Source organism: Arachis stenosperma, chromosome 10 (genome assembly GCF_014773155.1).
Source record: "Arachis stenosperma cultivar V10309 chromosome 10, arast.V10309.gnm1.PFL2, whole genome shotgun sequence".
NCBI classification, from domain to species: domain Eukaryota; kingdom Viridiplantae; phylum Streptophyta; class Magnoliopsida; order Fabales; family Fabaceae; genus Arachis; species Arachis stenosperma.
In genome coordinates this window covers 56,243,588-56,314,497 of record NC_080386.1, presented here as the reverse complement: position 1 = coordinate 56,314,497, position 70,910 = coordinate 56,243,588, and the positions used below count along the sequence as shown (strand labels likewise).

Sequence of the window (70,910 nt, the reverse complement as noted above, 5' to 3'; positions counted from 1 at the left end):
TATAAATTGTACTTCAATAAGAAAATGGAAGGTTATAATGCTTCCCTTGACAATAAGCATTACACAATGATTTAATCACCAAATTTGATTGTTTGTTAAATTTGCTAGTATCAACATTACACAATTCTATAACTCTCTTTACAACTTTGGTTGTTGGATGTTCCAGTCTTCTATGCCATATATTATACAGTTCTCCAAATCTACACACATCGGCTACACTAATTTTAATATCTTTATTATTGCCACTAGAGTTACTTTCATTTTGATGCTCAACATCAGACTTACTGTGTTCTACAATTACACTATTCTCTAAACCAGTAACATTAGAGGTGTTTACAATACGATTCAAAGCTCTTAAACTTTGTGAGTTTTGAGTAGACACTTTATCAAGACTAGGTTGTTGTGCACAATTTATTGATGCAGCTTTTGCAATGATACCAATGTTATTAAACTGATAGAGTCCTCCCTAAGAAAGCCTTAAAATAGTATTTTTCTAGTCGTCTAAAATTTCACAAAACAGTCAAAGGGATAAAATTCGAAGAAACATGGTTATTATTGGCAAACTTAGCTATTATATTATTATTATTATTATTATTATTATTATTATTATTATTATTATTATTATTATTATTGGTGACGTCATTATTATTATTATTATTGAGTAATTATTATTATGATTAGTATATTATTATTTGTTTATAATAGTGGGTATGATAATGAGAATAATTTATTAATATTTTTTAATAATAATATTGTGTAATAATTTATTATTATTTTTTAGTGATTTAATATTATTTTTTATGATAATAATAATAATACTGTTTAGTAAATGGTTTTTTTAAACAATGTTTAATTTAAAAAATTATTATTTTTTAATAATTTATTAATATTTTCTAATAATAAGTAATATGTTTATTAATAGATTATCGGATAATATAATAAATGGTTATTATTATTGTTATTATTGTTATATTTGAGTAATTATTATTATGATTAGTATATTATTATTTGTTTATAATATTGGTTATGATAGTGAGAATAAGTTATTATTAATTTTTAATAATTAATAATATTGTTTAATAATTTATTATTAATTTTTAGTAATTTATTATTATTTTTCATTCATGATAATGATAATAATACGGTTTAGTAAACGGTATTTTTTTTAACACTGTTTAATAAAAAATGTATTAATTTTAATAGTTAACTAATATTTTCTAATAGTAAATAATATTGTTTAATAATAGAATACTATCTAGAGTTTCAAAAAAATGGTTATCATGGTTAGTGTAACAGTAAAATACTGTTTAGGATAATAATAATAATAAATTATTATTATTTTCTAATAATAAATAAATAATACTGTTAATTACATAAATGTTTATCATTTTTTAATAATTTATTAATGTTTTTCTATTAATATAATAATAAAATATCATTTAGGATAATAATAAAAATAATAATAATAATGATAATAATAAATTGTTATTTATTTTCTAATAATACAAAATTAATGGTTAATATATTTTTTGAATAAATTATTAACTGATATTATATAAAATTTAAATAATTATTATTTTTCTTTTTGCAAGCTATTAGGAATTTGTTGTCCAGGAAATTTGATCCACCGATACCTTTAACGAGGAAGTTGCAGCGGTACTGGCATTGACTAGGTTTCAACACGTTTCGTGAGTTGGCGAAATGAGAGGTCATTATGTACTACTGAGTGCCTTGGTGGAACGCTGGAGGCCGGAGACTCACATATTTCATCTTCCGGTTGGTAAAGTGACGGTGACGCTGGAAGATGTGAACTATATTCTTGGTCTATCAATTAATGGGGAGGCCGTTACGGGTAAATCAGACAACAGTCACCAGTTTTTTATGGAGAACTGCATTACGTATTTTGGTCGGGAGTCCGGTCCGCAAGATCACGTGTTGGGAAAGGTTAATCTTGCATGGGTCCGGCGGTGCAAAGACACCGAGTCGTGTGACACTCAGGAGTCTGTTGAGTGTTACGTACGGGCGCACATTTTCTGCATGCTCAGAACAGTTGTGTTTCCGGATATGTCGACCACTTCATTGAATTCGAAGTTTCTACCGCTATTTCAGGATTTCCACCGGATTTCAGGATATAGTTGGGGGCAGCCAGTCTGGCACACCTATACAGATTGTTGTGTCGTGCATCACGATACAACTGTAAAGAGATGGATGGCCCACTGATACTGCTTTTTGTTTGGGTGTGGGAGCGTATGCCGCTTCTGGCACCTATACCCCGCGATCAGCTCGGCGATGTTGGTATTCCACTTGCGCGACGGTATTGTTTATTATTATTATTATTATTATTATTATTATTATTATTATTATTATTATTATTATTATTATTATTATTATTATTTTTTTTGTTAGATGGAGTTATTAGCGCCGACATACAAGATATATACGGAGACCTACTACGCATTTTAGGTGAGGACTCGACATGTGAGTTGACGATGTAACTTGTAACCATTAATGTCTAATGTTTTTATTCAGAAGAATAATTTTTCTAATCGGCCTCTTGGTAACTAATCTGCAGTTTATATGGCGGCCGTATATGGGAGTGGGGTTTCGGATGACTTCGCTGCCAATTTGTTTATGTGCTCCACCCAGTCGCCGTTAGTGTCATTCGAGTGCATAGAATGGCACCCGACAGACCGAGTTAGACCTTGATCGTGATCATTGCAAGCGGTTAACAGGAGCACAAAACCATGACTGGGGAGAGATTTACAGTCAATGGGTTAACAGGTGGAGATCTGACCGCTATAACACATTGCAGTTAGGCAAGGAGATTATTGACTTTCATCCTCTCCCAGTGTACTACGAGTGGTACACACAGTAATACGGGATTCACCTACGACTATCAGATAGAGTTGCAGGTGAAGAGGTTAGCACCAATGAACCACAGCAGCAACATGAAGAACCAGCTGGACCTCAGCATCAAGTCCCGCCTCATGAGCAGTAGTTTCAGGTATTATTATTAATTACTAGTATTATTATTATTAATTTTTACCGTTTTAAATTATAATTAATTATTATTGTTTAAATTTATCTATTATCATTAATTACTATTAATTGTTAACTAGATTCCGGCATATGAGCACCACTATCAGGTCCCGGCATATGAGCACCAATATCAGATGCTGGCATATGCCCGGTAGTTTCAGGATTCAGCATATACCTAGCAGTTTCAGGATCCGGCCTACGACCAACAGCAACAGCAGTGGCCGGCATATGAGCAGCAGGCACCATATATACCGGAACCACGGCCACCTCAGGCACCTAAGCCCTACATACCACAGCTGGTAATTCCAACCAAGGGTCATTTTAGTCTGTTGGGTGGATCTCACACCATCAGCTTCTCTCAGGTCCTGAGAAATACAAATTATCTATTTCAAACACCACCGCAAGAAGGGCCTGCTCATCTCAGCAGTCTAGTGGTCGTCGCGCCACATCAAGTCATGCCAGTGACTTCGACTTTGATCAATCGACGGGTCATGTAGATCCGTCTGGTCCTTCCGCACTATCGCGTACCCAGTTGTTCGATTTTAATGAGTACCCCAGCAGGAAGAGGGAGATTTGGGACATGACTTGTAGAACTGGTATGTTCTTGGTGGAGCGAGTGCTCCGGGGATGAGTAATTCCGGTTTGTATGACACTGGTAGTGCAAGCATGACAGATTTCGGTGGTCCTAACGTTGGCAGTGGTCTGGATTCTGGTGTGCCTCAGCGTCATCCGTACAACTTACGGACACAGACTGTGCCTCCGGACAAATACACCCCATCCTTGTATTCGAAGAAGGCGCCGAGAAAGTAGTCTATTGCAGTATATCTTGTATTCAGTGTTGTATTCAAAGTGTATTCAGTGTTGTATCTTATATTTAAATGATTCTGTTTAGTATTATTATCATTATATATTTAGCTTTGTTCTTGTATAACTCTGTTTGAGATTCTCATATTGCACTTTTGTAGCGAAATATTTATTTATTACAAATTATTAACTAGGTTAACAAAAATGACGAGATTACATCAAAAGTTACATATCATTGTGAAGTAGGTCATAACAAAGTTACATCGAAAAGGTTAACCACTAATGACCTCTACCGGAGCTTGGACCTGCGCGCTGAGGACATCGGCTGCGGCTATGTCCCTCGCGTCCACATATAGTGCACCGGCGAGGACCACGCATATCCCGCGAATCCATCTCATTCAAGTAGCGGGTTGACTTCGGTCTTCCTTTTGTCGCATGCCTCAATGACCAGTTGGCGATCACCTTCGCTCCTTCATATCTATCCCACGTGGATGGGTCACCCATCGAAATAAACTCGCCTCTGTACACCTTGCAAATTTCAGTCATCTTGTACACGTCGTGCACATATACTTGCCAATTAAGACGCTGGTTAGCGCAACATGCAAGAACGTGGCGACATGGGAGTCGCTCAACATGGAAATGGCCACAGTTGCAGAATCATCGCGCAAGGTTAATAGTGTAAATGGAACCATCTTCCATTTCACGAACCTCAAACATCTCATTCCGCTTGTCGAACTGGTTGACCACAATGTTTCTTGCACGTCGAAAGCTTTCTTCAACTCTCTTCGTTGCAAATTTTGAATACGTGAATCTGTTGCGGACACACTCATGAGCCTCGACACTCTTCCGAGTAAACAATTCATTCAGCCGATAGAAAGTAAACCTAACAATGACAGTCACAGGAAGGTTGTGTGCACCCTTCAGGACAGAATTTATGCACTCTACCAAGTTTGTCGTCATATGACCCCAACGATGACCCCCATCGAATGCTAACATCCATCTCTCAACACCGATGTCATCGCACCATTGAGTATATGCCTCACTCCACTCTTTAAGCCGTTGGTAGTTTTTGTTGTTCTCCTGTTCTGTCATAAAATAGCCTGTTCAATAATTCATTTAATCGTAAGGATTGACCACAAAATTATTATGAATAGGACCATATCAGCAAAATGAAATACCTGTGTTAATCACCAGTTTATGCAAATATGGAGCCTTAAACCTCCTTAAGAAGTTTGACCCGATGTGCCTGATGCAGTACATACGCCACGCTCTTGGTGGTGACCATGCACCGTTACTGCGACCTACTGCAGTGTCGATAAAGGTATGGCGGTCAGAAATAATGTCCACGCCATCAATGGTCACAACATATCTCCGCAAATTGGTCAGAAAAAACTCCCACGCGTCTGCCGTCTTACCATTGACTATCGCAAATGCAATAGGCACAATGTTTTGGTTCCCATCTTGTGCTACCACAACCATAAGTGCACCTTTATATTTACCATACAGATGCGTGCCATCAACCTGCATCAGTGGCTTGCAGTGTCTGAATGCTACAATACATGCATAGAAGCTCCAAAAATGCGGTGCAGTACTCTTACACCTTGAACTTTCTCACTTTCACGGTAAACGGGGAGCATTTTAATTTACACATGAGACCTTGGCATCTTCACATTCATTGCTTTCAACCATATTGGCAGAGTCTGGTAAGAAACTTTCCAATCACCAAAAATTTTTGCGACAGATTTCTGCTTTGCCAACCAAGCCTTGCAGTAACTTACATTGTAGTTAAATCTGGATTGAACTTCTGCAATAATAGACTTCACCTTTATCGATGGGTCTGCTTCGACCAACGGCCTAATAGCCTCTGCAATTGTGTTTGAGGTCAACTTCGCATGATCTTGTGAAATCGTGCCCATGGTGCACGTGTGTTTGCCATTGTATCTTCTGATCTCCCAACAAGCTTTATTTTGAATCAAACTAGCTTGGATAAGCCAACCGCAACCTTCACCATAACCCTTGTATTTCGCATAGAATGCCTGCGGCTCAAACTTATACACAGTGTAATCAACTCTTCTAGCGATAGTGTAGCTTTTGATTGCAGATATCACCGACTCTCTCGAACCGAATTCCATTCTGACACTAAATTCACCATCTTCCGCGGCAGCGTTGCCTTCACATACGACATGCACACCACCATCAGTCAGATAAGACAATTAAAATAAATACTATAGGCAACTTAAATTAATAATAATAACATACCCATGTTCGCATACTTAGGAAATTCCGGGGCATGCATGGCTTCGAGATCTAGAGACCGCATAAAAGATGGAACACCAAACGGGTGCTGGCTTACTGATGAGCGGATGATTTGTATACTTTTTGGCATTGTTTTTAGTATGTTTTTGATATGATTTAGTTAGTTTTTATTATATTTTTATTAGTTTTTAATTAAATTTCACTTTTCTGGACTTTACTATGAGTTTGTGTATTTTTCTGTGATTTCAGGTATTTTCTGGCTGAAATTGAGGGACCTGAGCAAAAATCTGATCCAGAGACTCAAAAGGACTGCAGATGCTGTTGGATTCTGACCTCCCTGCACTCGAAGTGGATTTTCTGGAGCTACAGAAGCCCAATTGGCGCGCTCTCAACGGCGTTGGAAAGTAGACATCCTGGGCTTTCCAACAATATATAATAGTCCATACTTTGCCCAAGATTTGATGGCCCAAACCGGCGTTCAAAGTCACCTCAAGGAATTCCAGCGTTAAACGCCGGAACTGGCACCTGATTGGGAGTTAAACGCCCAAACTGGCACTAAAGCTGGCGTTTAACTCTAAGGAGAGTCTCTACACGAAAAAAGCTTCATTGCTCAGCCCAAGCACACACCAAGTGGGCCCGGAAGTGGATTTTTATGTCATTTACTCATCTATGTACTAGTTTTCTATAAGTAGGACCTTTTACTATTGTATTAAGGACATCTGGGTAGCTATCTTTGAGTTTTATGCTATCTTAGATCATTGGGAGGCTGGCCATTCGGCCATGCCTAGACCTTATGCTTATGTATTTTCAACGGTGGAGTTTCTACACACCATAGATTAAGGTGTGGAGCTCTGCTATACCTCGAGTATTAATGCAATTACTATTGTTCTTCCATTCAATTCCGCTTGTTCTTTATCCAAGATATCACTTGTTCTTCAACATGATGAAGGTGATGATTGACGCCCATCACCATTCTCACCCATGAACAAGGTGACTGACAACCATTCTTGTTCTACAAGCATCTGAGGCTTAGTGAATATCTCTTGGATTCCTGATTGCATGATGCATGGTTGATCGCCTGACAACCGAGTGCTCGCCTGACAAACGAGCCAACCATTCCGTGAGATCAGAGTCTTCGTGGTATAGGCAAGAACTGATGGCAGCATTCAAGAGAATCCGGAAGGTCTAACCTTGTCTGTGGTATTCTGAGTAGGATTCAATGATTGAATGACTGTGACGTGCTTCAAACCTGTAACCTACTGGGCGTTAGTGACAGACGCAAAAGAGTTATTCTATTCCGGTAGGGGAGGGAACCAAACCGGTGATTGGCAGCACTGTGACAGAGTGTGTGCATTAGCTTTCACTGCGCGGATGGGAGGTAGCTGCTGACAACAGTGAAACCTTACACGAGCTTGCCATGGAAAGGAGTAAGAAAGGATTGGATGAAGGCATTAGGAAAGCAGAGAGACGGAAGGGAAGGCATCTTCATACACTTGTCTGAAGCTCTTACACCAATGATATACATAAGTATCTCTATCCTTATCTTTTATGTTATTTTCGTTCATCACCATATACATCTAAGTTTGCCTGACTAAGATTTACAAGATGACCATAGCTTGCTTCAATACTAACAATCTCCGTGGGATCGACCCTTACTCACGTAAGGTTTATTACTTGGACGACCCAGTGCACTTGCTGGTTAGTTGTGCGAAGTTGTGTAATGCCATGGTATTGAGCCACCAAGTTCTTGCAGCCATTACCGGGGATTATTTGAGTTGTGAAAAAGTATTGTTCACAATTTCGCGCACCAAGTTTTTGGCGCCGTTGCCGGGGATTGTTCAAGTTTTGAGCAAGCTTTTGGTAACATCAGTGCCAAGATCCGGCAACAACATCAAGTTTTTGGTGTTATTGCCCGGGATTGTTTAGGCTGGACAACTGACGGTTCATCTTGTTGCTTAGATTAGGTATTATTTTTTTCGAAATTCTTGAAGATGAATTCTAGAGTTTCATGATGATTTGTTGAAATCTGGCTGGCTGAGAAGCCATGTCTAATCTCATTGGACCGAGGTTTCAACTTATCACCACAAGAACTTGTTGATTTCTTATCAATCTTGCTTTTGGAGCAGTGATTTGCTAAGGCTTGGCTGGCCTCTGGCCATGTCTAGTGTTTTGGACCGAAGCTTTCTTTGAAAGCTTGGCTGGCTGTGAAGCCATGTCTAATTCCTGGACCGGAGTCTTAGACTAGCATTGCACTGATTCCTGGAATTCTCATTAAGAATTTTGATACCTTTTCCCATTTAATTTTCGAAAAACACAAAAAAAATTACAAAATCATAAAAAGACCAAAAATATTTGATGTTTCTTGCTTAAGTTTAGTGTCTCATCCTAAGTTTGGTGTCAAATGCATGTTTTTGTTATAATTTTCGAATCCATGCATATATTTCTTTGTTTTGATCTTTGAATTCTATTGACTTGAGTGATTATGTGTCTCATATAGTGTCAATAGTATACAAACTGCTAAGTTTGGTGTCTTGCATGCATTGTTAATTGATTCCTTTTGCATTTTGATTATTAAAAAAAAAATCCAAAAATATTTTTAATTTGTGTCTTTTCAAGTCAATGATACAAAGAATTGAAGATTCAGAACATACTGCAGAGGAATTACACAGAAAAAGCTGAGCATTCAAAAATGCCCAGTGAAGAAGGCAGACTGGCGTTTAAACGCCAGCCAGGGCACCTGGTTGGGCGTTTAACGCCCAAAGAGGTAGCATTTTGGGCGTTAAACGCCAGAATGTATACCATTCTGGGCGTTTAACGCCAGGATGGTGCTAGGGGGAAGATTTTGTTTTCAAATCAATTTTTTTTTAGTTTTTCAAAATCAAATCTTTTTCAAATCAAATCTTTTCAATCAAATGTTTTCAAAATCAATTTCTTTCCTTTTTAAAAGATACTTACTAACAATTAGTGATTTGATTGAACATCTCAAAATTGTTGCCTTTTCTGTTGAGGAAGGTTTTATGTTTGAATCATATCTTTTCTTGTTAGGCAAGTCATTAATTTTTAAAATCATATCTTTTCAAATTGTTTTCAAATCATATCCTTTAAAATTGTTTTCAAATCATATCTTCTCAATCACATCTTTTTAAAACCATAACTTTTCAATTAAATCTTTTTAACCACATCTTTTTCAAAATAGTTTTCAATCAAATCTTTTTAATTTCTAATTTCAAAATCTTTTTCAAAAATCACTTGATTTCTTTCTCACTTTTAATTTTCGAAAATTATCAATCAAATTTTCAAAATGTTTTCAAAATCTTTTGAATGAATTTTCGAAAATTCTCTTCCCTCCTTCCCACATCCTTCTATTTATGGAGTACCACTCCTTCTGAATGCACAATTCGAGCCTTATCTAACTAAAGTTCGAATTCTTCTTCTCCTTCTTCTTTCTATTTCTCTTTTCCTCTGACATTTCAAGGAATCTCTATACTGTGACATAGAGGATTCCACATTTTCTTTTTCTCTTCTCTTTCATATGAGCAGGAGCAGAGACAAAGGCATTCTTGTTGAAGCTGACCCTGAACCTGAGAGAACCTTGAAGCGAAAGCTAAGAGAAGCCAAGGCACAACTCTCTTTAGAGGACCTGACCGAATTCTTCAAGGAAGAAGAACACATGGCAGCCGAAAACAACAACAATGCCAACAATGCAAGGAAGGTGCTGGGTGACTTTACTGCACCTACTCCTGATTTCTATGGGAGAAGCATCTCTATCCCTGCCATTGGAGCAAACAACTTTGAGCTTAAGCCTCAATTAGTTTCTCTAATGCAACAGAATTGCAAGTTCCATGGACTTCCAATGGAAGATCCTCATCAGTTTTTAGCTGAATTCTTGCAAATCTGTGACACAGTCAAGACTAATGGGGTTAACCCTGAGGTCTATAGACTGATGCTATTCCCTTTTGCTGTGAGAGACAGAGCTAGAATATGGTTGGACTCCCAACCTAAAGAAAGCCTGGACTCTTGGGAAAAGCTAGTCAATGCCTTCTTGACAAAGTTCTTTCCACCACAAAGATGGAGTAAGCTTAGAGTGGAAGTCCAAACCTTCAGACAGAAGGATGGAGAATCCCTCTATGAAGCTTGGGAAAGATACAAACAGTTAATCAGAAAATGTCCCTCTGACATGCTTTCTGAATGGAGCATCATAGGTATTTTCTATGATGGTCTCTCTGAACTATCCAAGATGTCTTTGGATAGCTCTGCTGGAGGATCTCTTCATCTGAAGAAGACGCCTACTGAAGCTCAAGAACTGATTGAAATGGTTGCAAATAACCAATTCATGTACACTTCTGAAAGGAATCCTGTGAACAATGGGACTAGTCAGAAGAAAGGAGTTCTTGAAATTGACACTCTGAATGCCATTTTGGCTCAGAATAAAATATTGACTCAACAAGTCAATCTGATTTCTCAAAGTCTGTCTGGAATGCAAAATGCACCAACAGTACTAAGGATGCTTCATCTGAGGAAGAAGCTTATGATCCTGAGAACCCTTCCATGGAAGAGGTGAATTACCTAGGAGAACCCTATGGAAACACCTATAATTCTTCATGGAGAAATCACCCAAATCTCTCATGGAAGAATCAAGAGAGACCTCAACAAGGTTTCAATAATAATGGTGGAAGAAACAGGTTTAACAATGGTAAACCTTTTCCATCATCTTCTCAGCAACAGACAGAGAGCTCTAAGCAGAATACCTCTGACTTAGCAACCATGGTCTCTGATCTAATCAAAACCACTCAAAGTTTCATGACTGAAACTAGATCCTCCATTAGGAATTTGGAAGGACAAGTGGGTCAGCTGAGCAAGAAAATTACTGAACTTCCCCCAAGCACTCTCCCAAGTAACACTGAAGAAAATCCAAAAGGAGAGTGCAAAGCCATAAATATGGCCGAATTCTGGGAGGAAGAAGAGGCAGTGAACGCCACTGAGGAAGGCCTCACTGGACGTCCACTGGCCTCCAATGAGTTCCCCAATGAGAAACCTTGGGAATCTGAGGCTCAAACTGAGACCATAGAGATTCCCTTGGACTTACTACTGCCTTTCATGAGCTCTGATGAGTATTCTTCCTCTGAAGAGGATGAGTATGTCACTGAAGAGCAAGTCGCTAAATACCTTGGAGCAATCATGAAGCTGAATGACAGGTTATTTGGAAATGAGACTTGGGAGGATGAACCCCCTTTGCTCACCAAAGAACTGGATAACTTGTCCAGGCAGCAATTGCCTCAAAAGAGGCAGGATCCTGGGAAGTTTTCTATACCTTGTACCATAGGCACCATGACCTTCAAGAAGACCTTGTGTGACTTGGGGTCAAGTGTAAACCTCATGCCCCTCTCTGTAATGGGGAAATTAGGAATCTTTGAGGTGCAAGCTGCAAAAATCTCACTAGAGATGGCAGACAACTCAAGAAAACAAGCCCATGGACTTGTAGAGGATGTTCTGGTTAAGGTTGAAGACCATTACATTCCTACTGATTTCATAGTCCTAGAGACTGGGAAGTGCATGGATGAATCCATCATCCTTGGCAGACCCTTCCTAGCCACAGCAAAGGCTGTGATTGATGTTGATAGAGGAGAGTTGATCATTCAAGTGAATGAAGAATCCTTGGTGTTTAAGGCCCAAGGATATCCCTCTGTCATCATGGAGAAGAAGCATGAAGAGCTTCTCTCAAAACAGAGCCAAACAGAGCCCCCACAGTCAGACTCTAAGTTTGGTGTTGGGAGGCCACAATCAAACTCTAAGTTTGGTGTTGGGAAGTTCCAACACGGTTCTGAGCATCTCTGAGGCTCCATGAGAGTCCTCTGTCAAGCTAATGACAGTAAAGAAGCGCTTGTTGGGAGGCAACCCAATGTTTTATAATTAATTATTTTCTTTTGTTATTTTATCTTTTTTGTAGGTTGATGATCATAAGAAGTCACAAAAACAATGAAAAAAGCAAAAACAAAATGAAAAACAGGAAGAAAAACAGCACACCCTGGAGGAAGATGCTGCTGGCGTTCAAACGCCAGTCAGCCTAGCAGTTGGGCGTTTAACGCCCAGTCTGGCACCCTTCTGGGCGTTTAACGCCAGAAAGGGGCACCAGACTGGCGTTAAACGCCAGTAAAGGGCAAAAACCTGGCGTTAAACGCCAGGAATGGGCACCAGCCCGGCGTTTAACGCCAGAAAAGGCTCAAAACGTGGATTTTGATGCCATTTGGTGCAAGGATGCCTTTTCCTTGACACTACAGGATCTGTGGACCCCACAGGACCCTACCATCACTCTCTCTCTTCTTCCCCCATTCACCAATCACCTCAACACCTCTTCCCCAAAAACCCCTCACCTATCAAATCCCATCTTTCTCTTCACCACTCACATCCATCCTTCATAAAACCCCACCAACCTCACCCTTCAAATTCAAACCACTTTCCCTCCCAAACCCACCCTCAAATGGCCGAACCCTCATCCCCCTCTTTCCTATATAAACCCCTCTTTACCCCTTCATTTTCCACTACCTAAACCTCACTTCTCCCCCTCCTTGGCCGAATACACCACCATCCCCCTCTTCCTCATTTCTTCTTCTTCTACTCTCTTCTTTCTTCTTTTGCTCGAGGACGAGCAAACATTTTAAGTTTGGTGTGGTGAAAGCGTTGCTTTTTCGTTTTTCCATAACCATTTATGGCATCCAAGGCCGGAGAAACCTCTAGAAAGAGGAAAGGGAAGGCAAAGGCTTCCACCTCCGAGTCATGGGAGATGGATAGATTCCTCTCAAGGGTGCATCAAGTCCACTTCTATGAAGTTGTGGCCTTGAAGAAGGTGATCCCCGAAGTCCCCTTTTCACTCAAAAAGGGTGAATATCCGGAGATCCGCCATGAGATCCGAAGAAGAGGTTGGGAAGTACTTACCAACCCCACTCAACAAGTCGGAATCTTGATGGTTCAAGAGTTCTATGCCAATGCATGGATCACCAAGAACCATGACCAAAGTGTGAACCCGGATCCAAAGAATTATCTTACTATGGTTCGGGGGAAATACTTGGATTTTAGTCCGGAAAGTGTGAGGGTGGCGTTCAACTTGCCTATGATGCAAGGAGATGAGCATCCTTACACTAGAAGGGTCAACTTTGATCAAAGGTTGGACCAAGTCCTCACAGTCATATGTGAAGAGGGCGCACAATGGAAGCAAGATTCAAGAGGAAAGCCGGTCCAATTGAGAAGGCATGACCTCAAACCCGTGGCTAGAGGATGGTTAGAGTTCATACAACGCTCAATCATTCCCACTAGCAACCGGTCCGAAGTTACCATAGACCGGGCTATCATGATCCATAGCATCATGATTGGAGAAGAAATAGAGGTTCATGAGGTTATAGCCCAAGAACTCTATAGGGTGGCTGACAAGACCTCTACCTTGGCAAGGTTAGCCTTTCCTCACCTCATTTGTCACCTCTGTTATTCAGTGGGAGTTGACATAGAGGGAGACATCACCATTGATGAGGACAAGCCCATCACTAAGAAAAGGATGGAGTACACAAGAGATCCCACTCATCATGAGATCCCTGAGATTCCTCAAGGGATGAATTTTCCTCCACAAGACTATTGGGGGCAACTAAACACCTCCCTAGGAGAGTTGAGTTCCAATATGGGACAACTAAGGGTGGAGCACCAAGAACACTCCATTCTCCTCCATGAAATTAGAGAAGAACAAAGAATCATGAGAGAGGAGCAACAAAGGCAAGGAAGAGACATTGAGGAGCTCAAGCACTCCATAGGACCTTCAAAAGCAAGGAAGAGCCGCCATCACTGAGGTGGACCCGTTCCATGATTTCCTTGTTCTTTATTCCTTTGTTTTTCGAATTTTAGTGCTTTATGTTATCCATGCTTGTGTCTTATGATCATTAGTGTCTTAGTGTCTATGCCTTAAAGTTATGAATGTCCTATGAATCCATCACCTTTCTTGAATAAAAATGTGCTTAATTGAAAAAGGAAGAATTGCATGAATTTTGAATTTTATAATAGTTTAATTATTTTGATGTGGTGGCAATATTTTTGTTCTCTGAATGTATGCTTAAACAGTGCATATGTATCTTGAATTTGTGGTTCATGAATGTTGGCTCTTGAAAGAATGATGAAAAAGGAGACATGTTATTGAGGATCTGAAAAATCAATAAAATGATTCTTGAAGCAAGAAAAAGCATTGCTATTCAAAAAAAAAAAACCGAAAAAAAAAGAGAAAAAAAGAAAACGAAACAAAATAATAATAAGAGTTGTGATCCAAGGCAAATAAGAGTGTGCTTAAGAACCCTGGACACCTCTAATTGGGGACTTTAGCAAAGCTAAGTCACAATCTGAAAAGGTTCACCCAATTATGTGTCTGTGGCATGTATGTATCCGGTGGTAATACTGGAAAGACAGAGTGCTTTGGGCCACAGCCAAGACTCAATAAATAGCTATGTTCAAGAATCATCATACTTTACTAGGAGAATCATTAACACTATCTGGATTCTAAGTTCCTAAAGAAGCCAACCATTCTGAATTTCAAAGGATAGATTGAGATGCCAAAACTGTTCAGAGGCAAAAAGTTAAAAGCCCCGCTCATCTAATTAATACTGATCTTCACAGATGTTTTTGGAATTCATTGCATATTCTCTTCCTTTTATCTTATTTGATTTTCAGTTGCTTGGGGACAAGCAACAATTTAAGTTTGGTGTTGTGATGAGCGGATGATTTGTATACTTTTTGGCATTGTTTTTAGTATGTTTTTGATATGATTTAGTTAGTTTTTATTATATTTTTATTAGTTTTTAATTAAATTTCACTTTTCTGGACTTTACTATGAGTTTGTGTGTTTTTCTGTGATTTCAGGTATTTTCTGGCTGAAATTGAGGGACCTGAGCAAAAATCTGATCCAGAGACTCAAAAGGACTGCAGATGCTGTTGGATTCTGACCTCCCTGCACTCGAAGTGGATTTTCTGGAGCTACAGAAGCCCAATTGGCGCGCTCTCAACGGCGTTGGAAAGTAGACATCCTGGGCTTTCCATCAATATATAATAGTCCATACTTTGCCCAAGATTTGATGGCCCAAACCGGCGTTCAAAGTCACCTCAAGGAATTCCAGCGTTAAACGCCGGAACTGGCACCTGATTGGGAGTTAAACGCCCAAACTGGCACTAAAGCTGGCGTTTAACTCCAAGGAGAGTCTCTACACGAAAAAAGCTTCATTGCTCAGCCCAAGCACACACCAAGTGGGTCCGGAAGTGGATTTTTATGTCATTTACTCATCTATGTACTAGTTTTCTATAAGTAGGACCTTTTACTATTGTATTAAGGACATCTGGGTAGCTATCTTTGAGTTTTATGCTATCTTAGATCATTGGGAGGCTGGCCATTCGGCCATGCCTAGACCTTATGCTTATGTATTTTCAACGGTGGAGTTTCTACACACCATAGATTAAGGTGTGGAGCTCTGCTGTACCTCGAGTATTAATGCAATTACTATTGTTCTTCCATTCAATTCCGCTTGTTCTTTATCCAAGATATCACTTGTTCTTCAACATGATGAAGGTGATGATTGACGCCCATCACCATTCTCACCCATGAACAAGGTGACTGACAACCATTCTTGTTCTACAAGCATCTGAGGCTTAGTGAATATCTCTTGGATTCCTGATTGCATGATGCATGGTTGATCGCCTGACAACCGAGTGCTCGCCTGACAAACGAGCCAACCATTCCGTGAGATCAGAGTCTTCGTGGTATAGGCAAGAACTGATGGCAGCATTCAAGAGAATCCGGAAGGTCTAACCTTGTCTGTGGTATTCTGAGTAGGATTCAATGATTGAATGACTGTGACGTGCTTCAAACCTGTAACCTACTGGGCGTTAGTGACAGACGCAAAAGAGTTATTCTATTCCGGTAGGAGAGGGAACCAAACCGGTGATTGGCAGCACTGTGACAGAGTGTGTGCATTAGCTTTCACTGCGCGGATGGGAGGTAGCTGCTGACAACAGTGAAACCTTACACGAGCTTGCCATGGAAAGGAGTAAGAAAGGATTGGATGAAGGCATTAGGAAAGTAGAGAGACGGAAGGGAAGGCATCTTCATACACTTGTCTGAAGCTCTTACACCAATGATATACATAAGTATCTCTATCCTTATCTTTTATGTTATTTTCGTTCATCACCATATACATCTGAGTTTGCCTGACTAAGATTTACAAGATGACCATAGCTTGCTTCAATACTAACAATCTCCGTGGGATCGACCCTTACTCACGTAAGGTTTATTACTTGGACGACCCAGTGCACTTGCTGGTTAGTTGTGCGAAGTTGTGTAATGCCATGGTATTGAGCCACCAAGTTCTTGGAGCCATTACCGGGGATTATTTGAGTTGTGAAAAAGTATTGTTCAAAATTTCGCGCACCACTTACAATCACATCCGCTCCATTTTGCACTGTCGGATTGCCTGCTAAGTCTCTGTCATCGTTTTCGTCATCGACTTCATAGTTGGTTTCGAACTCCTCTTCACTGTCACTATTATCTTCTCCCCAATCTATATCTCCGAGCTCATCAACATTGACCTCCTCGCCAACCACACCCAACCCTGACTGCTGTTCGAACTCAACATACAGCTCTATCATCGGCACATGAAATCGGGTTTGTTGATAAATACATAACATCTGCTGCATACTAGCATCGTCAGTGATGGACATCATTTGAAACTGTATTAGTGAGGAATCCATATTTGACGATATATTTTGGATTGATTTGAATGGATTTCATCATATAAACCCACATTTATTCATCCAAATAGCATACTTTTGTGTTTTCTCTCTAAATTGAGCTTATTAATGAAAACATGCTATTTTGTGCTTAATTTAATCAATTTTATCCCATTTTCATTCCATTCGATACCTTGATGATTTTGATGAGTGATTTCAGGTGTAATAGGTTAGAAAGGCTTGATAAAAGTGGAAGAAAAACATGGAATTGGGAGAAAGCATGAAGAAATCAAAGGAGAGAAGCATTTCAGAGTGTGCCCATGCACACTTTCTGTACCTATGCATAAGGGTCAAAATCAGCACATGTGCCCACGCACAAAATGAAAATCAGCAAGTGTGTCCATGCACAACTTCTGTGCGTACGCACATGTCCCAGCACGTGACTCACTTAATGCAAATTGCTTGGGGCAATTTCTGGGCCTCCAGAGCCCAGTTTTGGGACTTTCTGAAGCTGATTCTTGCTATATCAAAGGGGCCTTCATTCCATGTGAAGGGGGAAGAAATTAGGATTAGTTTAACATCATGTAGGTTATTTTCTAGAGAGAGAAGCTCCCCTTCTCTCTAGAAATTAGGGTTTTTAGCTTAATTTCTTTATAATTTCTATTTTCAATCCTTATTTTCATCTAGTTTCTTCTACCTTTCTATGTTCTATTGCCTTAATTTCCTTAGCTTATCTTGTTAATTTTCATTTTGGTTACTTTGTATGTTGATGAACACTCTTGTTATTTTGATTTACATTTAATGCAATTTATGTTTCATGTTCCTTTATTGTTTAATTGAGTTGTTATGCTTACTCTTCTTGCTTGGTAGTTGTAGAATTTATTATTTCTTGTTATTTTACCATGCTTTCCTTTTATACCTTTCAAGTGTTTGATAAAATGCTTGGTTGGATTTTTGCCTAGTTTTTCACACTCTTTGTTAGAAAATTGGGTAATTAAGTGAACTTGAGTGGTGGATGTCCATTCCACATTGTGTGAGGATTGTTAATTGATTTGGTTTCCACTAACTCTAAGCTTCCCATTAATAGAGTTGGCTAGGACTTGTGAATTGAGATCAATTATGCCCTTTTGAGTAATCCTTGATGTTAGGATTGACTAATTGGAATTAATTCCACACAATTACCATGTTTGTGGTCCATAACTATGATAGGAAGCTTTAATTTCCCAATTCTTGCCAAGAGCTATTTTTGCAATTTAATTTCCTTTTTTATTGCTTTGATTGCTTGTCATTTAATTACTTGCATGCATCTTTATTTTCTTGCTTTTTACACTTCTTGTCTCATTGCCATCAATCCCCATTAGCCCTCCTAACCAATAATTGAGCACTTCCATTTGCAACTCCTAGGGAAAACGACCCGAAAGTTTAAATACTCTCGGTTAATTTGGTATTGATTGTGACATCTCCTTTTGAATTTAAAATTTGATTTGAACATTACTTGTTGGCTTGGAACTATACTTGCAAAGAAATATATTTTGTGAAAATCCTAAACCGACGGTCTTGCTCTTTCAATCAGCCCACTAAATATTTGTACAGGATTTCTGTATAAAATGTTGCTCACCATTTTCGAAATGTGGCTTTGAATGTTATTACAAAGTCCATTTTGTAACTCTACAAAACTCATGGTACATGGAATAACAAATGACAATGGACATTCACAAACAACAATCACTCCTTCATGTGTGTTTGGTATAATCTCACCATTATAATACACTCGTAAATTTGCAATATTTTCCATAATTACAACCTCACCTAATCCGATTTTTTTGACACACCTAACTGCCAAAAAGCTCAGAACTACGACATATGTGAAAGAAAGAAGAATAAAATGAGTAGAAATAGAGTGAGGCAAGCTGAATGAGAGTCTTACTTCGTATTTATACGCCGGACTCTTGGTTAAAATATTTTTTTTTACAAAATGCAACCTGCGTTTTTAGTTTTTCAAAAAAAAAAAAGGCTGACAGCCCATAAAACGCAACCTGCGCTTTGGCTCTTCTATAAAAAAAAGCTGATACAAAAACGTAAAATACAAGATGCGTTTTGTTACTTCAAAAAAAATTAATGCCTACAGCAAAATGTAGGCTATGATTGGACTTAAAAGGAATAAAAAAAATTTAAAAACCTTTAGAAAAACAAAACGCAGGCTGCATTTGTCTATTTCCCTCAACAAAAAAAATTAAAACAAAACTAAAACGTAATTTACGTTTTGACCGAATACCATAGCAGTAAAAATTTTGTCTATGCATCCATTTCATTGTACAACACCAATACCAAATCCATAACGGAAAAAATAAGCCTAATTAAACCTTTAGTCAATTGAGTTTCTATCTTAGGCCCATTTTTGTAAATTTCCTGAAAAAGATACTTCTGTCAGCCCATTATAAAAATATACCATATTTAACATTTAACCAGTTTGGTACTTGCATTATCCAGTCCAAAAAAAAAAGTAAAAGTACTAGCCTTATGACAAAAAACAATGTAGTACTACTGTACTAGCGTGATCTGACCAAAAAAAGAAAGAGAAAAAAAATAAAACAATACTGATGGTTACCGGTACTTCGGTAGAGAGTATGGTTCTTGAGAAAAGCTCAAAATAAATAGAATTTATAGTTTTTAATTTCTTTGGTCTAGCATTCTAACTATATATTTTTAGCCAATATTTTTTAACATTATTGACCGACTCCTATCAAGACCAATAAATTTTTTGCGAGTCCTTTAATATTTATTGAGACCAAACTGTTGTGGTCCCCACAAAAAAGTTAACATGAAAATGGGGACGGAGATTATGTTCTGTCCTTCATCCATATTCAAAACAAAACACCAAATAAGTACTTGCAATGTTTATGATTTGAATGTCAAGTTTGAAATGTTGAAAATATTTTACCTCATTTATTACATTTGACATGAAACTGAAGTGCTTAAATAAATTATAATAATGGCCAAATTGGCCATGCTTACAACTTGAGAGCCGAGCAAAAAGTGAGCCAAATTACTCCATAAACCATTTATACCTCAATTCATTGGTAGTTCAATAAATCTGGATTGTGAGTTTGAGCTAATAATTATGAGCTACTGACGTGAATGTCTAGGAGTCAAGTTTTACTTTTGTTGTTTAACACAATAGCCCGCAAGTTAGCTATGTTTGTAGTTTGTACAATTTTTTAGCGAAGTAATGAAAGAATTATTTATTTCCATGTAAGATTTTAAGAGCAAATTACGCTAACTTGCCCTGTTTATTTATTATTTATCGGTTCTCCATTGTTTGGTGTTCCTTTCGAAGAAACAGAAATTTGGTGGAAATGGAATAAAGTCTAACTCATAAGAGGGAACGAAAGGGATAAAAAACACAAGTGCATAGTGGGACCACTGATCATAAGGCAAACCAACCTCTGCACAATTTTATCACAAAAGGTCAAGGTCCTTCTTACAAGAAAAGCATCATTATTCGGGTTTTTTTTTCTTTAATACGAAAATATAACATTTTAATTTTTTGTGTTTTTAAAAAATGTGAAAAGTACATAAATTAAAGGCTCTAATTTTTATATTTTAAATTTTTTAATTTTTTTAATAAAAATTTTTCAATTCAATTTTTGTATCTGTCACAAATTAGTCACAAATTAGATAGTCTAATTTTTGTATTTTTCACAAATTGAATAGTTCAATTTTTGTTTCTCTAATTAAACGATTTTATATTTGAGAATAATATCATATTAGTCTATATTTCAAAAAAATATCATTGCTACTCCAATATTAAAAACAAAAAATATTATTATTTTTTTTGAATTTTAAATATATTTATTTATTTATTTATTGAATTTTAAATTCATAATTCTTGCATAAATCTCTTTGACAAAGGTTCCATACGACCATACCCCCCTCTCCCCAAAAGAGAGGAGAGGAAAAAACAAAGTAACAAGGCCATTATTTGAGGGTGGAAACGCCCCTTTAATTTATTTTGAACCTTTTTCTTTTCCGTATTGGTTTATGTTAAAACCACAACCTAATCAAGATTAAAAAATGGTTTTCTTTTTCCCTTTTTTCTTTTTGTTGGGAAAGAACCAGAATGTTGGGTGCTCTGCTAAGGCGATGAGTTTGAGTTTTTTATATTGGACTTGTCTTTTTGTGGATGAAAGTATTTTTAAAAATTGATATTTTTTTAAAATCATATTTGAAATGACATTTTTATATTTTAGTTAACTTAATTTAATAAATAATTTATTTAAAAATCATGAATAAGAGTTAAAATTTTGGACAGAAAATTAGAATAATATTTAAAACTTTAGTGGGGAAAAAAAAGAGAAAAAATATGGCTGAAATGATCGAAAAAAATAGTGTACAAAAAATATTATTGATATTCATTTCACCAAAAAACTTTAGTTAGCACTTAGCACGCACTGAAGTACTTAACTTTTGCCGTTTATAGTTTAAAGTGAGCTGCGAAGAACTGAAGAGGATACAATTCTTTTCAGTTTTGCTTTTCCCTTTTAATTCCTTTAAGCAAAGGATCGAGTACATTTTACTTGTTAGAACGTGATCTAGGAAGTAGGAACCATAAATTTGTGAACAGCAAAAGAATATTATATGAAATGTCATTAACGTGAAAAAGTAAGCGTTGCACTTTATATATGATATGAAAATTAAATATGAAATAATATTTGTACATCTATATACATCTATACATGTATAAAGAATAATTTACATTGATATCAACTGAGAGCCTATACACTTATTATAACGGAGAGGTTGCGATTTTTGTAACATTTTCGAATTACTCATGCATAAAATTTGGAGCTTTTTCTATGATTTGAATCTTTGTTAGGAGCCAAGTTTTTAAGAAAGTAATTTATGAAGTAAATAATGTGGAAGTTTATACAGTTTATTCAAAAATGATTATTCCGAATGTTATGTGGATAGTGAGTTGATTATATTTGAAAGTATAAATAGTACGTAGTAGTCAAAAGCGTTAAGCTGGAGTTAGTTAGATAAATTAGAAGTCTGTTAGTGAAGTCAAGTCTGTTGTATATAAACTAAATTCTGGTGTAAAATTCAATGCGCATTCAATCACAAATATTTTCTCTTTTTAATACTCTCTCTCTCTCTCTCTCACAAGAACCTACGAGATCCTTTTACATGGTATCCGGAGCCTAGGGCACAGAAATGGCAGAACCAGAAACAAATAGAAACAGCACAGAAGTGATACACAGCTTTTCAAATCCGATTGCAATCAAGTTAGATGAAAAAAACTTCTTGCCATGGAGAGAGCAAGTTGAAGCAACGATTGAAGGTCATGATCTCATCAATCACATCAAAGGAGACAACATACCAAAACAATTTAACTCGATTGAAGATGAAAAAAGAGGAAAGAGCTCAGCAGAATTTATGGCTTGGAAAAGGCAAGATGCTTTATTGAAATCTTGGCTTTTAGCTTCAATGAATTCATCATTCACTGCACGAATGGTAGGCTGCACATATTCACATCAGATTTGGAAGAGATTGGAGATGTTCTTTGCTTCGCAAACTAAAGCCAAGATTAGACAACTCAAAAGCAAGCTGAGTGATACAAAGAAGGAAGGTTCCATGAATGATTATCTTCTTAAAATCAAGAAAACTGTTGATTCATTGATCTCTGTTGGAGATCCTGTGGATGAAGCTGCTCATGTTGAAGCTATTCTGGCTGGATTAATAGAAGAGTACTATTCGTTCATCACCTCGATAAATGCTAGAGACAATCCAATCTCAGTAGGAGCGCTGGAAGCGTTGTTACTCACACAAGAGGAATGGTTTGAGAAATTCAAGAAAGGCTCAATTCAGGCAAATCTGACTCATACAGCAACTCAAAGAAGAACTGACAATTACACAAGACCTGACAACTATAATGGAAGAGGATATGGAAGAGAAAATGGAAGTGGTTTCCAGTCAAGAGGTAGCTATGCTCCACGAGGAAGAGGCAGAGCAAGTGGATTCAACCAAAGCTCTGGAAGAGGAAGAGGCCAATTCTTCAGATTAGTATGTCAAGTGTGTGAAAGACCAGGGCATTCAGCACGGAAATGTTGGCACAGGTTCAATAAAGAGTATGTAAGCCAGAACAGTGGACACAATGCTCAAGCAAATGTTGCAATGGCAGTTGCTCCATCAACAGTTTATGATCCAAATTGATACCTGGACTCAGGAGTAACACACCACATGACTCCAGATCCATCAAATGTGTCTGAATGCAGCAACTACAATGGAAGTGAACAGGTTATTGTAGGTAATGGAAATTCTTTGCCAATTACTAAAGTTGGAAGCTCATTAATCAAACAATTTTCTTCTAATTACACCTTTAAATTGCAAAAACTACTGCATGTACCAGATATCAAATAGAATTTTGTTGAGTGTACATAAATTTGTATGTGATAATAATGTCTGGGTTGAGTTTCACCCTCACACGTGTCTAGTAAAATCTCAGGATTCTAAGGAGACACTTCTCCAAGGAACAGTTAAAGCTGGAATGTACTCCTTTGGGCCTGCCGTCACAAATAAAACACACTCACCAGCTGCTTATGCTGCAACAGTGGCTGGACTATCAAATTTCAAGCTTTGGCACCTTAGACTAGGACACCCCTCTTCTGATGTTCTTACTCAAATTCTTAGAAGTTACCAAATTCCTTTCACAGCTTTAAACTCATTGTGTAATGCTTGTTGTATGGGAAAAGCACAACAGTTTCCCTTTCCTAAGTCAGAAACAATAATCCATTCCCCTTTAGAACTTTTGTATACAGACATTTGGGGTCCAGCACCCATTTCTAAAATAAAAGGAGCCCGATATTATGTTCATTTTATAGATGCCTACTCTAAATTTACATGGATTTATTTGTTGCACAATAGGTCACAATTGCAGTCAGTTTTTGTTGAATTTAAGAAAATGATTGAGCTCTAACTTAATGCAAAGATTAAATGTATACAATCGGATAATGCAAAGGAGTATATTGCTTTGTCTAATTACCTCAAACAAGAAGGTATCTTGCATCATTTTTCTTGTCCACATATTCATTAGCAGAATGGTGCTGCCGAAAGGAAACATAAACACATCGCTACAATGGGTTTATCATTACTGGCTGAAGCTAGTGTGCCTATCAAGTATTGGGGAGATGCTTTCACCACAGCTACTCAGCTCATAAGTTTGCTTCTCACACCAGTTTTGCAGTTCAGGTCTCCTTTTGAAAAACTATTTAGAAAGAATTCCTCTTTGTCCATGCTCAAAGTATTCGGTTGCCTCTGCTATCCCCACACCAAACCCTACAACACTAATAATAAGTTGTAGTTCAGATCTGAGCCCTGTGTGTATCTTGGTCCAGGAATTCATTATAAAGGATTCAAATGCTTAACAAAAACAGGAAAGGTTCTTGTTACAAGAAATGTACAGTTCCAAGAAGATTTATTCTCTTTCAAAGACGGATCCCATGGGTTCACTACCATCTCCACCACTAAAGGAGAAATTTCCTACCCACACCTATTGCCTTCCATTCCTGTTCTCCCAAACCAGCCACCACCTTCCAGTGTTTCCCAACCAGCAAACCTTGCTCCCAACTCTCTTATTACCCACCCTACTCCCTCACCGTCACCATCACTTAACACTAACCCCTCACCCTTACATCAACCAGAACCTCCATCAAGTAACCATCACATGATTACGAGGTCGAAAAATGGCATCAGAAAACCGAAGGCCTTTCAAGCAAACACTGAAAAGAGCCTTGAACCGAAATCAGCAAGAGAAGCATTGAGTGACCCCAAGTGGAGACAAGCAATGACAGAAGAGTATACATCACTAATGAGAAACAATACATGGAGACTTGAAGAATTGCCACAGAACCGAACTGCTATTGGTAGCAAATGGGTATTTCGAGTCAAATATAATGCAGATGACTCAATCAACAAATACAAAGCAAGGCTAGTTGCGTTAGGGTGCAGTCAAAGGGATGGAATTGATTTCAAAGAAACCTTTAGCCCACTGATTAAACCGGCAACAATAAGACTGGTTTTGACACTTGCACTATCAAAAGGCTGGAGCATTAGGCAGCATGATGTCAACAATGCGTTCCTAAATGGCGACCTTCATGAAGAAGTTTACATGAAGCAGCCTCAAGGATTTGAAATTGGAGGCTCAAATGTGGATTGTAGACTCACCATATCATTATATGGGCTCAAACAAGTGCCAAGAGCTTGGTTCACTAAACTCTCTAGTGCACTGCATGGGTTGAGATTCACCCCATCAAGTCTGATGTATCACTATTTGTCAGGCACTCCTCTGATTTCACTACCTTTTTACTGGTGTACATTGACGATATTATCATCACTGGAACCTCTTAAGTAACAATTCGGGACATCACAGCGAAGCTTAATAGCAATTTTTCTCTTAAAGACATGGGTGAACTATCTTACTTCTTGGGAATCGAGGTCACCAAGACTACCACTGGTGGTCTTGTTCTTTCCAAGACAAAGTACATCAATGATTTGTTGAAGAGGGTGAAAATGGATGGATGCAAACTTTCTCTTACTCCCATGACATCTAACCTGAAATTGACCTCGGGAGATGTCAACTTGTTTGGGGACGATGGCTTGTACCACTCTATAGTGGGGAGTCTGCAATATGTCACTATCACCAAACCCGAATTGGCTTTCTCGGTGCATAAGGTGTGTCAGTTTATGTAATCACCAAGGAAATCACATTAGAAGGCAGTGAAACGGATATTGAGGTATCTACAAGGAACCACTTCCTTGGGCTTGCATTTGCAGAGGTGCTATGACTTGTCTTTAATTGGGTACACTGATTCAGACTGTGCTTCGGATATTGAAGATAGGAAGTCTACTGCTGGTTATTGTGTGTATATGGGGAGAAATCTTGTCTCTTAGTCCTCTAAGAAACAACACTGTGTCTCTAGATCAAGCACAGAAGCGGAATATAGAGGTATTGCGGCTGTTGTAGCAGAATTACTTTGGCTGACAAAACTTATGCGTAAAATTCACATCACAGGTCCAACTCCAAAAGTGTATTGTGACAACTCTGGCGCTGTGCTCCTATCTGCCAACCCAGTTTGGCATTCTAGATCAAAGCACTTTGAAGTTTACTTGGCATTTGTTCATGATCATGTTGCAGCTGGCAGAATTGCAGTGAAACACATCCCTGGTGATGTTCAAATTGCAGACATAATGACTAAAGCCAGGGGCGGAGCTAGGTACAAGCAAAGGGGGGCAATGGCCCCCCCTAATTTTAATTTTTTACATGTAAATTATATGTAAATTTCAGTTTAGCCCCCCCTTAAAATTTTATTTTAGTCTTATTTTATTGTGTAAATATTTTTTGCCCCCCTCCAATATTTTATCTAGCTCCGCCCCTGACTAAAGCAGTTTCCTCCACAAAGTTCCTTGACTTTCGAAGCAAACTCAGGATTGAAGATGTTCAATGCCTTCCTTTGAGGGGAGGATGAAAGTATAAAGAGTAAGTAATAGTTAAAAGCGTTAAGCTGGAATTAATTAGACAAATTAAAAATCTGTTAGTGAAGTCAAGTCTGTTAGACAAATTAAATTGTAGATCTCGTTGAATTCTATAGATGATCTTTTAAAAGTAATTTTATGTGATTTAGTCAATTAGTTTTTTTTTTAAATTCAAGTGTTGTCTCTTTGTTTTGTTATTTTATCTGCATAAAAATGTTTTTCTGTAACATATATCACCATATAACACTATATATATATTAACAAAATGAGAGAGTATTATGTTAAACACAGCAAAAAATATGATTAATATAAAAGTGTAAGGTAGTTTCCAATCTCCACCTCTAACTAAAGTAAGAAAGAACGAGAGAGAGACTAGCACTAAGTCTCCGTAGGCACATATTTGCACACCTAAAAATTAAAGAATGATTCAATTTCTAACCACTCTAGTTTGTGTTGCTCTTTTTTCCTAACTTGTGGGCCCCTATCAAAGAATTAATATCATTCTTTATCCTAAAAAAAGTATAATATAAAGATGTTCGTCTTGCAGCTTCGTAGTTACACCAAAAATCGCAAGCTATTGTGCTTTTGTTTGCCGTGAGTTTCATTTCATTATCTGTCACCTTCGGTTTTACATTTGCTTGCATCCCTCTCCACCTATCAAAGTATCCAAATTTTAAAACAAAAGAAATCCAATCACCGAAATCACGTGGTTTCTACTTTCTATAGTGACTCACCCACAAATTTGAAAAACTAATTAATTAAGTATGATCTCTTTCTTTTTTATTAAAAATCGAGAATAAAATAAAATTGGTAATTGTATACTGACTAAATATTAATTACTTTGATTCTTTTTTATTTTCAAATATTAATGAAAATATTAAAATTTAATTATATTATCTGTATATTAAAAATTAATCACTAATTAATTATTTGTACAGAATTTAAATGAAATATAAAACATATATTAAATATATATATAAAATGATTGATTTATAAAATAATATTTTTATATATATTATTTTTATTTTTATTAATGTCATCGGTTTAAATTGAAAAGACTGTTGGAATCTTCTCCTTGAATTAGAGAAAAAAAATTATAAATTAAATTAAATATCAATTCATTAATTTTTCCCTCAAATACACTAGTAATAAACTAATAATACTCTTTCTATATAATCCTAACTAACTAAATAATTTCTATCGAATTAATTAGTGGGTCCATCGTAACTTAAATGAACATATTATGGAAGCTATCTGGTATAAGATCCTTTTTCTAATCCTATTATAGTTAATCTATGCTTCGAATTAGCATTACAGCTGTTGTTCCCATGCTCTCTTCTTCCCATCACATTAAATTCACCTGTTCTGTCTCTCTTTCCTAAATGAAAAATAAAACTACCACGTGTTTCTTCACTGATTCCATGATTTCTGTTTAACTCTCCATCTTCAAGTTAGAATAAGCTTGGATTATTCAAAAATTACAACTGTATTTAACGTAAAAAGATACACAAACTACGTGCATAAATAAGCCCGAACGTCATCATATATTCATCCCGTTAGTCGTTAATTTAGTTAATCATTATAAAACGTATCTTATTGGAATTAGAAAATAAATTGCAACTTGGGTGAATTTTGAATAACATTATTAGCTACCATCACTTTGAATTATAGATTAATTCATATTTAATTGAGCCATATAATCCCAATAATAACAGACGGGCGATGATAACAGAGAGAGATTAGAGGTGTCCACCATATGAATGTGGTGGTGGTAACTATTTAAGATACATAATATTTATAGATATATAAAATAATAATTTAATATTAGAAGCAAAGTAGTAACAGTAATTGCAGAGACTTTGAATCTAGAAAAACGGAAAATGGAAGCGACAGTGATCAAGTATGTGTTGGTGCCTCCTGCTTCCTCAACACACACACTTAAAGCATATCACACTATACTATAAACTTTCTAGTTTCTACACTCATCCATACCCAATAATTGCTGCAACAATAAAATCCTCGCAAAAGCCCTAAATAACTTAGGGTTCGTTCAGCTCCAACAACTGCAACAACATTACTTGCATTCATTGATTTCATTGAGTCATTTACGCAAACACCTATAGCAATGGACAACGGGGATTGCCATGAATGAAGGAAAGGATGACGGTTAGAGGTTTGCGTGTTGTGTGACCCAAGCAAATGGGAGTAGGGGTGGGAAAGGCGTGGAGGTTCAGCTTGTTGTGGACAAACCTGGCTCTCTCATCGCAACCCAACACCAAAACCAAGCATGTTTGTTGGAGGTCCAATACGACGCCGTTTCACCACAGGAAGCCGATCTGGCGCTCCATGCTCTGCTGGTTCATGCTCTTCGGCTTAGGAATCGTTTCCCTTCTCACCGGTCACATGGCTTCTGATCTCGAATGGTACTCCCAACACCGCACCTTCTACTCCGCCCTGGTATGTTCACAGCCAATGTCCTAATCTTCTTTATTCGTTGATTCCAAGTTTTAGCTTTGCATGAGAGCCAGAGCCGTTACCGTTTCTGTAGGATGGGAGTTATCGTTCGCCGATTGATATTTGGGAATCGCAGTATTCTAAGTACTTCTATGGATGCAGTGAAAGGGGACGCCGTTTTGCCCGTAAGTCTATTCATTATTAAAATGTGTTAGTTACAGTATATAACAACAAAATTCAAGTGATTGTTCCTTCATGAATTCCCAAGAATTTTAGGATGTTTCGGTTGATGCTATCTTGTTGCCATAAAAGGAGATAAGTAGAGGGTTGTTGCGTTGGTTACATTGTTTGCAATGGATGTGATTTTGCCTTATTAAATGAAGAGCAACGTTTTGTTATTTTGGTGATCTCTTCAAGATTTTGCTGATTTTTTAATAATTTACTTTCTTTCTTATTTTGGTAATCGGATGAAATAGCTGCTGTGAGTGAACAAATGTCAAATGGGTACTTGCTTATTGCAACTAGCGGAGGGCTCAACCAACAACGAACTGGGGTAAGCAGGAGATGAGTTTTACAATGTGCTAATCATAATAGTAAGACTTTTGTAATATCTCTGCAGTCTTAGCTTCTCCCCTACTGATTAAGAGCTCAACAAAGATATAAGCTTATTAAAGATCTTCTGTAGGCTAATTGGCTCTAATTCAGTGGTTTTCATGGAATATGAGGCTTAGCTCAGCTCTGTCTGCCCCCTAATTGTTCTAACAATTTTAAACTCCGTTAGTAATAACTACTAATGAATAAGTTCTATATGTGAAAATGAAAATCATGTTCCTGCATCCAGATAACAGATGCCGTTGTTGTTGCACGAATTCTTAATGCCACACTAGTTGTGCCCGAATTGGATCATCATTCTTATTGGAAGGATGACAGGTATTCTGCAGATCCTATAATTCTTTCCCTAAACCCGGGTTATAATTATGAGAATCTAGTTAATTATCGTTCTTGTAATAAACTTACTGTTTTTTTTTTTTAAATGCAGTGACTTCCACGATATTTTCGATGTTGATTGGTTCATTTCTTCTCTTGCAAAAGATGTTACAATTGTCAAAAGGGTCCCCGATAAGTTCATGCGATCAATGGAGAAACCTCCATATACAATGCGCGTCCCAAGAAAATCTGAACCTGAATATTATCTGGATCAAGTTTTGCCAATACTGTTGAGACGACAGGTATGGTCCCATTACCTATTGTAATAGATACTTTTTTTAATACTATTATTTTGCTAGAAGTTCTTTTGTTTCATTGAAATGACTTTCATGAGGAAACTATATTAATTGGTTGCCAGTTTACTGGATGTCTTTATTAAGTTGAATGCACTAACTAACATTTGGGATATTTTTGCAGGTAGTGCAATTGACAAAGTTTGACTATAGACTAGCAAATAACCTTGATGAGGAACTACAAAAACTACGTTGCCGAGTTAATTATCATGCACTGAGGTTTACAAAACCTATAGAAGAAATAGGTCAAAAAATTGTTATGAGAATGCAGAAGATGGCACACCGTTATATAGCAGTCCACTTGAGGTATCTGATTTTTCCTGTTTAGTAATTTCTTACAGTGTTCTTGGTAAGGAGACAAGCTTGTATTGGTTGTGAAAGGCGAAAATCATTGTAATTCTTTCAACAAAAGTATAAAAGCTTTATCCCACTAGGTGGGGTTGATTACGTGGATTAAATAGAAAATGTTGAATTACTACTTCTACTTTGAGTTATTAAGGAAGTGGACGAGTGAAATTCAACTTTATCATGCAATTTATTGGAGTTAATAACAAACTTTATTGTTCTTTCATTATGAAATGGGAAATGGAATAAATGAATAAAGACTTAAAATGAAATGTTTGGATTCTCATAGCACCATTTAAACTGATATATGACAGGTTTGAACCAGATATGCTGGCATTTTCACGTTGTTATTATGGTGGCGGAGAAAAAGAGAAACATGAGCTTGGTGAAATAAGAAAAAGGTGGACAACACTACCAGTAAGACTACAATCCTTTTGACATTTAATGATAATCACTTGGCCATTCAACTAGCAGAATTATGCTGTTTTGTCTTTTCTTAATACTTGCTGAATTTCTTAAGCAGTTGAAAACATTCATACATTGTTTATTTATGCATATCCTAAATGAGCCATTGCTTCATGATAATACAGGATTTAAGTGCTGATGGAGAGCGAAAGCGAGGGAAATGTCCTCTTACTCCTCATGAAGTAGGGTTAATGCTGCGGGCACTTGGTTTTACAAATAACACATACCTCTATGTTGCATCAGGTGAAATATATGGTGGGGATGAAACTATGCAACCCCTGAAGGATCTTTTCCCTAACATCTACACGAAAGAGATGCTTGCCGATGAAGAGTTGAAACCTTTACTTCCCTTCTCTTCCCGCCTTGCTGCTATAGACTACATTGTTTGTGATGAAAGCAATGTATTTGTCACCAATAACAATGGTAATATGGCCAAGATTATTGCAGGTAGAAGGTAAATATAAATTTACTTTGATTCCTTCGTTTTATTAATTTACTACATTACATAGACTTCTTAATTCTGGATAACAAAAGTGATTATCATTAACAAAAGTAACAATGCTGGGCTAACTGTAACTTTTTTAAGTTTGTAATTTTGGCAGTCATGTAGAAAATTAGGGATGTAAAAAGTCCGGAGGTACAAGTCAGTCCACACAATGCATCTCATAACTGAAAATTTGAAGTTGAATAAGAAGCTCAATGGGTTGTAGATTTACAACTCCTGCTTTTAAAATCTCTAGTTATTCTCGCCCACATGTGCTTCAGTGGGTTATAGATTTACAGCTCTTCCAATTTTGTTGGTTTACTTGTTATCCTGCTTCCAATAAACTTTTTATTGCATTTTTAATAGGAGATACATGGGTCACAAGAGAACCATTAGACCAAATACAAAGAAGCTCAGCTCTCTGTTTATGGCAAGGCATAAGATGGACTGGGACACCTTTGCCAAAAAGGTTAAGTCATGCCAGAGAGGATTCATGGGAGAGCCAGATGAGATGAGACCTGGACGAGGAGAGTTTCATGAATATCCTGCCTCGTGTATTTGTGAAAGAACATCTGTGGATGAATTTGCCAGAGATGGATACCGGCCTCAGGCAAATCTGACTGGAAAAGCTTAATTCACCGTGAAGGGAACAAGGGTCGGCACACTACTAAGGTGAATAGAATTTTGGACCAGGGAGGTTATTATGAGGAAAAATGTTCCCCACTCGCTTTGTTATCAGTATCGTTGTTGTTGATGGAAGTTGCAATACTACGGCAATCCCGTCTCACTTTCAAAGATCACCAGGGGGATCAAGTGGTTGGTTGATAGCCAAGTTTGGATCCTGAAGACATCAAATACGTTGCAAATGTTGATAGATAAATGCCCAAGTGTAAATTGTATCTACGCCCTTTAGTGTCGTTTGTCTTGCAACCTGATTTAGTTTCTCTAATTTTCTATCAATCAATTCTAAGTTGAATTAAAGCCAATTATGCATGTCCTTCCTGAAGCACAGGCCAATGTCAACGGTAACATCTAGAAATTTTATCAAGGAAAACTGGAAAACCATGCTAAGAAAGCCTAAACAGATAAATTAATAGAACACAGATGGTGAATAAGTTACATTGGTTCTTATTTATATTCACTAAGATATCTCATTTTTCCCGCGTGAATATCAATAAAAACGAAGAAATTCTCAGCCTATACTAACGAAACGCCTTAAAGCAGAAAAGGTGCAAAGCATAAAACTGGATCGGCCAGCAATCAGCAAAGGAAGTGGTTACTGCGCAGAACACGTTATCATTCCATCATAAAACCTCTACAGACGAGTACGAAGAAATTCCATATACAGTGCCAGAAAACTTGGAGGGGGATCAAGTCATACTTAAATATAAGACTAAAAATCAATATGACCATCTATTAGACTAGTCTGCCTAAAGTTTCAAAGGAAGCAATAATTTTCATTCATTCCTAAATTCCTATTATAAATATACACATCTATGCTGGGTGTGTCCATCATCTTATCACGGGTCGCCATTTTAACTGAGATTCGCGTCATTGCATGTTTTTTCCCTTTCAACCCTAGTTATTACCTGTTACAGTTGAGCAACGAAATAAGATGAAAAAACGACTCATCCATCAGTAATGAACATAATAAAATACTAATATATGGATTATACCTTTAGAGGCATTACGATTATGTGAAACCGACGGAATCTTTGATATGATTAAAGAGCTCTGCAATCCTTCTAATAGCTGTCAACAAGTCAACCACCACATCAGGTTCAAAAGGAGGGGCCACATATATATTCGTTTTAAAGTTAGTCCATATGCTTGGTAAAAGTCAAGACAAGATTGTTATATTAGACATGCAACCGTGGACATAGTTCAGTTATAGAACTTACTCTTGACGTTGGTTGGATCCTGCGATTGGATCTACGAGGCTGCTCAATGGCATCAGAAGTTGATTTAATGGGGTCATTTGAAGGCTTTTCGGTCTCACCCTTGCCCAACTTGCCACCAGCAGGTGCAAGTTTTCCTTTACTCGCTCTTGATGTGGATGTCTTTTTAGCAGGAACAGCATCTGTTGAAGTTGCCAGTGATGAAAATAATATTGGACCCTGTGTAGCTCCATCCGTAGTGTAGGGTGCTTTTTCCAACTGATTTTCACCCTGGGATGCATTCTTGAAATGAGTTGAATCTTTGATCCTTTCTGTATGACCTGGTAGATCACTGCTAAGAGAAGAAGCACTTGATGGATTGTCTTTTGGTGGGATTGCTCTGCCAAATGCACTATGTGGTCTCCCTGACCTAGAAGTCTTGGGCTTGGAGTCGGCTCCTAGTCTCTCTCTAGTATCATTTTTGGAACTATTTTTCCACCCTCGGGGTCCTGAACTTTGAGGTGGCATCAAGAAATTTGCAAGTTTAACCGAATCATTTTTATCACTAATTTTACTTTCTTGTGCAACATAGTGCTTGCTCACTTCCATAAATTTCCTTTTCTTCCCAGGTTTAGGAACACCAAAAATCACTTTAGAACCTTCTTTCTGAAGACCAGTCCTTGCAGTTCTGTGTGTATCCAATTTATTTTCATTCTTGCTGCTGTTACCTATGTTAAATACTTTCTCATTTTCTGTCAAATTAAGTAATCTCAACCCATCAGAATTTGATGACTCCGTAGCATCAATACTCTTTGACATATTGTCTTGTCCATTATCATCTGGAGGATTACTGAGTTTAGGTCTTTTTTCATTAGGCGTATCACCCTGTGTGCAAAATGTACAACTTAGTAAAAACAGGCATGTAGATAAGCTGAGAGCATAAGAAGGAACTAAAATTACCTCGTGCGTAGAACTAATAGTTGCTACCACCTTAGAAGACTCGATCCATTTTCCTTCTTTCCAGATAAGGGATGGACGTAGATGCCAAGCTCTGACAACTGTTGTTTCTCCACTAGCTGCAGAAGATCAAGCAGAATTATATTTCCTTAAACAACCAAAAACATAAATAACCACTATCAAATCAAATAATATCCATACCAGGAAAGTGAACGGTGAACGTTTTTTCATCTTTCTTGTTCTTTTCCGTGATTACTCCTTCCCACCAGCTGAGAAAATGAACCACCAAACATAGAACTTTAACACCCATATTCATCTTCCTCAGTTATTTATTCAATGGTTGCAGACAATACTCACTTAGATCTTTTAAGTTAAGAGAAAAGCGAAATTCCCTGGAAATTTTAAGCAATAACATCTATTTCACTGCTTGGAATTTATCTAATTAGTGTCATCTCTCTCACTCACCATGTCTCTCTTCCTCATTAAAAAACCCCATTCCATAAGCTAATCAAACCCACTAACACCAAGAATATCACCAAGAATATCACATAAGAAATCAATAGTGAGCAATTGGGGATATTATATTTTATCCATACACCATAACAGTGTAAAGTATAGATCTCATCGGTAATAAATAACAAAATAGAACAAAATTGTAGGCAACTATACCTTTCTTGTACCCAAGCATCTACTTTATCCCCAACTGACCATGCATAATCTCCCAAAGCTGCCCTACGTCTCTTCCTAGTACCTTCATAATGTAAACTAGTGAGAGGACGAGCAGCTCGTATTCTGGGGGGTTTGTCGCCTTCAGCTTTGAGAGAAACCCATTCCTTCAAGGGCCCGGCACCTAGAAGACAGCAATTCCTTTTAAATTTGTAATCACATTGTTGTTAACAGTAATTAGAAGTTAAAAACACAATTGGTAGATATATAAATGAATAATGGCCAGTGATTCATTACATCCAACATGTATACATCCAATTGGTTAACTAATCTTTTTTCAACATAAATATTTTATCAACACCCCAATTATTAAATTTATTTAAATTTTTTTAGATCATTCATCCAAAATAAATAAAGTTCATATTCAAATCCCCAGTACAAACAAAACGATGGTAATATTGCTTGGTAGACCATGGCCAAGGATTGGGTTTTTAACATTTTTTCAAAGAGAAAAAAACTTCAATTAAAACATGTATAAATAAGAATTGAAATAAATTTTTTCTTGATTTAATATTTGATACTATATTTAAATTCAAATAAATAAGTTTAAAAAAGATAAATAACTAACAGTAATACATGAAAGACAATTTAAGAATGTAAAATTGACACCAACGGTTCAACTGCAAGAGGAATCTGCTTAACATATGTTATAGAAAATTGATACAAGTATTCATAAGCTTGACAAACCTTCAACAGCTACAAGCGAAGTGTATCCGACATAAGCTTTACCGTCTTTCAAACTCAAAATATTGGCTGTGAACCATGCTGCTTTATATCCTTCCTCATCTTTGAAAACCTGCATATATGCTAGCTTCAGTTTACTAGGAAAAACATTATTTGGTAAAAGGTAAACCAGGCACACAAAATTCAATGAAAGCAAGTACCTAATCATCATCAAAGTTGGTATAAAAACAATGAATGCATGTCCATTAATCTGGAAATTTTAACTAGTAAACAGAAAAAAAAGTTATAAATAAAATAAATGGCAACCTCTATAAGAGAGCCTTCCTTGAAGTTATTGCCCTCCACAGTTTCATTTCCATCGCTAACAGTGTTAGAAATCTGTATTTGAGGTTCAGATTCAGGAACCACATCAACTGGCTTGGTTAACTCAGTAACCTTGCGGCCTCTTGGCCCTCTTGAATTCTTTTCATTGATAGAAGATGAAATGCCAACCAATGAAATGTCTCTGTTATGAGTATTAAAAGTTTCAGGAATGTCTACAACATTGTCAATGCTGACCAGATCTCTGGTCATGTCTTTTGATAATCCAACATGCTGAGAAGACTCTCCAGCTGATTTCCAATAACCCTCTGGACCAGCATCCACTAAGTCACTTAATGGCAAAGGATCACCCATAGTTACAATCTTTCCTGCTTGGGATACTGCTTCTGCTGCAAGCTCAGCAGCCTTCACAATGGCATCCATATTTTCAGCTCTTTTTGAGGCAGCTGAAGCAGCTTCCACTCTCCTTCTAGCAGCTTCCTTTGCAGCAACAATGATAGAACCAGGGCTATTGGTTCCATTAGCACCCTTCAAGATGGAAGCAGGGCTAGCTTGTCCAAAGTTACTTGCAGCCTCAGAAAGAGATATTTTATTAAATTGGCTGGAACTATCAGAGGCACATGAGATCAATGCTTCATCCGCCATCAATTTTGCTTGAACTGCAGCATTTGATGCAACATTAGCAGCTGCAGCCGCTGCCTTTGCAACAGCTGCAGCAGCAGCAACAGCAACTGCTGCAGAAGCTAGTTTAGCCTCAATGTCTGGCATCAACCCAGAATTCTTATGCTTATCCAACTGGGTCCATATCTCTAGGCTATGATTCACAGCAGCAGCAGAAAGGGCAGAAGCTTCCTCTGCATGTAGTTTGGCCTCCTTAACTTTCATAAGAGACTCATCTGACAGAATCCGCTTCTCCACATTTTGGTCAATTTTGAGGCGTTCAGCAAGTGGAGGTACAGAGACAACTGATTTTTCACCGGTAGTTACGGGCAGAGTCACAACAGGGGTTGCAACGGCCACAGAAGTAGATACATAAGTAGTAACAACAGGAGGTGGTGATTGCAAAGTTTTTTGACCAAAATCCTCTGACACCGTAATCTTTTTTCTTTTTCTTGGCTTTGGATCTGAAGACTGTTGAGGAAGTGATACTGTCACATTGTTTGCATCAAGTGCAGAAACAGAACCTATTGTAGTACTTGGAATACTAGTACTCGATTCAGGAAGACCAGGAGTACCACTCTTTATGACAGATGTGGGAGGCAGAGAAGGTCCTTTAGCTGAACTTAACTTAATTGTATCTGAGAAAGGAGATGCAGAAACATGGGCACTGTTATCAGGTGCAGGAGAGCCAGAAGGAATATAGGGTCCACGAATGGAGGCCTGGGATATCCAAGATGTGTTGTGTCCAAGAAAATTTCTCAGAGGTGGAGTTTGGTAAGGATGCAATGAAGGAAGTGCCTGTGAATAATCCACAACAGAACCTCTTCCAAGGGCATTAGGTTGCACGGAATCACAAGAAGGAGTAGGCAGATTCCAAAGGGGAGATGAAAAAGGTACTAAGGGGTTCACAGTTGTTGGAGTAGCCTTGCTGCTGCCTCGACCAAGCGGAGATGAGATACCTTTTCCTGGAGCAGTACTCTGCTTAACAGCTGAATCAGCAGTTCTGGCACCTGCAGATCTCAAATGGGCCAAACAACTAAATCATATCTGCAGACACGTGTGTGTGTGTGTGTGTTAAAAACTTAAAATCACTCGTACCAGATTTAGATTGTAAAGGTGTTTCCGGGTTAACAGGATGAGATTTTTGACCATGTTGTCTTTCCATGCAGGCACGCCAGGCCTTCTCCCAAATGCTCCTTCCACCATCTAAAAGAATGTCTAGAAACTCAATCTTGTGTTAAAAATAAAAAAAAAAAGTCAAAAAGGAGATGCAACAAGATCATAACAAACAAAAAAATTAACCTGGTCCCCCAAAAGCTGATATCATATACGGTTCATCAGGTGCTGTGCCTTGACTGTATAAACATCAAACAAAAGTCACTGCTACAATTGATTATCATGCTGTAAGGGTCTAGAACGTTCTATGCTAACATTAGCAAGCAACTTGGCTGCAGATAACAGTAACTGAACAAAGGGCATGGAACACATCTGAGATTCAACACATCAATTAAAACAGAAAGGAACTTAGAATACTTGTTAAGCACCTATGAAAAGTGGAGAACCACACTTTAAAAGCTAGTTGTCAAGGGTAAAGAACCCTAAATATACCATCAAGTATCCCATCCTCCCCGAGTCCCGTTTTGAGACTTCAGGCACCCCCATATTACCCGAATTCCTAACAAATACAAGCAGTGGAGATTTGACCACTTTTCCATTAATCAGGTCTGGTCATGCCAGGTCTCATAATAAAATGCATGATGGTGATTCATAAGAGCAAGCACACAACATACAACTATGATTCATAAAATATTAAATGACAGAACTTAACCAACTTTTGAACTCACATCAAAGCTCCATAGACAAATATTTGGGCACGCAATTGTACTTGTTGTAGATCTGTGAAAGGTTGTTGAAACAGAACAGGTGGAGAAGCAGAAGTGTTCAAATCTGGAAGGCTAGATGTTGAAGGATTTACAAGAGCAAATGGCTTTGAGCTATTGGGATCAATGTGCCCATACTGCTGCACCTCGTTTGATTGCATCAGCTGGAAACCAGGAGATGGGCTCAAGGAGACATTGGTTGATTTATCACCTCTATCCGACTGTCTACCTAGAGTTGTATCTTTCACCCGACTTCCTTTTGTAGAAGATTCCTTTCCAGGTTTCTTATTAGATGTCCGCCTAGGTTTGCGTTCAGGGGTAGATTTTGGAGCCCTGTGTGCTGCCACTCCATCCAGTATTTGTGGGCTTTCATGGGATATATTTCCAGAAATTTTGGATTTTGAAGCACGTCGTCGCCCAGAAGTTTTAGGAGAACCATCCACAGCCTTCGATAATAAAGAAGAGAAAAATAATAAATTATGCCTATAAGGTTACCTTGAAAACCACATAATATACATTTTATATATTACATTTTTCAACAAGACCACTTGCACATTTAAGAATAAACTCGATCAGGAAATATATGCAATAAAAAGATCACCAACGGGATAACAAAATTCTGGCCTGGATTATAAACTAAAACAAGACTTACAGTAGATGTTTTCTTGTCTGCAATAACAGGAACTGGAACTGGTTGACTCTTGCCAATATCTTCTTGGTTCACATCCATGACATTTTTTATGGACGAATCAATCGCAGGATGTAATTTTGGAGTCAAACTGCTCTCAGCTTTGGAAGCATTTTCTCCCTTCAGATCCTGAGAAGTTGGCGGATTCTGACTAGCAGAAACCTTAATTTGGTTCTTATCCTTATCAGTGTTAGAAGGGCTTCCAACTGTACTAATGGGAGGGCGGGAATTATTAGCAGGAAAGCTTTGCAACTCAACACAAGAGTTATGTGAAGGAGCAGCAGATAAGGAAGTTTTGTTTCCTGGTACAATGTCATCACCTGCAAAGAAAATGTTGTAAAGAGGACTAAATTTGAATGGATGTGGTGACAGAAAGAACAAGCAATGGACTCCACAAATCCTTATCAGCATCACATATTATATCAATATATCCATAAATATACCACCACGAGGTGTTGTAATTCAAATTCAAAGAGCTTCACAAAATCTTTTCAACCAAGAATTTCAATACCGTCTTTACCAGGAAAATATGCAGTCTCAAAAGAAACAATAATAAACAAATAGATTTCATGTTCACAGAACAGTAGATTAGTAAACAGGAAGAGCCATAGCCACAATGTTAGCATTTGATTCTCTCTGATAAAAGATTAATGAATGAAACCATGTGATCAGAGCATTTCTAAAAGTAGTATGGCATAACTCATTTGACAAGGGGTACATAAAAATTCAATGCTAAGTTCAATCAAAATGCAATTTCATCATAAGTGGAAAACTAAACTAGAATAAGAATTACCTGAAGATGACTTGGCATCAATGTTCTGTGCATTCCCTTTGTCATCCTTACTAAAAGGAAATTTGACACCATCTCCCAGTTTATCTGTTGATTCATGAAGAACTGGAGGCACACCATCTTCATTATTGCATCCATGGATATCCTTATCATCTACTTTCCCTTGAGGTTCAGCAGTGTTTACAGTACCACTGGTCCCTTCAACGTTATGCAGACAGTCGATTACTGTCTCACATGACACTTGTCTAGAAGCATCAGATGAATGATGTTTATCAGCTCCAGAAATAGTACAAGGAGCAGTATCCCTTTCAGAAGATTCAACAGGGGCAGAAGTTCCAGCTTCTTCAGGTAATTTGGACGCAGACTCTTCCTTTTCATCAACAGCAGGCCCAAGAACAGTTATGCTTTGAAAATCATTGTGACTAGTAGCTTCATGAGAGGAAACAACTTGTTCAGAAGGAGGTGGAACTATTTCACAGGATGTTGAACTAACATTTTCCACAATAACCTGTGAAGCTGGAAAATAAGATGTAAAATATACCTTAAATGTTAGGGGCTTAAAATGAATCAGGTCCAAAGATAGATTCAGCCAAAATTATTTTTTCTGAATCAAAATAATCAATGTGAACATTTTACTCAATCACCAAAGAAGTGACACAACTCTGGTAGCTTAAATACTTCACCTTCACCACTAGAAGTTTGTAAAATGTAAAATGTGATTATGTAAGCCATCATATGATTCACTGATAGTATTAAAATGTTCTGCATTGTCAATACATTGAAAGTAATTTCAATTGAAAAATACCTGAATTGTTGACCGGTGTGACATTAATTGGCACAGCAACTGTTGTCAACGCAGTTTGCACAATGCCTTCGCCTGGCAATGACAAACCACCTCTCTTATCTACAGGATGTGATTGGTCAATATCACTATGATTTGGACCAGACTCAGAAGGGGTCTTACTCTCTTTGTCATTGACAGATGTGTCTTGATCAAATTTTTCATGGTTAGTTTGGCTGTCAGGTTCACTGTTCTGACATATTTGAGCTGGGTCACCCAAAACTCCTTCACTTACTTTAGAAATGTCATTTACCCCCTCTGAAGAAACAAAATTCTCTGGCTTCCTTGATAACATCTCTGTATCCATGTGGCCACCAGTGTTCAATAACTTATTTTCCTTAGTGACACTGCACTCACCAAAATCTGTCTTCTCCACAACATCCACATTATGCTTGAGATTAGGAGAAATCTCACAAGTGGAATTAGTGGCCTCACCTCCTGGTCCCTTAGAAGTAGAATCCTCTTCTGAAACCTTTGGCAACTCCTGCGTAGCTAGTGCAGATTGATCAGGCATCAACTCATCCTTCAGGACAACTACATCTTCTCTTGCATGGTTTCGAGACAGATCATCTTCAGTGCATCTTTCCTCTTTCTGTAACGAATCTTCTACAATATTTACCCCCTTCTCAAGGGCTTCAATTACACTTCCACCTTCCAAAGCGCCTGTTGTGGCAATTGAACAGAGAGATACCTCGGGATGATGAGCATCACCCATATCCGTGATTCCATCCAAGTCTTGTTTATTAATTGGTGTTTGTAAAGCACCTTGTTGCTCATCAACCACACTTTGAATAGATGCTTCAGTAGCATGAGTTTGCACCCCAGATACAGATGAATCAACTTGGGTTTTGTCACTGTGCAAGATGTCAGCAGCAGTCTCAACTTCAGTTAGAATTGTAGTATTACTCCTGTTATCATTATAGATAGTTGGATTCCCATCGGAAACAGGTAAGTCAATATTTCTGTGAATATCACTTGGTTCCAGGTTACCCAAACTTCCGCCGATAGATGGTCCAACTTCATGACTTTCGGAAACTCCATCCAGAGGCTGCTCCATTCTTACATCCTCCTTCAATCCAGGCAAATTCCCATGACTACCTCCAGGAGGCTGTAAATCTGTAACATTGTCTTTCAATTCATTTTTATTGTCACGTTTTGGATGGGGGTCCATTTGCTTAGTTATGCAGGCCAGTTCATCACAGGCATCTGATTCCTGAATAATAGTTTGTCTAGGAATAAACTCCTCCTGTCCAACAGATTTCAATAGCATTTCAACAGATTCCGAGGAAGTGGCCTCGGACCAAATATTTCCATGCCTTGATATGGGGCAAGATTCAGCAGCAGTTGAACTAAACTCTATGCCACTACCCCCTCGGGAGAATGCGTCAATCCACTGGTTATCTTCGTTACTTTCAATGCCAAGAAAAACTTCAGTTTCGACCAAACTATCAAATCTTAAATTCCCTTGAAGGCTTTCATCAAAATCAAACTTAGAGAGCGCATATGGCCTTAATGCTGGAGGAAATTTGGTGCTCCCTTCACCAGCTAAATGGAGATTCTGGCTTTGAAAATCATTGTCATCATAATCCATGGGTGTATCCCTAAAACAAAAAATGAGAATGGTGTGAGATCAAACTCGATGTGCATATATGCACACATGGGCAGAAATTCATGAAAAGAGACAAATATGCAAGAAAAAGAGGCTCACATAAGATCAATCACATTTACATACTCATCCCTCACGGAGCATAATCATCATGCACACAACATGCATATACCAAGATGAACAAATAGATTGAGATTACCATTCCACACAAAACATGGTGAGATAGAATCTCAATTTGATGAAACCAGCATAAGAATATACCATATTCAGCACAGCAAGGAACATTTCAGAATTGTAAAGCAATTCACAAGATGTTTAACTCTTACCTCACAAGCCTCAATAAAAGAAAATCAAACCATCATATTCCAAATAATTTGGTTTCTCCGGTAGTAATATAACTATGTGATTCCAATAATACAAAATATATGCTTTGAAGAAGACAATAGATGAGCAGTAGCTAGGCTGTCTAGTTATCTGAAGATTTTTGTTGTAAGAACATTATGTCAGAGGAAAAAACCAAGTAAACCTAAATAATTGAAAGAGACCAAGTTTTTTTATTTCAGAAATGACTGAGATAGATTCATCGTTATCCTATCATACAATCAAAACAGCATCTTCGGAATACAGCCACCATGGCAATTAGGATCTTCTTTATTTTGTGACGAAGAAACGGAAACAATCAACCACTTCAAAATAAAAAGAAAAAATTACATGTTGACAAAACTGGAAAAGAAGAAGCTGAAATCCTAAACCAAGTGAACTGAACTCTATTGTTGTCTTGTCTCATATGAGAAATCTACACCATCAGAACGATTGTTTACACTTCGCAGCTATACAGACAAAAACCTAAGTAATAGAGACCAATAAATAAAAAATGACCACCTGAAAAGTTCAATTAAAAAGCAGTTCAGGAACAATTTATTCTCTGCGTGAATTGTCCTTTTCAAGTGGCTACGAAGAAAGTAAACATCTTTCACACAAAACTTGCCATTTCAATGCAGAAATGAAAAGAAAAAACAAAAGCAAATTTTTGTTTGCCCTAATCACACCAAAAAGGAAAAATAATAATAGTAATAAGTAACTCGAAAGTCGGACATGAACAGTACCAGTACAAATAAGTCTAGAGACGCTACCTCCCTCCATCCGGCGAGGAAATCCAATCCTTTTGATCTCACCTTTTCCCCAATCGTAAACTCATCTACTGCCTCAGAAATACCAAAAATCCCTTCGTCAGTGAAATTTTCAGTACAGATAAAAACAACACAGCAAATAAACGGAGATAACAACGAGCAGGTGTGGTCAATTGAACCTCACCGGTGGATTCGAGTTCCGGCGGATCGAATTAGGGTTCCGGCGAGCGTAGCAGAAGGATGAAACGACACCGAAGAGTGTGATGCTGACTAGTTTCAGAGTGGATTTGTTTTTCGTTTTACTTTATTTCCCTTTTCTTTTCTGTTCGGGTTTTTGTGTGTTGTGTTGTTCACTGGCTGAGAAAAAAGGACTGCGAATATTTATGGCTTTTTTTAACTCTTTTTTCCTAACTTAGAGAAAATAGATGTCAGCGATAGGAATCCGAAATGAAAAAAATAAAAAGAAGTGGGTTTGTTTGTAAGTAGCCAAGATCCAACGGATGTAAAGTGGAAGTTGTTTGCAAGGTCCCACGTGGGTGGTCCTGATTAGATAATAAGAAAAGTATCTAGTACTTAGTCTAGTCTAGGGTTAAATTCAAAACTGCTTCCTTTGGAACGCAGCATTACGTACACATTGATGATTGGTCATTTCACTAATTTGAGTAGAGAAGGGCAAATGTGTCATATTTCTCTGTCATCGTGGATTAGATGGTCTAATCCAACCGCGCCAGTGAAGATGGATAACTCCGGAGCGTTGGATATGGCAAGTGGTAAGATTGTATGTGCATCTGGATCTTAATAATCTTATTATATATCATCCTAAAGATGTGATAATTAATCATATAATTTAAAAGTAATCAACTAGATTTTTTTCTAAAATAAATTAAAAAATATTTATTTTTAAAAACACGTTATTTGAATTTTAATTTTGTAGATACATTTGTTTTTTTAAATTTTAGGCAAATTTATGTATACTCCAACTAATTTCATAATATTAATAAAGTTTGTTTCACCGACAAATTTCATATAAATTATAAATTTCGTTTCGACTTCTCAAAAAATAATTTGTTGACTTAAATTCTTAAACTTAGACAATAATAATTATTATCATCGTTTTTAGAGTACATAAGAGTATACAGGAGTACATAAGAGTACACATAAATATGTTATATTTTTTTTAAATCATAATTTTTTTAATTTATAATAAAAAAAATTCTTGTTAAATATGACTTATCCTTGTATACCTGTGTATTTCTAAAGATGATGATAATAGTTGCCATTATGGTCGACAATATTGAAGAAGTCATATTTTTTACTCTTATATACTCTTGAGCTGCGTTTGTTTTTGAGAATAAGATAAAACAAGACACTGAGAATAAGACATAAAAGACAAGTCATAAAGTTTTGTGTTTTGTATTCTGTTTAGTAATAAACTATAACAAATTACGAAAATCTAATTTATTATATTTTTTCATTTAAAAAAATTGAGAATAAAAATACAATAATAAAAAATATAATTATGAAAAATTAACAAGAATAATAAAAAGAAATATAAAAATAAGTTATGTTCCTTGTTAGTGTCTCGATATCCTTCCTGTGGACACAAAATATACTAATTTAATGTTTCTAGACATATAAGTTTCGTTCATATCTCTTTTGTCAAACATAATTTTGTATCTCTAAACAAATACAATTTTAAAAATTTGGGTTTCGTTCTCAATCAAATTTTGTGGAGTATAACAGTAAAATTTGTCGGACAAATTCTATAAAATTATAGAAATTTGCCAATACTCCAACAAACTCATCCTAAATTAAAAAAGCATTTCAAAAATTAAAGTTAAAATAATTTGTTTTTGAAAATAATATATTTTTTATTTTATTTCAGAAAAAAAATCCACCATTCCTTCATTTACTAATTAAACTTAAAAAGATGCTTAGGATTGTTTGTCATTATAGATTGTTTCCATTATAACTTCTATTTATGTTATGGTTATATTATGAAAAAGAAAAATACTATTTGTGCTTTAAATTTTTAGTTTTTAGTTAGTCTTTTGATTTAAATAATATTTTTTAATTAATTTAAATATTTATTTTTATAAAAAATTATTTATTTTTTATGAAAAATTATTTGTTTTTTAGTTTTTTTTAAAGATTAAATGATGAATAATTTTTAAAGATGTCTAATTACACTGATAAAAAATATTAATATTTGTTATTTATGGCATGTTTTTCTTGTATTTTTTTATTATTAAAGACCACATAATTGAACAAAAACTGAGTTGAGTATTTACTATTTAGAAGCCTAAAGCAATCATTAACCCATGTTATTCTAACTGGTCATCATTTTTCCGTAAACATGAAGTATGCGACGCGAATTTTTAAAATTCTTCCTAAATAAATAAGAACTTAAATAAAACTAAACCAAAATCATATATTGTGGTGGTAAATAAATTTTTATATGAGCAATGCTAGGGCCGGCAACTTTTGTGATTGATAGCCATTAAATAGTCATCAATGATGATTTAATGGTGTGAGATTGGTGTGAAATTTCATCTAATGACTCACATTTCTCTGCTGGTTACATATTGGTCAAAAATCAATAAAATTGCTGGCTCTTAGACTTTTCCTTTTTATATAACATAGAAATGTTATTTTTGCAAATTATAGAACTTTAAGGTTTGACCTTAATATAGAGTATTATGAAATTGCCAATAAGAATTTCAGCAAATATATTGAAATGCAATTACAGAAAAATATAAAATAACTGCAGAAATTTTTCCTTATAATATCGGCAGAAACCCCCAAAAATTAATGCTTCATAATTTGATAACACATCTATCGGTCTATCTTGTATAAACGTTAAAAATCCATCGGGGTAGACCCATGTTGTGTACTTGTGTAGAAGGTTTTTTTTTCTTCCCAATAATAACAATCACTCTTATCTAAGTATTTCATATTTTTGAATATTTCAGTGCTTCTCAACCCGTGTCAAATTTCTGGAGGCGGAAAAATCTACAATCTTTTTGCCATTCTATCATCACTCACGCATGCCACCACTAATATACCTCTGTTGATCCATCCTACAAGATGATACTGTGTATTATTCTAATCTACAAATCTACAGCATCTAAGCTTAAAGAGTTTATTAGTACAAATTGTTAGGAATGAATTTCAAATATAGTAATAGTAGGTTTATCTAGTACTTAACATCTCATTTTGTTAAAATGTACATGAATTTTCTTTAAGCACCTACTATCATTTCTTCGCTTTCTCAAACCATGTATGATCCATGGCATATAAGAATAAAGAGGAGTAAGATGTCATACCCACCATGGCTTGTCTATTAGATCCTTTGTGAACATGTACCTGAACCTAGAACTGTAAGGCAGCCATTCTATGATCTGAGATGACTTTTTATTTGATTTACGATCAAGGCACTTCTGTATTGAATCATGGAGCTTCTTGTCAACATTCTTCGTAACCCATCCAAGGAGATCATCTAAACTGATTGATGCTTCTTTGGAGAACCTTTCCATCAACTTTGGGAGAAAAACTTTACGTGACTTCTTCACAACTACATTTGATTGAAGAAACTCTCTCATGGCCGTGTTCAGTTCTTCTTTCAAATTTGATGCTGAATAAACCTTAAGCTGCAGCATGTATCAACAAAACATATGATCCACTTTTTAAAATGTGTGCATCCTCAAGAGAGGAGAATTATGGATGCAAATTAAATCTATATCATATTTGTTTTATACTTGTGCTTCATCTTTGAACTCGATAAGAAAAGCACTACATGAGTAGATGACTAACATCATATTTTCCTAGTGATAGTGGAACTGCAATTTTATGGAAGAAAAAATATAAATGGGAGAAAAATTACCAAAGGATCTGACCATGCTCCAGTACAAAGGGCAAAGCAGACAAGCGGTTGGGAATCAGTGATACCCAATTTTGAACTGATAAGTTGTCTTTCTTCACCATTTTTCTTCCTCATTGCAGTGGACACAATGCTCTCAAGCCACTACATTCGGCAAAACATAAAATAAAAATATGTAATTAGATGGGGAAACAAATAAAAAAGAGGTCCTGATGGTCTAAGCATCCCATCAATATTAGTATTAAAATTTATTGGTGTTTTATAAAGTTGTCTTCTGATTCTAATGTTATACTGCAAATCCTCTAAGTTTGCAAGCTCATAAGAGAAGATTTAATCATATTTACAGTTCTACAAAAGCATAGATTGCATCATTGCAAGCACCAGATGCAAATCAAGTGAAGCGTACTGCCGCCAACAGGCAAAAAACAGAAAAACATCTTTGGGTGATCATTATATTCAATTACTTGACAATGTATTCAAAAACCTTGTAACTTATTAGGATAAGATGAGTACCCGTCCAATGCGGGGTGTTCTGAAGCAAAATATTGATTGCTCTATCGCATTTGCACTTATGATATGACCGCCAATATTGTAAGAAGCCTGCACTACACATATAAACACATGAATTCATATATAGGGCACGATGTATCCAATATCTATGTAAAATAAAAATAAAAGGTGATATCACAGTGAAATTGTATCAATAAGATGAAAAATGCCAAAGTTCTACGACTGATATCACGTGTTTGCATTCACTTCGACATCACCTAAATGTCCTAGACTGGCGTGGCAATTTTACTTGGAATTAATTAGTAGAATGTGCAGAAAAGAAGGGTCTGTCTCTGGTTTCGTGATGCTGGTGTGGCTACAAAGAGAGAATTTAATTGGCCCTTGTAAACATGGCGATTGAATGGTCTAGACAAAATTCCTAAGTCAGATATACTCGCAATCAGCATGAAAAATTTCACAAAATGTTTTATAACCTCAGAATTTGCTTCAAGACAATATACAATAGAATAATAAAGAACAATACCTTGTGAAACAAGGCTAACCTCCTGAGAGTGCCCTGGGGAATTCCATAAGCTAAATATGCCTGTCAACAGACGAAGAAAGTTATATGTGCTGAAAATTTGTAAAACAAAATCACTTTGATCATGGGAGTGTGAACATTACATGCATCACAAGTGCATTATGCACATTGATCCAGAAAGCAATTTGTCCATCACATTCCATTTGACTGACATTCACCTTTTCCAGTTGTTCAACTAGAATTCTGAAGGTAAAGAGACAAAGAACGTGTTAAGTCAACAAGTAATTCAAAAGTAATCAAGCACAGGCATCAACAGAAAATGATTATACAACTAACTGAAATATTACCCATTAGTTATGATTGGCTACATAGATAAGATAACATCATTGAATTCAATCAGAAACAATTTCTTATTCTGAAAATGCAATTAGATCAAGTTTTTTCAGTAGTTTCTCATAGTTGTGTTTAATGTTTTATAATTAATGGAATAGAGAAAGCAGGTACATGCTGGAAAAAGAAGGGAATGAATAAAACAAAGTTACATTCGCTCTTGTTTGGTTGATCTGAAAGTAAACGAAATATAACTTAAATGAATGTTGTTTCAAAGTTATACTAATAAAGGAACATTGGCAAATTATATTGTTTAGAGTTTATAATCTTTATCTCCTTTCCACCCCCAATTATGGGGAATTAACAAAGGGCATTGGTTACACTTTTCCCTATTTCCTTAACATTCCGCTTATTACTCATCCTACTCTATCCCTGTTTCCAGATTCTTGAATCCAGTACACGAATTTATTCAAAGTTATCCTACTTCTAAAATTTAAGAACCAACCTGTAGTTGTTGATGGCATAAGAAGCATGAGAAGAATGACGTTTACGAGTAGATATCCAAGATATTTCCACTGCCGATTTGCAAGACCAGTCTCGATCCTCTCCTACTCCATGTCGAGGCTGTATAGCATTGGTTGATGACCTTGACAATAAAGGTGACCTACTATTTTCAGCATTTATGGAGGTTGCACTTCGGAGCCAGCAATATACAGTGGCCATGCACCTCACCATCTCCTCAGACAGCCTACTCGGACACTGGTATAGATGATCTTTTAATGTTCGCAATACTGGAGTTTTGTCCATGGTAGAAAACTTCTCTTGAACCTGGCATATGAATGAGGTAAGAACATTTTCAGTGTACCAGTTCCATCTTTGATATAGCATTGTATATAAACTGCTATTTAGGTTCACAGCAAAAAAAAAAAAAAAATTCAACACAGACGAGCAATATATCTTACCTTGGTAGGATCGGAAGAAGTCTTTCCAAAATAAATTTTGCCTTTGCCACTCGATAAAGAAGCATGATTTGAACCAAAGATTCTACTTCTTAAATCATTATTAGAAATCAGAGCTTGCAGGGGTCGCAGGGGGAAGTTTTTCGATGAACAGAAGGCACTTGATATGATACTTGGATGCTTCCTGGATTCGGGTCTTGTATGAGCTGGTGAAGTCACACCAGAATTTTGTTCAGAAGGTGGCCGGCTAACACACTGTTCAAAAATACTCCTGTACATAGCAAGCACATGCTGCTCACGGCTCATAACCTCTTCTTCAAGTAATTCAATTTCGGCAATTAAGTCTTTTGTCTAAGGAGGGAAAAAAAGAAGGAATAGTTAATTCTCACACAAGAAACCTTCATAACCACAGCTAACATCAGATAGATTACACTGTGCATTACACGAGTCCCTTTTTGCTTGACATATTAAGCAATGATCCTTTACATGAGACTCAGCTGGTCCAGTCCCAAAAGTTCATGGTTGTGAATATCTTATTCTATGTTAGGACAAGTTATGCGAAATTAAGACTAATAAATTATTCATGCAATTAAACGTCCATCACAAGAGAACTACATAAGATTGTAGTCATGAACCAAGTTGACCAGAAAGCTTAGGTTGTCTAGTAGATGTCTAAGATTGTTTTACCTTTTTAGCACAACTGTTCATAACAGCTACAATTTTAGACTATGCAGATACCTTTTGCCAAAGTAACAAATGTCAATTACCTGAGCAGCAAAGTGCCTGTGTCCAGGAGATAAAGTACTTGAGGCCCGGCCCATTGCCCTCTCAAGCAAAATACGCATAGATTTCTCCTCCTGTAAGCGTAACTGTAGCTGCTCAACCTGTAGATCAGTATATGACTCGGGGCATTAATCAGGTACTGAGCTTTGCTGAGTGTAATAAAAATAAACCTACATCATCTGGAGTTGTCTTCTAATTTATCCCAAAAACACAAAAAATGCATCATGTTGAGCTTTGCTTATTTCATATGATCATTTACTACATTTTTTCTTTTAGTTCATCATGATTTATTGAGCTGAAGATACTTCCAGTGGTAACTCAAACCAAGAAGAAAGGCAACTTAGATAAGAGACGTAACCAAAAAAAAGAAAAAAAGCTTACATCTTTTTCCAACGATGCTCTATGACTTGAAACGGTACTCTTGTTTGTACAAGTGAGGTTATCATGCAAAGGACTTTGTAATCTAGAAGCTCTCACTGAAGGGGGCGATAACTGTTCAATTCACAACAATGCCAAAACCAGGGAAATGTAATAACTCACAAATCACATTAAAAAATAATACACACCCTACACAAACTATGTGCTTATTTTAAGGCGGGATCTCAGAGCGGTGGGAAGAAATGGGAACGCTTAATTAAAGAGTAAAAAGAGAAAAACTGAACTCCATTTTACTCCTCAAGCCCTTCCTTCAGTCTTCCCTCCCTTTCTCTGTAAGATCCCAACTCACAAATACATTTTTTGTTTTTAAAGAAAAGTAAGAGATTCAAATAGTGGTCTCACAACTCACAAGAGTATCATTCTGATCCTTCTCCCGGGGATGCAAAAATCCACCTCTTGAGATCTTCAGGTTCTTGTCAGAAGCACTGGAAAAATGCACAACAAAAGAAAATGCACAAGCTGTGTCACAAAACGAAGCAACTATAGCTGAAAACTGAAATTCTTCTAACTAAAAAGATCGAAACTAATGTAGAGCACGTAGGTTTTTCCAAATGCCTAATAGATTTCAATTAAAGCCTATGAATCCTAATAAATACTTAGCATTCGTAAAATCTGAATGTACGACACTAACACACAAAAAGACCTCTTAGAGCGCCTGTGTCGTGCATGAAGAGTAGTAGAATCCGGGGTGGGAGCAGCATATTGAGCTGCGTCACCGTCTTTTTCAAATGAATGTTGATGATGAAACTCAGTCATCATAAATTGTTGACTATTGTAGGAAACCGTCGCATTCCATTCTAGCTGGTATGATTTTCAGGGTTCCGTGATTGTGCTTCACGTAAATGTCAATTTCAGCAAGAAAGTTAAATAAATAAATAGAGAGAGATCTACGCTGAAATGAATGAGGGTTGAGAGGAGAGAGTGGGCCTCAAATAGTAATAACAAAGAAAAAGGAATCTATTGAAGAGCAAAGGCTGGAGAAATGAATTGAATGAAAGAAAGCAGAAAAAGGAAGGTGTTAGTGGTTTTGAAAAGGAAGAGAGGGAGGGAGAAGAAAGGTGGAAAGGGAAGGTAGGTGGTGGTGGAATTGAGAATTGAATTGGAAGTGGGGGAGGTTGTTGAGGGCATTGAATGGAGGGATTTAATTTCTTGTACTGATTCATTCATGCTGCTGGGCCTGGACAGTGAACACTTCTCTTTCTCATTGTTTGAAACTGTGAGAGTGAGACTTTGTTACATGATCAAGATGCCTGCCTGCCTGCCAAGTCTGGCGCCACTGCTACCGCCTACCGACGCGTTATGAGTGAGTGTCACTCAGTCACTGATCCGTTATGACTTCCCATTTTCAAACGGAAACCATCTCTTTCTCTTTCGCTCCCCCTTTTGATTCACCCGCCAATGCTAAACACTTTCCTATTCTGTTTTCCCAGTTTTTTATGCACTAAAACATTTTAGATAGTTTTAAAAAAATGAAAATTCAGTCATTACAATGATTTGAATGATTTAAATAGTTGTAAGTCGTTAAATGATTTAAATGATTTAACTAAATTTTTATTTAATAACTCTTGATTATTAACTTTACCTGAAATTAGTTGCACCTCAGTTTTCACCATAAAAAAAAATTTAAACTAAAGTTTAAAAAAATATAAAAGTACATACAATTTTGTCTATTTTTTTTATGAGTAATATCTCAATTAGTTTTAAAAGAATTTTTAGTTTGACAATTTAATTTTTAATAAATTTTAATCATTAAATTAGTCTTTAATTTTTTATTTTTTTAGATATATCAATACTCTCATCAAATTTTGCTACAAAATTAAATAAATCAGTCATTATTGTTATTTAAAAAAATAAAAATATTTAATATTTGTAAAATTTTTATTTTAATTTCTCTAACAAAATAAAAATTTGAGAATTAATGTGATAATTTGTCCCAAAAAAATTTTAAAAATTGATTTAATAATTAAAATTTGTTAGAAACTAAAAATCTGACTACAATTTTTGGTAAATGATTTGGGGTATTAATTCTTTTTATGTGACTTCATATATTTAAATTCACATAGATGAATAGTTAACATTGCATGTTTTTAGTATTAAGAATACTTGTTAAAATTATAATTTGAATTTACCAACATGCCTTGCCAATTACGAATTCGGTACTTGTGAGACTTGTTTAAACTTTCCTTACCAACTCCCGCAGCCTAGAATCTTCTGCACTCATAGAATTGTTTTACATGGGACAGAAATACAGAATACAGAAAGAAGACATAAAGAAACAAAAGTGAAGCCATTCCACACTAAGCCACTGAGCCGTCCAACAACTATTGTACACCAGTTCCAACTTTCAACAACTAATGTATTAAACAAATCCAAATTATAAGTAGAATGATGTGAATTATTTTTCGAGTCTATCAACACTATTCTATTTAAATGTTGCCCTAAGGCTATAACCATACCATTCAAAATTATATTCGTCTCATTGAAGCTAAAAGCATATAATATATAGAATAATACTATATATCTAAGTCTTTTTATGAACTAAGTCCAACCAAGTTAAACAATAAGACTTAGAGTATTGTTATTTATAATTGATTTTTGTTGATGTTAGAGAAACTTAGTTGGACTTAATTAATAAAAATCAGTTAGATATATAGCATTATTCTAATACATAACAAATGGAGAACAATTATTGGTGTTACGAACTACTATGAAGATGAGGGGAGACCTGTTAATCTGTCAATGTCACAGTCGAGAATCATAATGAACGATAATCATATTTATTGCCACCCTTGTTGTCATCATATATATTCATATCATTAATTAAAGTCTCCTTTTATTCATCATCTACTAGCAACACCTGCAAAACGACGCCATCCGTTTATTATTTTAATGTCAACTGAGTTTACTTTGCTTAATATTCGATTAGAACATCCTTATCCATCCTGAATTAATGAATAATCACAAGGTAAATTAATAAGTTGTCACTATGCTCGTGATGAATAAAATATCAAACATAAATCCCAGAACTTTAAAAAGGAAAAAAGAAGTGTGTGGTTAGGTTCCCTCAATTAAAATAATCGTTATCCAATTTCAACCACTCGTGTGGTCCATGGACGGTGGCAAGGAGCCGGCAAAGCTATCCTTTCACAATCACAGCCATTAAATTTATGGAAACTCTTTTGTTATATAAACATTAATTTGCCAAGGTTTGGGGTGCAAAGACACAAACATTAACATTGATCTTAATTATTAGGCTATAGCTAGCTAGCTCCACTGTTTTCAACTGCCAAAAATGGTGAAGATTGCTGTTGGTTCTTTTGATGACTCTTTTAGCGTTACCTCTCTCAAGGCTTATTTGGCAGAGTTCATTGCCACTCTTATCTTCGTCTTTGCTGGTGTTGGTTCAGCCATAGCCTACAGTAAGTGCTTATATTGTGTTATACGCTAAATTATATACAATTCTTGCTAATTAAGACGCTAGCTATAAGGTTTTTAGGGCACTCGTAAAAAAGACTCTGCGAATAATAGCTTCTATTTGCAATTAATATCAAACAGTTACATGCACTGGTTAATTAATCTGCATGAACACTCGTCAACTATATGACTGCGGCACATATATCACATCACATGCATGTTACGAGGCATGTGTCGGACATATATAAATGAAAAAAGCAATTGGTCAACTGAGGCAGGTATATAGATAGATACCAGTGCATAAATGCTTTGGTGATTTTTGGCATTTTGATTACCCGAGTCAACAACCTAAGAAGGCATAAGCACGTGGAAATTGCGATATAATTGCTGTTAGAATTTTGTCTAATTTGACTACATGTTTGTATACGTTTTCTATGAGCCTTTCTTTCCTTTTTATGTACTTAAAAAAATTCACTAATATATATCAAAATTAAATATCATGTAAATTACAATTCCCATTATTGTGAGTAAAATTTTGAACTAAGAAGTCTGATGAAATGGTTATTTATTTTTTTGTAAATATGCAGATGAGCTTACATCAGATGCAGCTTTGGACGCGCCAGGGCTGGTGGCGGTGGCGGTGGCGCACGCATTTGCTCTGTTTGTAGGAGTGTCCATCGCTGCCAACATCTCAGGTGGCCACTTGAACCCAGCTGTCACTTTTGGATTGGCCATTGGAGGCAACATTACCCTCCTCACTGGTCTCTTCTACTGGATTGCCCAATTGCTTGGCTCCATTGTCGCATCTCTCCTCCTAAGTTATGTCACAGCTAAGGTACTTAACTATTAAATCATGCACATGTTCAATTTTACACAATCAAATAAACTAAATTGTCCAAGGATTCTGACTTCCTACTATTTGTTTATCTTCAGAGCATTCCAACCCATGGAGTGGCTGGGATAAACGTTTTTGCTGGAGTGGTGTTCGAGATCGTTGTTACTTTTGGATTGGTGTACACTGTATACGCTACCGCAGCTGACCCCAAAAAGGGCTCACTTGGCACCATTGCACCCATTGCTATTGGGTTCATTGTGGGTGCCAACATCCTAGCTGCTGGCCCATTCAGTGGTGGATCAATGAACCCGGCCCGTTCATTCGGCCCAGCAGTTGTGAGTGGTAACTTCGCTGACAACTGGATCTACTGGGTTGGCCCGTTGATTGGTGGGGGCTTGGCTGGGCTTATTTATGGTGATGTTTTCATTGGTTCCTATGCCCCTGCCCCAGCCACTGAAAACTACCCTTGAATACACGAAAGTTGAAAACACACTCTTCTCTTGTTTGTATTTTCGAGCTAGTGATACTGCTACCCTGCCTTCCCGCTTTGATTTCTTGGACCGTTTTCCTCCTCGTATATGTTTGATCATGTATCCACTTGTAATAAAATTGTAAATTATTAGTTGACCTTAAAGTTTTAAGATTCATGTCTTTGTTATATTCCAATGTGAATCGATAGATAAGGGAAGTAAATTGCTCGTAAAGTCGTAAACTCAACAAAATGCGATCTCCAACTAAAAACTAGAAACTATCTATTGGAAATGGATCCTCTTCATTTTTTTAACACTTAAAAGAATAAAGTATAATCTCTCACCTTTAATTTTATAAGTGAGACCAAAAATAAATAGAAGAGAGAATAATGAAAAGTAAGATCAAACACTGGATGGAGTACGAGAGAGGCCACTCCCCTATCTATCTTATAAGAGGGTCTATAAATAGAAGCAATGTTTGGAAAGAAGAGATTTCATTCAACTTTCCTGTCTCGCAAGCGTAAAAACCAGGTCATGAGAAATTCTGAGTGATAGTAAATTATATTAAGTAACGAAATCCTTTTGACCTTTTCTGCTCGGTGCAAATTGCAAACAACTATGCCTACTCGTCACTTGATATTCCTTGCACTAACGATTTTTTACTATATTTAAGAAAGCAACCGTTGTTTAAAATTTACAATAAACTTTTAGATAAATGTCTCAAAGTAAACAAAGTGGATTACACGTAATGGAGCAAGCTTGAGATTGATTCATTCTTTAATTAATGGAGTAATTAAAGACTTCTAGCAACCCTAAACCCTATAATTTTATCAAAAAGATTTTCAAGTATGCTTTAATGGCTTTTCTGTCAAATAATACAAGATCTCATCACTATGAGAACACTTTGGAATAAAATGTAATTTTCCAAATAAAACAGAAAACTGACAAATATGCCATGAAGATGTTGCAGAATAAATAGTAAAGGAAACTAAAGGAGTAACCAAATTAAAAGCCAAGATGTGATAACTTCTGGAGAACATGAAGAAGCAAAACCTGAATACTAGATCAGCCATTCTAGACAAAACTATTTATCCACGAGAAAAGCTCAAGCGCTCCCCCAGCCACCAGCAATCCAGCATAGCATGACGGTATGATTGCTACATTAGGATGATACCACACGTGTTCCTCAGTGGAGTATTGTAGTGACCTATAAAGGATAATCATATGAATGAACAAGTTTTCTTAATATTAATAAAATTGCTATCTGTGATACACAATAAATTATACAATGGAGGTCAAAGAAACAGCTCAAACAACATCAACAACAGAGGCTGCAGTAAGTCAATCCTTGTCAAGTAGAAAAACAATGAATTCCCAATCAAAAAAAAAAAAAAAAAAAAGAAAAACAATGAATTATGTTTTGACTTAATTGAAAATATAAACGAACAAATATGGTAGAAATTATCAAGCATTTTAAAGGGGGATTTCACAAAACTCACCCAGTTAGCTACTGAGTTAGAAAAAGATGGCTGTTGGGTTTCCAGGAGTGGGAGGATTTTTTTCTAGAACAGGTCGTAAAGATCCAGCTTTAGCCAAAGAATCAGCATCAGTTACAGACAAAATCTCCACATTTTCTAGACCTATCTGTCTCTTGATTAAGTCCAAGTTTTCCTTAAGAACCTCGATTTCACCAAATGGCAATCTCAAATCAAGGGCTTGTGAGCCAAGTTTAATTGCTTCCCCTTTTTGATGCCTCAAGAAGGGCATACATTGCTTCTGAACCTGTTTAAAATTGGAAGATTGACCTAGAGGGCTCTGTTGCAGAGCCTCCAAAATCTCTGAATCTGGAGCAAAGGTTCGTGTTCCTTCATCAAATTTGCTCCGGAGAATATTCAAGCAATCAGCTTTCCAGCCATCAAACTCTTCATTTACATATATCAAGCCTGTTGTTACCTTAGTGTCAGCTGGAACGGGAGCGCCTTTCTTATTTGGTTTCTTACCAGAAATTTGTGTCTGAAGCAACTTCCTCAACGAAACAATGGTCTTCTGCAAATATTCATTGGCAAGCTTCAAGGTAAGATCAGGAGCATCGGCTGATGGCCAGCCAGCCTTCACAACAAAACCATCCTTTTTCAGAAGCTCCTTCCAAACAAATTCTGCATAATGGGGACATATAGGTGCTATAAGACGTGTCTGCACATCCATAAAGCGCCACACCAAGTCACGGTTGTAACCTCCAACTCCACATGACAATCTATACTCATCTCTAGCTATCTGTAGGTCATAAAAGCCAGTCTTAAGAGCTTCCCTAAACATGTAATTGGAGTAATTTTGCTCAGTTGTTTTGACAGCAATGTTTATGTCATTAGCAAACACACGATCAGCATAAGTTGATGGGGGACCAGTTCTCATTGAAGATTCAGCAGCCAGAACATCTTCATACCATGCAATTTCTTTAGTGAGCTTCAGAATTGCAGTATTTACTGTCTCAAAGGCAAAATTTGCATCATCAACGCCATCGCCAGCATCAGCCAAAGAAAATCTTGTAGCATCTGCAGAAAACTCCTCAATGGCCTCTCTCAATGTCTTGAAATTTCCAGTGGACTTGGACATTTTCTCAGAATTGAGCAATGTGTGACCATTGCATCTGAACCCAAGAGGCCAATGGTTCTTGGACATAATTGCAGTATGGTTATATATGGAGAAGGTAAGATGGTTCTGGATGAGATCCTTACCAGAAACTCGAAGATCAAAGGGATACCAATACTCAAACTCTCTCTTCATTCTTTCTAAAAGGGATGATGAAATATCAGTTGACTTGGGAAATGGACCATCACAGAAAATGTAATCCCACACATCATCAGTCAACTGCTGAGGTTTGATTGCAGAAGACTTACTGGAACCGTACATGTCTCCATTCTGTAAATGGTGCGCAACAGTATAATAAGCCATGTATATAGTAGAATCAGAAAGTGACTCTACTAAGTACTGTTCATCCCATGGTATACGTGTGCCAAGACCAAATGAACGTGAACAAGCCCACTGGTTCAACCAGCTCAAAGTATGCTCAAATCCATGACGTGTCTCATCAGAATAAAGGTTCATGTTGGACAGGCACTCCTCAGCTAACTTCTGCCATTCTGGTTCCCCATATGTAATGTACCACTGATCTGTGAGAGCTACAATACATTCATCACCAGATCTTGACATCACTCGTTTCTCAGGCTCACTGTAGATAATAGCCTGGCCTGCAGGAATTTAAAAAAAAAAAGATTAGGGAAAAACTGAACAAGGGCAATACAGACACATAGGTAAGATATTGTGAAACTTAAGTTCAATTATGATTCGCAATTAGCAAAAAAATTAGTATTATTCCGACCAAATGTACCATAGTATTAAATGAATTTATCCTCTAAGATTCAATGGCAGAACATAGGATAATTCGGACATTGGATGGCAAAACCTAACCTTTTTTTGCATACTAATATTTTAAAGTTTTTCAGCTTAATAGATCGAGTATAATTGTTATGCGGTAACACTGTAAAAGTATTTTACAATATCATCAATCAGATAATTGTTTGTGATTATTCAACTCTTGAGACACTGAGTTATTGAATCAGATAAACTTTTGTTGATTGATTATACATGATTAGATATCTATAAAAAAAAATATTTTTACACTATTGAATACACATTTTATCCTAAACCTGCCATTAATAAAATTATGTACGATAGTTGTATTATCCAATGAGCAAATCCTCATAAGTGAGATGTCATTTACAGGAGTAACAAAATAAAAAATGCACGAACAGAAAAGGAAAAGGTAGAATGGCATCTACTGACCTGTTTCCAAAAGCTTGCTCCTAATCAACGGTTTAGCCTCCTGGACTTTCTTCCCAGCATATTCTCCGACGATCATTGTTCCTTCCGTGAACCCTTTCAAGTATGTTCGCTTCTTAGCATCTGCAAGTTTGTCTTTATCATTCGGAGACTTGATATTCAACTCATTCTCACAGACATACTCTGCACATTTATTTCCATACACGGGAACGTCGATGATAGGCACAATCTCAAAAGGCACTACCCATTCATCCTTAATACCCAACTTCTCGCGATAAGCTGGCTTTGATTTCAGTTCTTTCAGGCTCATGTAGTCATCTGGCGCATCACTAGGCACACTAGTCACAACCCCAGTACCTTTATCCATTAAAATGGACATCATAGGAAGAGCATAAATGACCTCATTGAAGGAAAGCGGTGACTTTAGTGGAAGGCCAATCAAGTCACGACCAGTGAGTTCAAGTAAACATGTAGGTTTCTCGGGGACCTTGGAGTGGTTCTGGTATGCAAGGTTAAGTGCAGCCCTATATGACATAACAAACACCTCACTCTCGTTAACCTCATATGCTCCATACTTTCCATCAGGCAAAACCCAAGCATTGGTTTGCCCATACATTGTTTCAGGCCGCAAAGTCGCAGCAGCAAGGAACACCTTCTTCCCTTCAAGAACCTCAAACTTGGGAGGGAAAGGCTTCAACACTTCCATCTTGATAATCGTATACTCTTGCGGCAGAACCCCCTCGCCACTCGCTCTATCGTGATCAGCACATGGCTGGCCATCCAAGGGAGAAAATATAGTGTATCTCACATCCTTCACTACCTTCCCCATTGACTTCAACTTCCTCATCTGCCACCTCACAAACGAATCGAAATAGGGGTTAATATCAGTTGTAATGAATGACCTCCTCCAATCACAACCCAACCCAAAAGCTTTGAGGTCATCCACGGCCAATGGAGGGAAATAAGTGAGCCACTTATAAGGATCCTGAAACTCCGAAATCTCGCTATCAGATATACCAACACTACGCATAATCTCCCATTGATATACCTGTCCACCTGATTTCGCCGCAGCCTTCGACTTCTTCCCTTTGAACTTATCAGGTGCTGCACCGGCATTGTTTTCAGCTTCTTCTTGTTCCTTTGGCTTCTCTTCCTCAAGCTCCTCTCTCTCAACGGGGAAAACAGGTGGGTCTCCGAACTGCTCAATCTCTCTCCTGAGTTTATCAGCCGAAGCCTTTATCGGCATGCCAGTGCAGTGGAACGCGAAAGGAAGAAGCACGTTGGCGCCTCTGAGACGGTGGAAGGCTGCGGCGAACTCCAATTTTGAGAGGGAGAATGCGTGGCCAAGGTGAAGGTATCCGTTCATGTAAGGGAAAGGGAAGTTTCCGAAGAACTTTTCACCGGGTTGTGGTGGCTTTTCGCCAGGTTCTGACCTGAAAACGTCGTTCTCTTGCCACCATTTTTGGACCTTGACTTCAATCTCTCGAAGACGGTCCCTCCGAGCAAAGCTCTTGCCACTCTCTGCCGCCATATCTGTGAGATGACGGCAACTGCAGCGAAAACGGAATTTAGTCAGAAAAATGACGGTAATTTCAGATCTAGATAAAAAAAATCCGATTACTAAACACCAAATAAAAGATATAGTCAGCTCAAAAACAGAATTAAAGCCAAAAAGAAAATGATAGAAATGATGAATTTGATTTTGGATTACTTTATTGAACAAGAGAGTTGAAGATAGGGAGTGAAAGAGTGACCTGCTTAAGAATGAGGATTGAAATGAAGGAATGGAGTGTGATAGGCGAGAACGAAGGTTACAAATCAACATATACAGAGTAGAGCCAAACGAAGAAACTGAAACGCAGCACCAGGGTTTTGCATTGATCCACCCTTCTGGGTCGGATCGGGTTCAATCGGGTTGTTAAGCCCATTGGAAGACAAAACGTGGCCCCAAAGTAAGATTCGGCGGGCTAAATCTTGCGTTCTAAGCCCATTGGAACACAAAACTCGGGCTCAAAGTAAGATTCGGCGGGCTAAATCTTGCGTCGCACTTTTTGATGTACCTATCTCCAATTCCCCACTTATGAATTGATTTGGTTTGCCAAAAAATGAAAAAGAACTTATTTGGCAGCTTAGACTCAGCCATATCGGTGGCTAGGCTTTGTACCAATGGTCTATTTGTTGGCCTCATATAGCCACATCTCAGGTTCGATTCTCAGCTGTAGCTGGGTGTGATACTGTGATAGAACCTGAATTGTGTGTGTGTGGTATGCGTGAGTGGGTAATGCTTAGGATTGGAGATTCAATCCTTCTTTACTGGAACTCTCCTCCTAATCCAGTCAGAAAGCTTATTTTTGACGTTATATGGGCTTCTTGGCCCCATAGGGTTTCCTTCCCTGTGTAATTTTCTTAGCTTTGGGCTTTTGGCCCTTTTATTTAGAAAAAAAAGAGCATAATAATAATATACTGCTATCTAAAGTTAACAATTTAAAATCTTAGCCGTTTAGACTTGGCACATATGAAGGCTTCCATCAAGCTAAACGGTAGCGTTACATGACACTGAAACAAAGACAATAGGACGGAGACATTAAAAATTATGTTTTGTGTATCGTGTTTGGATACCATGGATAGGACACTAATGTAATATCCAATATTATGTTTGGATACACATGGACAAGACTAAAATATTATATAAAATGACTAAAATAGCCATATGATTCCAAATTTTCTAGTATAAACTAATTTAATAAAGAATGAGAGTACGTAGGAGTACAGACAGTAAAAACTTTAAAAAAATATTTGAAGCAGTTAAAAATTTTAATAAAAAATTATATAATAGTATTTATATTAAAATAAAATTTATAAATATAATTATTTTCTTTTTAAATTTATTATTAATATGTAGGAATACATATGGTTAATATTAACAAAAAAAATAAATCTGAGTTTGATTAATAAAAAATTTCGTTTAGGTTAATAAGTCAAATTAATTTTAAATATAAAATCAGTTTTAAAAAAAATCCAACTTTACATGAAAAAAATTAATTTTTCACATAAAAATATATTTTTATTTAAAAAACTATTTTTTTATCTAAAATTTTATTTTTCTTTTCAAAAAAATGATTTTTCTTTAAATTATATAAAATCAATTACAACTTATAAATTATTTTTTAGCATTTTTAAATATCAATTTTACATTTATACTATTTATCTTTTAAAAGTCTCAAGACTAATTATTTTTGTTATTATTTTTATTACAAATCAAATAATATAATATAAGGTTAAAATAATGTTAAAGTAAGAATGATAAGAAAAAAGAAATTATTCAGTACAATAAAAATTTCTATAAAAAGAAGAGTACCTAAGAAAAAAAAGAGAAAGAAGGAGAATGTGGAGATAGAAAAAGAATATGGAGAAAAAAAAGTACTTTCTGAAAACAACGCAAAATAGGAAAAATAAGAGGGGTAACAGTGGAATAATAAAAAATAGCACGATGGACAAAAAAGAAAAAAATTCATAAAAACAGTCCGTGTCCCTCTTCTAAATCCCGTGTCCATCATTGTCCTTCGTAAAAGAGTGGATACAAAAGTATAAAAAACTGTCTCGGAGACAATATGTTCAGTGTCCATGTCTTTGCTTCCAAACGCTTTTTAAAGATGTCATGTCCATGTCTCTGTGTCCTGTCTCCGAAAACAAACGCTACCTACCAGAATTCAAATCTTACGAGTGGAATATAAAATTTCTTCTGGTGTGTGAATGTGGTGAGCGAATATACTGTTAAAAAAATATACAGAAATTCTTCGCATACAAGCGATTAAGGCTTGTAAGCCTTACAAGTCCAATTAATGACTAACCCCAAAACGAGTTCTTAGTGTTACGTAACTTTCATGCGCTATCTAACAGATCGCGCGAATATATAACTTCCAATTTTAAAAGATTTCGTTTCCTTCTTCATTCTCCTTCTTCCCAAATTTCTTCGTTCTCCTTCTCGCGCGTTTTTTCCTGACTTTTCGATCATTCTTTTCCCATCCTTTCTCACTGGTTTGTTCTTTGTCATTGACGTTAGTTCCTCTCTCTGTAACTCCAGCTTCGTTTTCTATTCAATTTTTTGTTTTCTGAAATCAAAGTTTGAACTCGTTTTGAAGATAATGGATGATTCAACCTCAGATTGTCAGCTGAATCAGGGCAAATTGGATTATGAATTTGAATCTAACGAAGTTTCTGAGGTTTGATTTACATACGATTACTCTGAATTTTTGTTGCAGTTATTTGTATAGCATTGTATAGCTGAATAATTTGTGAACATTGACTGTGAAACTAACGCGTGAACAAAAATCTGTGGATTGAATGTAATGTATTAATTTTGATTAATTATCTGCAATTTATATCAGACGCTCGGATGTAGATCAGAATTTTTTGGGTGTATTTATGGGAAAAGTGTGGGTGTATTTACAGTTTATGGCTTTTTTGTTATTTTAGTTGAGTTGTCGTTCGGGTGTCTTATATCAGACATGATTGGGTGTATTTTCTGTTTTTAACTTGGTGTATTCTACAGTCTCTCTCTGTTCTTGATCACCAGTTTCTTCCTATTTTAGTTGAGTTGTTGTCGTTCGGGTGTATTAGATCAGACATGATTGGGTGTATTTTTTGCTTCTGACATGGTGTATTCTGCAGCCTCTTTCTGTTGTTGATGACCAGTTTGTTCCCAAGCTTGGAATGACCTTTATACTGGAAAATTTTACAGGAACTACGCCAAGGTTGCAGGGTTTTCTACAAGAGTTCGTAGCACAAATAGGAAGGAAAACGAGATTAAGAATCAATTGATTACATGTAGCAGAGAGGAAAGATGGAAATCTAAAATATCTCTGACCGAGAAGACAAATCCGACAGTCAGTTTAAACTATCCTGCAAGAATTAATATACACTCATTGAAGGAGGTTGGTGCTTGAATCATTTCAAAGGTTGTGCTAGATCATTCACACCCCTGCTGTCCAAGTAAAGCAGAGATGCTCAAACAGCACAGGGAACTAAGCATGTACATTCGTCGTACAATAGAGAATAACGAGGAGGCTGGTATTAGCCAAGCAAAACTTACCAATCATTTGTTGTGGCTGCCGGGGGTCATCGCGAGTTAAATTTTATTGAAAAGGATGTGAGGAATTACATTACGAGAGAAGTGCGTAATGTTTCTGAACAAGAAGATGCAAAGAAATTTGAAAATATTTGTTAAGAATGAAAGAGAAGAATCAGAATTTTTTTTAGCTTGAACTCGAGGAGGATCAATCGATTGAGCTGGCTTTTTGGGCCGATGCAAGAAGTAGAGCTGTCGTTGAGTATTTCGGAGATGTTATTTTATTTGACACCACCTATAATACAAATAGGTAACAAACTGTTCCTGTTTATGATGCTAAATTAATGTAATTTTATGAATCCGCGGTAGAGGTGTATATTGGTTGTTTTTTGGGTGTATACAAAGCATTTATTGGGTGTACCTAATGATTTTCCATTCTGCACTATGGTAATTTGTTTCAGGTATAATTTGGTTTGTGGTTCTTTTGTTGGGGTGAATCACCACAGTCATTCAACACTTCTTGGATGCTCTTTGATGAAAAACGAAGAAATTGAATCATTTAAATGGTTATTTCAATGTTGGCTTCGTTGCATGGGAGCAAATGCTCCGAAAGAGTTCCTCACCGATCAATGCGCATCAATGAAAAGGGGCTTTAGAGGCCTGTATGCCAACAACAATTCACCGTTGGTGTATTTGGCACATCATGAAGAAGATTCCAAGCAAATTAAACGGGTACAAGGGACATGCAAAAATTGAACAAGAAATGAGCCAAGTTGTTTGGAACTCTCATAGTAAAGACTCATTTGATAGAAATTGGAATGATTTTCTGCTGAATTTTGGTCTTGTGGGCAACAAGTGGCTTTCAGGTAATGTTTGTTTAAAATCTGCAGCAGAAGTGTAATTTAAATTTATGTCAGGTGTATTTATAGTGTGTTGTTGGGTGTATTCTGCAGATCTCTATGAAGACCATCATATATGGGTTTCAATTTATCTGGATCACCACTTTTGGGCTGGGATGAGAAGCACACAAAGGAGCGAGAGCATGCATTCATTTTTTAACAAGTTTATTACCCAGAACAGCTCGCTTATTCAATTTGTCAAACAATACGATAATTGCCTCGAAAGCAGGGAGCAAGCAGAGAGAGAATCAGATGCTGCAGATTTTCATACGGTGATACCGTGTGCAACCAAATCCTCCATTGAAGCTCAGTTTCAAGATGTGTATACTCATCAAAAGTTTAGGGACGTTCAAGCACAATTCAGAGGAAAAGCGAATTGCATCACTAGATTAACAAATTCTGCTTTAGGCTATTCAGTATACGAAGTTGGAGAACAAGTTTCTAGCTCAATATTCGACAAGTTTGTGGTTACTTACGACTCAGTAGCAGCGGAGCTAAAATGTCAATGCTTATTATTCGAGTCAAGAGGGATATTGTGTCATCACGCACTAAGCGTGTTAAGCTTTGAACAAGTAAGCCAAGTGTCACCTAGATATATACTGGAACGATGGAGCAAGAAGGTAAAGAGGCGACACACACACATCAAGAGCAGCCACGACGAGCCACTGTTGGAGCCAAGAAACAAGAGGTTTGACGAATTGGTTTTTCGTTCGCAAAATATTTGCGAATTTGCATCAGAATCGGAGGAGCTGAGTGCAATTCTGCACCGTGCGTACGATACCGTCATGGTTGAGATGGAAGAATTGAAAGCCAAAAGGAAGGGGACATCTTTTTTATCTCACAAAGACGCCAACTTGGAATCCGTTAACGAGCTTTAGAGCCCTCCAAGGATTCGAACAAGAGGACGTCCAAAAAATAGGCTAGGTTCAAAGTTGGACAAACATATTTAAAATGCCTCAAAGAAGAAGAAAACGAAACCTTTAAACGAGGTAAAAGTGATGTTTTTTAAATATGTGGTAATTTAGTTTAATTTTATCGTTAATAGTTTAGCTAATATGTGAGTTTGTTATATTCAGTTAAACCTCTTTGATGCTGGATCAGTGGTGCATTCAAATTCTAGCCAATATCAAGGATGTGTTATGAATTATCAGTTCAGGGTACCAGCAGCAGCGGATAACTCTTTAGGTGTATAGTTACAGAATATGGGTGTAAAAGAACTGTTCTTTTGGATGTTGATGATTGGATTTTTGACGGTTTAGAATTTTACAAATGAATTCTCGTTGCAAGTATAGTTTCTAAACCAACAATAATCCTTTCATACAAAAGATTGTTTGTCACAAGTAACAAACCCCTAATTTTATAAACCGAAGTATTCAAACCTCGGGTCGTTCTCCCTAGGAATTACAATAATGTGTCTTGTTATTGGTTATGAGTTATTTTGGGGTTTTGGATAAGAAGCATGAAAAGTAAATGGCAATGAAAATAAACTAACAACTATAAAAGGCTCTTGGCAAGGTATGAAATTTAGAAGTCCTATCCTAGTTATCCTTCTCAATTGTGATGAGAATTGTTCATTGCTACCACTTAGTTAACCCTTACTAAATAAAGGAAAGTCAAGTGGATGAATTGACTTGAACCACAAGTCCTAGCCAACTCCCAAGGAAAGACTAGCTTTAGTGCACTCCAAACCAATTAGCAATCTCTTCAATTATCAATCAACAAAGGAATTAGATAACTCAAGTGTCACTAATTACTCTACCTAGGCCAAGAGGAACAAAATCTACACTAAAACTAAAAGAGACATTTCAACAAACACATAAAGTGCAATAGAAGTAATCATTATTAAATGCAAGAATTAAAGGAATCTACAACTACAAAAATAAGAGATCAACAATAGAAAAGCAAAGAAGACACATTTAGTATGAATTACCTCTTATTGAATTGGAAGAATGTAGAAGGAACAATACTAGATCTACAACAAAATATAAGAACAACATAAAGGAAATTACAACAAAAGAGTAGAAGAAGATGAATGTAGCAACAAAGAATTGAAAGGTAGAAGTAGAAGAAAGTAAAGATTAAAACCTAGATCTAAGAACTAATCCTAATCCTAATCCTAGAGAGAAGTGAGAGCTTCTCTCTCTAGAAACTAACTCTAACTACTAAACTATAAACTAATGGTAACTAACATGTGTTTCCCTCTTCATTCCTTGGGTTAAATAGCATCAGAAATGAGTTGGATTGGGCCCGCAAGGCTTTAGAATTCGCTGGCCACGTTTTGCTTTAAGTGAACCAGGTGGCAGCAACGGCGCGTGCGCGTACTATGCGCGTACGCGCCACCATACGTGTAGTAACTATGGCAAATCTTATATCGTTTCGAAGCCCCGGATGTTAGCTTTCTAACCCAACTGGAACCGCATCATTTGGACCTCTGTAGCTCAAGTTATGGTCGTTTAAGTGCGAAGAGGTCGGCTTGACAGCTTTCCGGTTCTTTCATTTCTTCATGAGTTCTCCAACTTTTCATGCTTCTTTCTTCATTCCCTTGATCCAATCTTTGCCTTCTAAACCTTAAATCACTTAACAAACATATCAAGGTATCTAATTGAATCAAGGAGAATTAGATTTAGCTATTTTAAGACCTAAAAAGCATGTTTTCACTCTTAAGCACAATTAAAGGAGAAGTTATAAAACCATGCTATTTCAATGGATAAATGTGGGTAAAAGGTTATAAAATCCCCTAAAATCAATACAAGACAAACCCTACAAATGGGGTTTATCAGATGTATTTGTGAATTTTTTTGTGTTTGACATTTTACATATATATATATATATATATATATATATATATAGACACACACACACACTTCACAATCTGCTGTTTATGTTAAAAAATTACTGATTTGGGTGTATAGTAGTTTCGTTGTTTTAGGGTTTAGAGGTTAGGGTTTTAGGGTGTTAGGGTTTAGGGTTTAGGGTTTTAGGGTTATGGTTTTAGGGTTTAGGGTTTAGGGTTTTAGGGTTTATGGTTTTAGGGTTTAGGGTTTTAGGTCTTTAGGGTTTAGGCTTTAGGGTTTTAGGGTTTAGGGTTTTAGGGTTTAGGGTTTAGAGTTTAGGGTTTAGGGTTTAGGGTTTTGGTTTTTAGGGTTTAGGGTTTTAGGGTTTATGGTTTTATGGTTTTTAGGGATTTTAGGGGTTTGGGTTTAGGGTTTAGGGGGATAGAAGTTTGAGTGTATATTAAGCAATCTTGGGTGTATATTAAACTTTTCTTGGGTGTAAAATTTGATAATTTGTGTTTATATCTGGTTTGATGTTTTTCTTCATATTTTACCACTTGTAATACAGAGCTTTTGAATACAGCACAGACAGTTTAACTATGGAAAAAATTTCATTGAATAGAAGTTGTTTATAATTGGCAAATTTTTACACCATGTGTTCAATTTACAAACTAGCTAGCAGTTACATTACTCAGTTTCTATATCATTAGAATCTATCTGACAAAATGGACTCAATAATACTGAGGATGGCTTGGACAGTCTTATTGGATTACTCCCTCTAATTGCTTCAGCTCTGTCTTTATTCATTTCACTGAATAGTATCCGGAAAGCATATTCTATTCTATAGTGGTCCACCTCGTCCTACAATTAAAAAGTATATTCTGTTTAAATAACAATATTAATTCAGTAAAGTAATACAGAGTTATATAGTTTTAAAGACAGTAACCTGTGTCCAATTATCCCACTCATACTTCGCCCTTTTAATGTTTTCGGGCTCAATTAACTCAACTCACTTCATAACGTAAATAACACAGTCATAGCTGAAAACGAAGAAAATAAATTACAAATCTCATTTAGGAAAGTTTAATGTTCAGAGTCACAAATTTATACCTTGTCTTTTGGCCTGAGATGTTAACGTATGGTGCTTTAATTTCCTTCTCCTTCTCCTTTCTCTTCAAAGGTGCCCCGCCAGCATATACTCTCATTCTTGAAATTACATATCCCTTAAAAAATAAAACAAATCAGTAATACACCCGAAGAAAATACACACAAAGGAGAACATACTTACACCCAAAGCAAAACATACATACCCTTTATATTGGATTGAAATACACCTAACTATTAAAATAAAGAACATAGAGCCAACTTACAATGAATTTATTAAGCTCCTTTCTCTCATTGGCTGGACATTTCGTGTGATACGGGTCGAGTATATAAAATCTCCGCTTTCTTGTATCAATCAGCCATAACCACCAATGGTTTGAGTGGCAAACAAGTGCAAAAATCTGAAGCACGGCGACATTTCAACAGTGTTTTATTTTATTTGGCATATAAGTAAAGAATGGTACTAACAAATTTTACAAATGAAAACTTACATATCGATGTGATTTAATTTTGTTTGCATCTATGAAGGGAATAAACATTGGGTAGTCTTCCACCCTGAATTCTTTATTGGTTTTAGGTGATATGAATTCCCCATTTGGATGCTTCGCAATGGCCATGTTCTGCAACAATTGTGAAACAACAAATGAAATACTGAAAATATACCCAACTGAATACTTTAAATAAACCCAATTGAATACACAACTTACACCCAATTGAACGTAAAAAATACATCCAAATGAATACAAAACAGACCCAGTTGTTCAAAGAAAATACACCCTAAGGAATACAGAAAATACACCCAAAATTCGTAGAAGTAAAATTTACCATAATATCAGGGGGAGACAGTATACTTCTTCTTGAAACCTTTTATTATTTTTCTGGTTGAGGATGAGGCACATGGCAGATACAATCTAGAAAAATATGCCGAAATCATTTTACATTAATAAACATTGCAGTTAACTTTGGTGTAGAAACATTAATGTTATTCTAATATTACCTCAGCTTCGATATAACTTTCTACTTTGAGTGATGCAAGGTGCATTCTTGTCAAAATGTATTTATTTTGGGCAATCAGAGAGCACACGTTGTCAAACACATTAGTTCTGCCATCTGCGTATTTCTTCAATCGCGTCCCCCAGATGTAGCACTTCTCTTTCATCTCAACCGTATTCTGATTTATTCTCGCAGGAGTTTCAAACTTCCCAGAACTTTCTCTGCCACTCTCCTTTTGAATTTGTGGACTTTTACTTTCTGCTTTCACCCCACTGTTTGCTATTTTTTTCCACCAAATCCCCTAATTGTTCTAGCAGCTTTGGGGTTTGTGGAGTTTTTTCCATCCCTCCTTCTTGCATTGACACCCCCTCCTGCGTCTGCTTCTTCTTGGCTTGAATCAGTCAAGCCAAGGCTGAATGATGGCAAATGATCTGCTTTAGGAACATACGATGCTGTTTGTGTCATCATCATCAGCGCAGCAGCGTCTTCTAGGGTTGGATTACTGCGTGATCATGTATAACGTATTATA

General features: G+C 36.7%; 6 protein-coding genes and 1 non-coding gene across 13 annotated transcripts; 2 read left to right on the top strand and 5 right to left on the bottom strand.

The window, feature by feature from the left end:
* Nucleotides 1–4,500: 4,500 nt before the first annotated feature.
* Nucleotides 4,501–16,866, bottom strand: LOC130957117 (uncharacterized). The gene is made up of 4 exons (XM_057884005.1): nt 16,590–16,866; nt 5,500–6,013; nt 5,022–5,386; nt 4,501–4,943 (listed from the first exon to the last, which is right to left on the bottom strand). Exons 1-4 carry the CDS (start codon nt 16,864–16,866, stop codon nt 4,501–4,503), a joined length of 1,599 nt encoding a protein of 532 aa, XP_057739988.1.
* LOC130958562 (small nucleolar RNA R71) lies at nt 10,175–10,282 on the bottom strand. Its single transcript, XR_009077675.1, has one exon. It is a non-coding gene; the product is annotated as a small nucleolar RNA R71 (small nucleolar RNA).
* Nucleotides 16,867–28,224: 11,358 nt separating the features above from the next.
* On the top strand, nt 28,225–32,493 carry LOC130954091 (O-fucosyltransferase 29). The gene is made up of 9 exons (XM_057880831.1): nt 28,225–28,833; nt 28,925–29,015; nt 29,307–29,383; nt 29,672–29,760; nt 29,870–30,059; nt 30,235–30,416; nt 30,770–30,872; nt 31,046–31,374; nt 31,771–32,493. Exons 1-9 carry the CDS (start codon nt 28,576–28,578, stop codon nt 32,036–32,038), a joined length of 1,587 nt encoding a protein of 528 aa, XP_057736814.1. The 5' UTR covers nt 28,225–28,575; the 3' UTR covers nt 32,039–32,493.
* Nucleotides 32,494–32,663: 170 nt separating this feature from the next.
* Nucleotides 32,664–44,001, bottom strand: LOC130954088 (uncharacterized). Of its 6 annotated transcripts, none has more exons than XM_057880823.1 (16): nt 43,749–44,001; nt 43,541–43,635; nt 40,793–42,429; nt 39,991–40,503; nt 39,162–39,517; nt 38,474–38,955; nt 37,932–37,984; nt 37,728–37,835; nt 35,955–37,639; nt 35,652–35,760; nt 34,908–35,088; nt 34,440–34,507; nt 34,242–34,357; nt 33,306–34,166; nt 33,081–33,156; nt 32,664–32,993 (listed from the first exon to the last, which is right to left on the bottom strand). In XM_057880823.1, the coding sequence occupies exons 3-16, from the start codon at nt 42,417–42,419 to the stop codon at nt 32,983–32,985; spliced, it is 6,246 nt and encodes a 2,081-aa protein (XP_057736806.1). In that variant the 5' UTR covers nt 42,420–42,429; nt 43,541–43,635; nt 43,749–44,001; the 3' UTR covers nt 32,664–32,982. The 6 variants fall into 6 exon arrangements, with proteins under 6 accessions (XP_057736806.1, XP_057736807.1, XP_057736811.1 ...); XM_057880824.1 differs by having other exon boundaries at nt 43,568–43,635; XM_057880828.1 differs by having other exon boundaries at nt 43,568–43,639; nt 43,749–43,964.
* A 2,346-nt stretch (nt 44,002–46,347) lies between these two features.
* On the bottom strand, nt 46,348–52,370 carry LOC130954089 (uncharacterized). Of its 2 annotated transcripts, none has more exons than XM_057880829.1 (11): nt 51,616–52,370; nt 51,334–51,409; nt 50,928–51,038; nt 50,531–50,647; nt 49,767–50,114; nt 49,310–49,632; nt 48,618–48,717; nt 48,478–48,537; nt 47,958–48,044; nt 47,448–47,588; nt 46,348–47,214 (listed from the first exon to the last, which is right to left on the bottom strand). In XM_057880829.1, exons 1-11 carry the CDS (start codon nt 51,741–51,743, stop codon nt 46,885–46,887), a joined length of 1,821 nt encoding a protein of 606 aa, XP_057736812.1. In that variant the 5' UTR covers nt 51,744–52,370; the 3' UTR covers nt 46,348–46,884. The 2 variants fall into 2 exon arrangements, with proteins under 2 accessions (XP_057736812.1, XP_057736813.1); XM_057880830.1 differs by having other exon boundaries at nt 51,628–52,370.
* A 1,775-nt stretch (nt 52,371–54,145) lies between these two features.
* LOC130955614 (probable aquaporin TIP2-2) lies at nt 54,146–55,891 on the top strand. The gene is given in 4 exon segments (XM_057882515.1): nt 54,146–54,403; nt 54,986–55,233; nt 55,332–55,691; nt 55,693–55,891. Coding segments are annotated over 4 exon segments (891 nt in total). The 5' UTR covers nt 54,146–54,276; the 3' UTR covers nt 55,849–55,891.
* Nucleotides 55,892–56,356: 465 nt separating this feature from the next.
* LOC130955613 (leucine--tRNA ligase, cytoplasmic) lies at nt 56,357–61,403 on the bottom strand. The gene is made up of 4 exons (XM_057882514.1): nt 61,298–61,403; nt 59,547–61,093; nt 57,203–58,951; nt 56,357–56,910 (listed from the first exon to the last, which is right to left on the bottom strand). The coding sequence occupies exons 1-3, from the start codon at nt 61,366–61,368 to the stop codon at nt 57,219–57,221; spliced, it is 3,351 nt and encodes a 1,116-aa protein (XP_057738497.1). The 5' UTR covers nt 61,369–61,403; the 3' UTR covers nt 56,357–56,910; nt 57,203–57,218.
* Between the last annotated feature and the right edge of the window lie 9,507 nt (nt 61,404–70,910).

What these genes read in the sequence shown, in the direction of transcription:
- LOC130957117 (XM_057884005.1), bottom strand. Translation starts at nt 16,866, where the DNA reads ATGGATTCCTCACTAATACAGTTTCAAATGATGTCCATCACTGACGAT. An exon ending in CGATGACAGAGACTTAGCAG is followed by an intron (nt 6,014 to 16,589) that starts GCAATCCGACAG and finishes TCGTATGTGAAG; the next exon opens with GCAACGCTGCCGCGGAAGAT. An exon ending in ATGAATGTGAAGATGCCAAG is followed by an intron (nt 5,387 to 5,499) that starts GTCTCATGTGTA and finishes TGTAGCATTCAG; the next exon opens with ACACTGCAAGCCACTGATGC.
- LOC130954091 (XM_057880831.1), top strand. Translation starts at nt 28,576, where the DNA reads ATGGGAGTAGGGGTGGGAAAGGCGTGGAGGTTCAGCTTGTTGTGGACA. An exon ending in AAGGGGACGCCGTTTTGCCC is followed by an intron (nt 29,016 to 29,306) that starts GTAAGTCTATTC and finishes CGGATGAAATAG; the next exon opens with CTGCTGTGAGTGAACAAATG. An exon ending in CAATACTGTTGAGACGACAG is followed by an intron (nt 30,060 to 30,234) that starts GTATGGTCCCAT and finishes ATATTTTTGCAG; the next exon opens with GTAGTGCAATTGACAAAGTT.
- LOC130954088 (XM_057880823.1), bottom strand. Translation starts at nt 42,419, where the DNA reads ATGGATTATGATGACAATGATTTTCAAAGCCAGAATCTCCATTTAGCT. An exon ending in TTTGTCTATGGAGCTTTGAT is followed by an intron (nt 37,985 to 38,473) that starts GTGAGTTCAAAA and finishes ATGTTTATACAG; the next exon opens with TCAAGGCACAGCACCTGATG. An exon ending in AGGAAGGCTCTCTTATAGAG is followed by an intron (nt 35,761 to 35,954) that starts GTTGCCATTTAT and finishes GCATATATGCAG; the next exon opens with GTTTTCAAAGATGAGGAAGG.
- LOC130954089 (XM_057880829.1), bottom strand. Translation starts at nt 51,743, where the DNA reads ATGATGACTGAGTTTCATCATCAACATTCATTTGAAAAAGACGGTGAC. An exon ending in GAACACCCCGCATTGGACGG is followed by an intron (nt 47,589 to 47,957) that starts GTACTCATCTTA and finishes TGCCGAATGTAG; the next exon opens with TGGCTTGAGAGCATTGTGTC. An exon ending in GAGCATGGTCAGATCCTTTG is followed by an intron (nt 47,215 to 47,447) that starts GTAATTTTTCTC and finishes TACATGCTGCAG; the next exon opens with CTTAAGGTTTATTCAGCATC.
- LOC130955613 (XM_057882514.1), bottom strand. Translation starts at nt 61,368, where the DNA reads ATGTTGATTTGTAACCTTCGTTCTCGCCTATCACACTCCATTCCTTCA. An exon ending in CAATCCTCATTCTTAAGCAG is followed by an intron (nt 61,094 to 61,297) that starts GTCACTCTTTCA and finishes TTTTCGCTGCAG; the next exon opens with TTGCCGTCATCTCACAGATA. An exon ending in GAGCAAGCTTTTGGAAACAG is followed by an intron (nt 58,952 to 59,546) that starts GTCAGTAGATGC and finishes AAATTCCTGCAG; the next exon opens with GCCAGGCTATTATCTACAGT.